Below are 72,089 nucleotides of genomic sequence, written 5' to 3'. Positions count from 1 at the left end.
TCAAAAATTGCAAACCTATTCCGCATTGCTACTGACTTAACTGTAACATGCAACATCCTCGCAGCACGTGTGACCGCAGGGAGAGACGTCGCCGGTGAAAAATATGCCAAATATGCCCGTGCATACGACACAGCTGCTCGCTTCAGCAAGGCCACCTCAATAGGGTTAAAAAACGAGCACATGCGATGTGTAGGGTTAGTTCAAATGATGTCAGAGTGTGCATAAACAGCACATGTGGATATTTGTTTCAGCTAAGTAATTACTGGCGCGAGTATAAAATAATTTATTTTTAAAAACCTATTGAGTCGTTAGAACCGCAGTAAGGTCAATGGGGGCTCGAATTCGTGCAGTGCTTTTTTTACAAGATGAAGAATAGCTGACGATTGGCCGCGTATTGTGGCTAAACAGAATGCCCGGTTTCTCGTAAGACATCGTAGCATGACTTCTAAACTTAGCTCTACCATGTGTGAATTCATATCACTTCCATGTCGAGAGGTGATGGCTTGCCGCTTCGAGGCCGATTGATGCAATTGGGTGTGATTTGCGTGCAAGAGTGCGCTGGTTCGAGAATCGATCAGCACTAAAATTCTGCTCTGTCTCTGTATAATCATAAGATGGTCGGATAAAATTTTTGGATGTTGTCTCGAGCCTGGCAACTGAAAAGCTTCTCGTTATCTTACTGATGCCTTCGGAGTAAGCCTGTTCCGTGACGCCGGAGGATTGTACGACAGTTGTGCAGTGCCATAAATATCATGGCTGCGTTCCTGCTTTTTGTGACCGCTTACATCGAAGCCATGCGAGACAACTTGCACTGTAGTTTAAACACATCTTTGTGCTGTTTTTTAAAAAAAGAGTGCTTGTAGTATAATTCTCGCTATTTACACATCGGTTTGTTCGGTGCGATTTAGCTTTACGTTTTCATTTCATTTCATTTATTCTTACTTCGCATACTGAAGACAAGGTGCTTGGTACGAGATGTGCACAGTACTTGACACTTGGCAGTTCCCTAGCAGCTCACAAAATGCTTGACATAAAGTGGCAGTTAAACTCGTTATTTCCTGGTTATAAATTAACTGGTTATAAAAAGGTTATTTCCTTTCTTTTTCTTGTCATTTCACTGCTCTCCCTATTAACCTGTACCATTCACTCTAATTACATAATGCAAAATTTATTTACAGGTCAACTATATACGCATTGCAGCACTTCTTCCTTTATCAGGGTGCGGCCTCTCGTCACGGCACCCGAAACCAGTCTCTTTTCTCTTGCGTCGATCGGCTCGCTTCAGTGTCGCTCTCTCCCTCAAAGTCCTCCTCGCCAGCCTTCTGGGGGATCCTCCCTTTCTCCGTCGTTACGCCGCGGCTGTTTGTGGCTGATGCAGGCATCTTCCACCACGGTTACAACTGTTGACCGCCAGCGCCGTCAAATTCTTAGAAACCGACTCGCTGGCCCGGCGGAGATGGTTGAGGCGTTGAGGGAGGATCGGGTTTCTTCGGAAACGACGCTTTTCTGCAGCCATTATTCTTCCGCTGGCCGTCTGTGCGGCGCCAGCCCGCAGACCGCCTCACAAGTTCGGTCAGTTCTAAGGTAGGAGGCGCCTGCCACGGCCACTCCGTTTTCTTACACTCACACAAAGACAAATCGTTCGTTCTGTCCGCGATCAGGGCGCATCAGCCGTGCACTTAGAAAAAGTGTCTGTCATACGTATTTCCTTAGCGATATATATGCTGGCAGTTAGCGGTACCTCGATGAGAAAACAAGACTCACGGCTGTTATCCCCCCGTGGTTTTAGGCAGCACGCGGACTGATGAAAGCAAATATTGACATTTTAGCTTCACATGTGTTAATTTGGTCCTGTTCTAATTCGTTAATTAGAATAGTTAGGTGCAGGATTCAAAGTAAAAACTTTTCCTCCTTTCCAAGCCGCTAGATAACAACTATTGGCAGCCAAATTTTAAGGCTGATTCGTAAGTTCGAAATGCATTTGTTGAAAACTCTTATTTAGACATATTCGCAAAACCTGAGGAAAATATTGTTACTCAAATTTATTTATTTTCAAAGTAAGACTCGGCGTATTTGCACGTTTGCTTTGTTTTTCAGCCTTGTGATCATTGTTCTGGTAGCAGGTATCAAGCAGAGCTAAGATACAAAGAAAAAAAATGTGTCGGGGGAGGTGGAGAGGGAACTTAAGCCTTCGCCTTTAAGGGTACGGGACGACATTGTTAATAATTTCCGTCTGTAAATCTTGCAGAATCTTGTTCAGGTACAGGCACTTGGATACTCGCTTCCAGTATTTCACACATACTCAGTAGCATACACTCGTAGGGTGCCGCATAGCGTGGACACCAACCGATATTTACTGGACATCACTCTGCATTTGATAGCTAGGAGACGACAAGCCAATGGCAAGAGTGCGGTAAACATGCTCCTCTGCACTACGTCGTCCTTTCGCGGGGTGTACAGATGGTTCGAAGAGAAAAGGTAGATGCTGTTTATGTACCAAATCATAAAAGAACATTCGGTAGTTTTAAATAGCAGTTTGCATAACGTTACGCTTCTTGTCGCACCCGCGTTTTTAGTTCAGCGTATACGGGTCCACTGGTATCTACTTTTTAAAATTCCTTGAAGTACATCCCAATTAATTGTCAGGTCCGATCAGACTAAGAATACATATTCTATTGTTTCGATTTCTTACATAAAAAGCAACCAGTGTTCCAGGGAATACAGAATAATTTATCCAGTAGCCAGAACTTAACTGGGAATGAGTTTGTAGGTAGCTTGAAAAAGAACTTTTTTTTTGACGAAATAATAGTCATTTCTTTACTTTTTTGAGAACGTCCTTTCCCAGGTCTTCACAATGTGAGGAACGATTCAGTAGTAAAGGAAGCCTGACGTCCACAAGATCTCTATTAAGTTGTTTCGTTGTAACGTTGGAAAGGTACAAATAAAGACGTACTGTCATGATCACAATATTGCGGGACGTGGAAGAGAAAGCAAAACTGCGTTCTGCGCCTTCTAACGGCGCCCGTCCGCTCCAGTTACCCTCGCAGGCTTCTCTGTACCCTTACTCCTACCTTGCGCTCAGCAGACGCAGATCGAAACCGGCGCCAGGTGACGCTTTGATATCTAGCGATAGCATGTGCCCCAGCCGCTGTGATGAGTGAAGCAGATTGCGCGCCGTGTTTCGCGGCGAAACACATCTGCTTCACTCATCACAGCGGCTGTGGCACATGCTATCGCTAGATATCAAAGCGTCACCTGGCGCCGGTTTCGATCTGCGTCTGCTGAGCGCAAGGTAGGAGTAAGGGTAGAGAGAAGCCTGCGAGGGTAACTGGAGCGGACGGGCGCCGTTAGAAGGCGCAGAACGCAGTTTTGCCACGCTCTCCCATGTTCCGCAATATTGATCGTGACAGTACATTCAGGAGCTTGTAAAGCAAGACAACATCACGCAGGTACTCGGTCACACAACCACTGCTACTTTGAACGGGCAAAACGACGAGTGCTGGAAGAAGTCTACACAGCCTTACGTGAATGACTGTGCGCAGAACAATGTCATTTTCATCCCGTAAAAAACAAAGCATGACACAATTTGCCGGAGAAAAAAAATGAACAAGCGCAAGACCACCTTTCTTGACCACACCAAAAAATTCGTTCGGCTGGACCATGCAATCCCACGTTGAGGGCCAAATAAAAACAGCAAAAACGCGGAATATCTTTGAATACTCACCCAAGAAGCACACAACACACTCATGACGAACCAGATTTTTGAAACCAGAAAGGTTGCGGATTGTGACTCTTGAAAACTGAGAATTGTTTGTCTTGCCAGCCGCCAGCTTTTTACTTTAGCCTTCAATGCTTGATCTGCCCAGTATGATCCATGCTGCCGATGATTTGCAAGATGCACCCCAAGGTAGTACTGTGATGGCAATATCTACAAAGCCAGCCGACAAAAGGCTTCTGGTGTGTCTTCCTGATTACCACGCAAAAACCCATAACATTTATCCCAGTTTTTCTGGGCTCCAGTACAATCACAAAACTTTTGAACAGCGTTATTTGTCTCTCTAATACTCGCTTTGTTCGCTTAGAAAACTGCGATGTCGTCCGCATGCGCCAGAACCTTATCTTCTGTTGCCTGCAGCCTATAATCGGTTATACGCGCGGTTATATGTTCCACGGCCAGACAAATTGGCTCAAGATTAGCGCAAGCAGAATGGGCGACCATGGGCATTAATGTCACACAGACACCAGGGGCCCTATTCTCGAAATTCGCCTTTTCGGCCATGTTGGGACGTACCCGTGACGTGTAAATCGGGGCGGCGCGAAAACGTGTATACACAGAAATTGATTACAAAATTTGAAAAAGAAGAAAAAGTTACAAAAAATAACGCCGTCGTCTGCTACTTAGCGACGATTACAAAAATGCCAAAGCTGCGATGCCGCGAAGCTGAAGGGTCGGCGCGAACCGTGCTTACGCGGCAGGGCAAGGCTGAAGAGATACTTACGTATACGTTGCGACTATTGTTGCAGTCGTTGCGACCACAGCGCATCATATTACACATGCTGTCGGATGTCCAGCAGCAGAGCGAACGGCGGTACTCGACACAAACCCCACAAACAGCCGGTCGTCAAGCGTGAACGATGCCGTACTTGAGATGCGTGTATGCGTTTCTTTTTGTTTATCTTTTTCCTGGCACAGTATGCGCCTGCGCTAGTCTGGATGCATATAACTCTTGTGTGCGTCGCTAAATAAACAGTTTTGAGTCAGCGCTGTGCTCTTCCCCAGTCTTCCTTCTTCCTTTCTTTGTCCGCGTGCCTTTTCGCTGAGAATAATGTCCCTAAATCTAGAATACCAATTAGCCCAGCAACTAACTCTACTGTGCATAAATTTCATTTATGGATTTCAGTCGCGCAGAGGAGCACGATCAAGATTTGCACATTCACTTCTCAGCTAGTGCATGAGTATAAAGAATTTGTTTACGAATACTGAGAAAGGAAGCGCCTGGAATACTTTCGGGCTGCAGTTTTCACTAGAAAAGAGACACACCTGTCCGACGACAACGCTGGACTTCTCAATTAAGGTATCGCCGTTGGAAACTGCCTGCGGCAGTCCACCGTTTCCATCATATTAGCAAGTCTGCTACGGCTTAAAACCTATGTGTCGGCTTCAGTGGCGTAGCGTGAGGATATCGGCCCGGTGGAGCGGCGTAGTGTGAGCGCAAGATACTCAACTATGAAAACACGCATACTGGAGAGCTCGGGGATTAGACCAAATCTGGCGATCTTAGCCTGCGCTGACAACGGACCATCTTTAGCGTGTTAATTCCATCGAAATGCGATCGTCGTAGCTCGGTTACGCACATACTACGGGTAGCCGAGCGCTTATAATCATTATTGTGCCACCGTGGCGGGAGTATTTTGCAAGCAGCCGCACAGGAAACGTTACTGCGAATTTCGTCACAAAAATAAGGAGACATGATTTTCTGGAAGCCATGAAAATGCAATAAAAGGAGCGTAACCACTGACAGCAACAGGTTAGCTTTCCCGCTGATGGAATTTAATGTGTCCCGAATCAGACATAGCATGATGTATGCATATTTCACGGCATGCAGAATATGTCACTCTTCTGTGGCAGATATATTAATTATACCTCGTTAAAATAAGAAACTGTCGGTATAATTCTCCTTGGTTTCTGAGCATGTTGCATAAAAGCATTTTATAAAAGTAGCAACACTGCTCGTTTGATGCAGGTACAACACCACAATGTCACAAGTGAAACAAAATTTGTCAGGCACAGCCTAGTTCCTTTGCTACTGTTTACTAGTTTTGCACTTGCAATTCAGTGTAATTCTTTCAGTGCAGCAAGATTCCTCAGAGGAGAGAATGGTGAAGAGGTAGGCTCGAGAAATGCCTTCGCATATACTATTTGATGTTCGGGAAGTGAAGGAACAGACATGAAGAGTGAATATGATATATGATGGCTTATTACAATGAGCTAGATGCAGTGCACATGTCAGACAAAGCCCGCAACTGTCTCTTGGTGAAGCAAGGAAGCAAAAGGGGAAAACAAGAGTGGCTTTAAGGACACCACGCAACCTGCAGATCAGTTGGAGCTGGTCGAGCGGGCTAAGCTAGAAGGAACAGCCAGGGGGCTCCTGGACTGAGAGGTCCTCCTGGGTTTGTTAACGTTTGTTTTTTAAGTAAAGTTTTTTCCTCCTACTCTTCCTTTAAGGTCACCATAAGTAAGAAGTAACAGCAACACAAGAAAAGCATAAGCACGCACAGGGACAATATTAGACAAAAAGAGGCATGAATTGCAAGGCTGATGTGGCCCGCAGCACAATATTTTTAGGAGAGACAGCAACACAAACAGGTGATGTTCTGGGTTTGTTGGCAAAGGTTCATTAATGCCACGTGATAATACTGGATGATTCGTATTGGCTTTGCCATCCTATGTGTGCTCTTCAAGCAATATCTCATGTTCAATGTCAAATGTCTTACATCCACTCTCTACACTCCTGAATCAAAGACGTGCTCAAATGCATCTCATCTGAATATGGGCATAACTACGGGAATAGGGCATGCAATTCACTTTATCGATATTCTCATTGTATATCATTGGAAAACTAAACGTGATCGATTGTTTAAATGAGCCTATGATTTGAAGTTAGTGCGTCTTGTATGCATGGTTTTTCCAACAGGCTGCAGTAAAGCTTCTGTCCTTTATTTTGGCAAAACATATACGCACTTTAAGAGGCCTGCTACTCACGTAACACATTCCTTGCAGCTTCTAACAGCTCGTCATTGACTAAAAATTGGTGTACCATTTGCTTTCTACGTTTTGGTGTTTTTTTATGCATGCACTTGATATGAAGCCTCGATGACAACAAAAATTGAGAATTACGATATACAAAACAATACAAAATTTCTTTATAGCGCTTCACACTGAACAATACACAGCCTAAAAAGAAAGGCTGTCACACATGCAAGTAATTACAGTATTGTTGTACTTGTACAGCTCATCTCCATATCGGAAAGGTGGCATAGCCTTGGAGACCAAAAAAAAAAGAAATTAGTTATACAAAGCAAGGGCACACAAGATAGGGTCAAAAACCCATTCTCCAAGTGTTTCGCCCAAGAAGATAACCTCAGCATTAGCAAAGCAAGCACCCACTGTTTTACCAATGAGTACCCAACACAACTGATAATTGGTCCCCAAATGTTCAAACCACTAGGCTGAAACTACAGTCAAGGAATGCTATGCGTTCTGCAATATTACCAATATGAAAGATTATGGAACTTAACGTCATTTAAAGGGCAGTTGGCACCTGGGACAGAGCAAGTATTCCCTGATTCTGTTATGGACAGGGCAATGGTAGTTATGAGTGTGTAAGAATGATTTTACCTGTGCATAAATGCCTGCCACACCTAGAATACTCTATTTATGCAGTCCACCAAAAAGTAGAAGTGTTTGTCTCAGGAAGACAACAAGCCTTAAGCATTATTTCAGCAAGTAACTCAATGTGATGGCAATCAGGCAAAACAGCACAGCACTTGAAAGCTTCATGCTCTAAAAACATTTGTGGGGATATGCAAGCTCCGCATTTACCGCTATGACACGACAGCTTTTATGGCTCCTGTCTGCAGATCCTCGTTCGTGTGAATCAACTTTGCTACTAACACCTAGTCTTTATTATATGATACATATTCAGTAGCATACACTTGTAAGCTACCCAATTATGTGGAAGACTACTGTCTAGATACCTATAAAGCCCACTCTAACCAAGCCATATACGGATGCGTTTTCATGGCCTAAGGGTAGCCTGTCTTACTTATTACCCAAATATCCTGCAAGGTTTATCACCTCACACATTCCTCTCAAAGGTGAAGCCAGAGACGTCACACAACCCATTGACCATTCAGTACTCGGCCATGTCACCTGTCAGAAACATGCCAAGTTTTTTCGCTCACAATGTCAAATTTTCTGCACAAGAGAGGCTTTAACGATGCTGCATCAAAAAAAGCAAGAAGCCAGGAGCTGAACATCTATGCTACATCCGCCTTTGCTGGCTCACAAGGCCAGGGTCCCAACAGCCAAGCTATAGATGCAGCTGTGGCAGAGGCTGTACCACAGAAACAACAACTGAATGTGGTCAAGATAAAATCAAATCGCTTTGTTCAAAAATTGTTAAATACATCATGAAAAAGAAAGGCTCACTTATGGATAGTATTATGTCTACTATGCTTAATGGAATTGTACCTTCATAAAATTATCTTTTTAATGCAATCTTCTTAAAAATATATTGTGGTGTTCAATTCAATTTGGCTGCACACATAGCAGACGTGCAAAATATGGAACACATTCTGAGGGTTAAATCCAGACTAGACAGTGCAGACAGGATTACTGATGCTGATTTAATTAGGAAAGCATAGGGATATAGATAAGGTAGAAAACAAATGTGACAATAGGATAGGTGTAAGTGAAACTAGTGCAGCTGTCACTAATGAGAGCGAATAGTTATACAACTCAGTACTAGCATAATGGTACAAAATGTTGAAAAGTGACGATAAAGCAGAAGTGTCCTTGAAGTGTCTGAAAGTGTTTCTCCATAAATGAAATTAAAGTGATTGGCATAAAATGTATGTCCCTTCCATAAAATTCTCAATTTAAAGCTGACAAAGAACAATGAAGAAAAGGCTACAAAAGCAACTAACAGAAAACAAAATAATGAAGAAGCAGTTATACGCAGCTGCAATCATTCGATAAACATCTCTAGTGATGAAGCCATGTTCCAGCGGCTTCGAGCATGTATATATAAGCTTTATCAATGCTCTTCTAACTATAATGCGAGTGCTGGAGGGCATGTAGCAGCAGTATTAATGTGTCAAGAAGCAACTGGCCCAGATAGCAGCCGCATAGTAGGGCTATGGAAGGCCTGCACACGACGCTATTATGGAGGAAGATATTTTATAGGACAAGATATGTTGCAATGCACAAAAGGAGCGAAGCATTTTCTAGAGCTGCAGTCAAAAATTTATGAAGGACCTTATCAAACATTTTTTATTTCATTCTTGTGCTTGTGCGTTATTATTGTCACTGCCTTCAAGAACTTTTGCCAGTGGGTGCACATGTACATAGATTACCTAGTAACAAAACAGAGAAGTCATTAGTTGCAATTGTAAAAAAACAAACATGTTCATTGATAGCCGAGCCTCACAAATGGTGCAGACGTTAAGCAGGCTATCTGGGATCTTGCTTAAGTTCACCTAACAGCATCATTAATTGCAGTGAAGCAAAATGAAAATGGAAAATTTCGTAAAAGCGGACTCTAACAATGCTAAAATGGGTCGACAAGTTGGCGGGGGTCTCATTTTTCGTGCATACAACAATGAAACACAATGACCATCAAATAGCTTGTGTAATAATAATAATAAAAAAAAGAACTGGCGCACAAATTTTCCTTTAGAAAACCAGTTGATTGCTGTTTACCGGATGCGGCATATAAAAGAAGCAGAGAACAAGCACAAAGGCAATCAAATACGTAGAAGCACACCTCGCTTCAGTCTGCAGTTTGTGGAAAAACACAATGGGAACCTTATGTTTTACCATTGTAGCACACAAGATAGGCATAAAGGAATGAGCTCTGCTATGGTAAATGAGTGCAGACACATCCACCAGGGTGCGTGTATGTCAAATATTCTCAGTGAAGTAGTACAACCCAGACTGCTTGCTTGCCGCAAACACCAAAATGAATTGTGAAGTATTGGTACATGCACATCCTACTCAGAATGACCCTTCTGGAGGTAGAAGGAGACGTTTTTGTACCTTCCTGTGTTTCATTGACATGAAGCGCCTAATAAAATACACACTGACTTCAAGCAGAACACAGCACTTGTAGAAGAATACACTCAGTATGTCTACAGATGGTAGACAAAAATTGTAGCACCAAAGGAAGGTGAATTCTTTTTTTTTCTTATGCATATGCTTGCCATTTCTTGTATTGTAAAATGTTTAAATGTGCCCCTCCTGCTAGGACAATGCATGGTCAGCAGTATTTAAAAAGCTTGGTTCTTGCACATTCTATCAACAAAATGTACATCAAAAATATGGTATCCCAAAACGACAGAAATCATTCAGATTTCGACAGCTTCTCAGCAGTATGCTACCGAAAACGAAGCAGTAAGTGCACATTGATCACTTGTGGCATATATCAAAATCATGACAGCGAATGCAAATCCCAAGTGCAGGTGATCAAGTTATTCCTGTCCGAGTTAATATAAACGTTGCATGTCCTCTTCTTTGTACTTGTTGGTGTTCCTGCTGGGATCACCATTTGCAGGTGGCGTTAATGTCATGTGATCTGTCACACACTACAAGCTGTAACAATCTTCAAAAAGAGCTTCTGTCCATACTGCATAGCACTTCACATCTGATGTGGCCGTCCAGGGACAAGGCGTGACCTCCCAGATTATACAAGCCTATAGCAGAGAGGTTAATGATGTTGAATATGGCCCCAGGACTTCTCATCACATGATGACTCAGGCTGGGAGTGCTGCAAAGGCTGCACAAGGTCCACACAATCACCAGCCAATTAAAACGTTGTTTAGTGCCTAAATTATATGCAAATAAAATTTCAAACAAGCATGACACAGGACTCGGGAACACTCAAAATCCTTACCTCAAAACGTTACCGCAGCTAAGCTGCGGTAACGGTTAAACTATGAAGGCAAGAAATGGTCAATGCAAAACCCAATAACCAGAGGGAACAATTTCCGTAACAGATACAGAGGGCTTGGTGGCGGACATTGTAGACTGTTGGTAATGGTTAATTTTGTTCTGGAAGTTAAAGGAACGCACACGCAAGTTCGGCAGTGTAGAGAAGTTGAGGACAATTATAATGCGCCGTAAAAATAGGCAGCAAAAAGCAACGTAAAATGCTGATTTAAAATGTTGGATTCGCCGCATACGTCTTTTAACTATTCATTTAATCTTCAGTCATTTCCCGCCTGCGTACAACTTGAATGCGAATGACGCTGTATGAGGAACGCAGATTTTGCTCGGCCTTGCTCGACGTGCTGCACCATTTCCAGCAGATTGATTGCGTTTCCTTGCTGGTCGACCCCCATCGAGAAGCCCGACACATTCTTCGAGCTCGTTGCTTGGCCGCACGAATACCTTTCGCGCCATCCAACCACCATGCACACAAAGACTGACCGTCTTTGTGTGGCGTTCACCGCTGGCGATCGCACCCGAAACACCTGCCGCTCAGGTTCAACACTCCGGGCGCGGGGTTATTCTCGCCTCGGAGCTTGCAAAGCTACCACACTTCACACCTCATGAGATCACTGTACTAACGAGCTATCTTTTAAAACAATTTGACAGCACTGCTGTGCTGCAGCATATCCTCGATCACCACTCGCAGACGACGAATGACACGAAGGCCCCTCACAAGCGCTCCTTCCTCCATGGCCGCCGCCATTGCCAGGCTATCATAACCTCGCAGACCAACGATTTCTTACAGCGGGAAGAAAGAGTTTGAAATAAGAAAGCAGTTAGCGCCTTCACGCGACCACGCGCTTCTGCCCCCATTACAGACGGTCTCAAGCGTCCTTTATTTCATACGTACTCATATTTTGTAGTTTTATTGCGTTTAAAAATCCAAACAACTGTTTATAAAGTTATCTTTCTACTTCAAATAACAAGCTAAGAAACTACGGTGAGCTAACGGCTGCATAAATCAGCTTGTCTGTCGCTATCATCTTATTAGCATAATTCTGGTACCTCGCCGCTCGGCGAAATTATGGTGGCCAAACGTCAGCATTTTCGGTAATGACGGCACATGATCTACGTCATGACGCGTCAATTTGACGTCGCCTAAATTTGCTGGCGTATCACGTGTTTCACGTGACATAATTCCAGCCAATCAAATGTGAACATCCGCTCCTTCCAGTATGCAGTTATTTTCATCATATTGGTTATTCGAGCGTAAGTGTTCTCCAACCCACCATCAGTAGATTTGTTTCTACTCCAAAATCATTCGTATTTGTCATCCAGGCAACAAGAATAGCTCGGGTTAAAATCAATTTTCACGGCTACGTCATTTTGAAAATGACGTAGCCAAAAGTGCTTGCCTCAACTGACGGTTTCGCGCCACAAGTTTGAAGCACGTGACTCTTTTCAGAGCCAATCAGAAAGACAATATGGTGCCGCCAGGTGAAGGCGAATTTCGAGGATCGGGCCCCAGGACCCACAAGCTATCAGTGAGCTCGCCGTTAATGATTCGTGTTGGAGAGTCTGAGCATCTTAGCAAAAATATGCTTCAAGAGAAACACGGTCGAAGGCTTTTGCCAGATCAAGCTGCATCATGGCAACCCAGTTACAAAACACATCGCAGCACTCGAGCACGATTCGAACCCCATGTAATTTGTCGTGATACTGCGGCCTGCAATGTCAGTAGTCTGATGCGGCCCTACCTGTGTTTTGATGATTCCTTGCAATCGTTTCGCTAAAACTTTCGCGAATATTTTATAGTCGGTATTGGCAAGAGTACTCGGGCGACGTGAACCTGGTAAAAACCGTTTTTGTAGATCATCGCTCTTCAGGATTAGAACTAGGTGCGAGATTGTGAAAGAGAATGGTACTATGTTTTGGCATAAGCCTCGCTAATAACTTCATGAAGAAGAATAGCTAAAGTCAATTTGAAAGTCCTACAGAAACTACCCCTTAAACCATTATGGCCAGGTGCCTTCCCGATGACCAAGGTGTTTATTGCGATTTCTATCTCGCTTAACTTATTTGGCGGTTCCAACCGTGTACGAACTACATCGAGCCTTAGCATCAATGAAATAAGGTCTTCATGAAACCCTTCTTTCTCCTCTCCAATACCGCATTTTTTCTTTTTTCTTTCCGCAATTCTTGACGGAATTGAAATATTCAATTTCTTTTCGTTGTCTGTGTCAGGGATGAGCTCAGTAGTATGATGGGGGGTGGGGGGGGGGCGATCGAGGTTTAATGGCTTTCTTTGCTTGTGAAGATATTGAATGAAAAAACTAATCGCACTGCGTTCTCATGCAATATTCGACACTAGCGACATTCTTCACGAAATTGTTTTGCGAAAAAGTAGCGAACGTATACGGGCTGTGTAATGCTAAATGGCGGTTTTCTTCCTATATATAGCTGCCGAATATATTTTGCAATGTCCGAGTTTATGGGGCGTCCAGTCAGTTGACACCTGAAAGAACACAAATGTTTTCAGTGTGGAGCTGTGATGAATTGAATCTTTTTTTTTTTGCCATTATGCAAAACAACAAACGTTATTTGCCAGCAGCAATTCCAGGAAGTAGTAGAATGTACCAAGCAATGGGAATACAGAAAATGTGATGCATACATGTAAAGGGGTGGGTACTTTTAGACAAAATAAAGTTGTAAGACTTATATGCGCTAATTCTTCCTTCTACTGCGATAGCCGTAGTAGCAAACCTCACTGCTAGGCTCGGTAAGGCTCGTTACAAATGATATTGCTCTGTTGGTAGTGTAAAATGGCTGGCAGCTTCAATCCCTACCTCATTACACTATTTTCATGGCGCACCATGAAGGTTAAATGAAGAAACGGCATTATTCAGTGATATGGATGCGAGAAAACAAAACTGGCGTGGTCAAAATTAAGACGTAACTTCTTTTCGATGCACCTCACACAACTCGTAGAAAAAAAATCTCGCACTAATAAAAAGAAAGCAAACAGCGCGGTGATCGCCATCACTACAGCAACAACAATCATGCGAATTCGCGGTAGACTAGAGCAGCTAAACGGTAGGGGAAGTTGCTGCCACCAATATACTCTGAGTCATTTCTTTTGCAAGTCGTGTTCTGGAGACGCATCTCAGCAACTGAAGCCTGGACGTAGTCGACTATATTCAATTCATCGATGAATCGAATGCGTAAAGACGTTAGAATATCGCCCTGGAATTTAAGAGAGCAGTCTGGCGCCTGTGAAGTGCCGAAACTTGCTCTATCTGGATACCTGGACGTATACATACGAGCGAAATCTGTTGACAGCTTGTATGCATGAAAGCTTAAAAGCTGAGATAAATTGGCGCGACAAGGAAATCAGGAACAATACTCTTGCACATCTTTTATGCGAAAAGGCGATGCGCAATTCGTCTACAGGCAAATTTAACACACCGTGGGCGATATATTTCGTCTGCCTTAGAACCGAGTACTGATTTGCAATCTTCCAATGCACGCTAAATAAGATATTTTACAATACAGGCGCGCCATTGATCGAAAGTGCGCCTGGCGCGACAACCACGCGAGAGCGGGTTAACACAAGCCTCAAGAAAAAAAGAAAAAAGCTCAAGGGGTGTAACTTGCTGCTTCTTGTCTTCTACACCCCTATTTTTTTTTTTTGCTTACAACAAGGGGCACAACAGTATGTCGGTATTATCGGCAACAACAAGCATTAACGCAGCCGGCTGCGCAACTCCCTATGCCGCTTGCCGCTCCTCAATGCAGCTACCCTTGAACATGACGGAAACGCGCGCGGCGGCCGGTAGATGGCAGCAATTTTGCAGCAGTTTCTTTAGCATGTATTTCTCAGCTTCGAACCTGTGATCCTGTGGCCTGAAAAGTAAATAAAATCGCCAGCAGTAGGGAAACCTACAATGCGGGGTGGATGATTAGTCAGCACCTAAAGCAGGTTTGGTGCAGACATACCTTTCTTGCAAAGGGACAGGCATTCCAAAAGGTCTTGAAAAAGAATATATGTTCTCAGGAATAATTCTCAAAAGCTTTCAGCAAAGGGGGGAGACGGACAAAGAAACAAAAAAATAACAGAACAGTGAACCACACCCGCAACTCAAGAGAAAAAAAAAAACGTTCTAGGGCCAACTACAGAAGGAAGTGATAAGAAGGAAGCTTGTTTGTAGATACACGTGCAGCCTATGCTATTGCGAAGGGAGGATAGAGTGTACGTGCCCTGAATAAACTGTACAAATAACGCTATATGGGATTGTTTTCCCGACTAGTTATGGGGCAGACAGAATATATTTAAGGAATTTTAACGCTCCTTTAGAGGTATTTATTCATGCTGGTTCCAATGTTCTAAATTTATTGATTAGATATGCCTCTCTATATTTTCTGTCCCTTGCTGATTTGAATCCTGACTGGAGAATATATAATTTGATTGCTTCGAACATATCGTCTTTCTGATTCAAATGTCGGGAAATTGATGGACTGTAATATAAGTGCGCAACACAAACGTGACAAAGAGGAGAAGTGGACAACTACTGCGCAGAACTGAAAACTGATTTAATGGAAGAACGGAAGAGCATATATATACACACACACTTGGTGTACGCACATGCGCATAGTCAATTTAAAAAAAAAATTGAAATAATAACAGCACATGTAAAAAGCCCCAATCATACGCACGTGGTGAAACCTGCTGACACACTATCGATTCTGCAGCATGATCATCTCTTTTTCTGTCAATGCGACGGACGTTTTACTTACACAAACGTTTTGCTTCCTGTTAATAGGAAAGCCTCGGCGATTTCTCGAGTAGTCTGGTCATTATGAAGAAATAGTACATTAGTATCAACAATGAAAGGTACACACTCACACGCGTTACAATGTTTTGCTAAGTTTGTTTCACTTTTTTTTCAGGACTGTGCATGCTCCATCAGCCTAATGTTGATGCAACGGCCTGTCTGCCCAATATACGTACGGCCACAGGGCAATGGTATTTTATACACTACACCCATCCTACAACTAATGAAAATCTTGGCGTGATTGACCTGGATCTGTTCTTGATTGATTTCGGGAGGTTTTTGCCTGTGTCTGCCCGATGGTCATTAAGCCTTATGTACATTGATTGGCCTGTCTCCCCGATGTACTGTTTATGACAGAAGGAGCATGCTGGAAGGGAGGCGTTTGTAAATGTGGATTATAGCCTGATTTTGTGTGAAAATTGAAGCGATTCTATTTACGACGCCTGCAACTTTACTACTTACGCACTGCTTGTCTTATCAGTTTGTTCGTTTTTATTGTTTTTCGTTTTATTTTTTACTTTTATAGTTTCTTTTTAACTTTTTTTTTTTGCTTACTGTTGCTGTTTCCCTCAGCGACCTCCGGCATCCTTACGATAGACAAGGAGAATTGTGGACTGTTTCGCTGGAAGTTGGCGGAGAGTATAGCGGTTCGCGAGCTCGGCGGGTGAACGGAAGGATGGTGGTTGGAGTCCCGGAGGGACACGATTCACTAATTGTTTTTATTTCCTTCTTACTGATGACTGATAGCGCGTGACGACACGCTATGCTGACAACTCTTGAAGACGCCGAGGAAGCGTTCTGGATTAACATCCGGACTACTTTGTGCTCTTCCTGTGGCGCGACTTCAGTTAAAGATGATGACGGGCAGCCCGATGGAGTGACTTGGATCCATGTACTGATGCAGCTTAGCTGGGTTGTGCCTTTTTCTGTGGCGACAAGAGAGGCGTATTGTCGCGCGGTTATATTCACAGTTGGCACGCGGCTTATATATAGGACATGTCCGTCTACTTTGTGCCCTCGTGCGTTAGATGGAATTCAAAGCGGCATCCTCTGCAAAGTCTTTGACATATGTTTAAACTGCCGCGGTAGGAGAGGCCAGTGGGTCGGATGTCCGATGGTGCTTCGGCGCAGTTCTCTAAATATACCCGCAGGCGTGTTCTCTACACTAACCGCTTTGCCTCGCGAGGAAACAAGTGTATTTGGGTGAAAAGTGAAACTGAGCTGCGTCAGTTTCGAAATACTACGAGCTATTACCGCGCACGATTCGTTGTGAAAATACAGCTGCAACAGGCTTGTACGTGCACAACTGCTTATTGCTTTGGAGTGTGGCGCGCCACGGCCAGGAAATAAGCTGGCGGCTGTCGTGCTATTTCCACGGATGTAAAAAGCCGCATTCTGCGCATGAGCCACATCGTGGGAGTTTGAGTGACATAAAAATTATTAGGCGGTCTCCGAGCGTGCCTTTATTGCTAACTGGGCCGCGGAGCACTACCATCGCAGCTGGCCAGGAGGCGCGAATAAGTTGAACCTGTACTTTACGCACCACCGGAAGAGTTTGTCGAACGCTGGAAACTGCGCTTGGCGAAGCCAGCAAGAAGTAGGTTAACTCGGCAGCCAGGTGCTGCGACCCTCTACACGCAGGCTGTTCCGCCGTGAAAGGATCGCTGTAGAATAAACGTGAAGCATCCTCGGCACATAGTGTGTAGCGCAGTGTTTGCTGCGCACAGCGACCCGTAACGAAGAATGCTTGCAGCTACGTCTTCGCCGTCGATGGGCGGCGCTCATCGTCTTGCTGCTCCCACGGACTGCTGCTGGACGATGCCCATAGTTGCGGCTTGCGCCAACTTCCTGTTTACTATGCCCGAGACTAACAGCGGTCTGTTTTACGTGCTCTTCCTCGACAAGTTTGGAGTAAACAGGGAAGCCGTGTCGTGGCCCAGGACAATAAGCATTGTGATGAGCCACCTCATGGGTGAGATTCCTTGAATTGACTGCATTTGACCTAATGCAACGCTGTATTAATCGATTTGAAAAGAGATGTCAGGAACTTGAAGAATTCCGAGCGATCAGCCTACTATCCTTTACGTACAAGTTACGCATTGAAATAGTCGCTAATACAATCAGCGCAACCTCAAACTTCAATCAACCGAATTACCACGGAGGCTTTCGTATAGGCTACTCTGCAACAGGACATATCCATACTATGAACCAAGTGATACAAACATTTCCGTAATATAACAAAACCCCTACACATAGCAATGTTTGATTATGAGAAAGCATTTGACTGAATAGAAATCCCTGTGGGCATGCAGACATTGCGAAATCAGGGTGTAGGTGGGCTATATTTGAGATTACTGAATGTTATCTATTCTGGCTGCCCAGCAACCATAGTGGTCCATAAAGCTAGTAATACAATTCTACTATGGGATGGTGTTATAAAAGTAGATACGATATCTAGGGTGTTAACCACCGCTTACTTAGAAGTAATCGGACAGCTGGATTTGGAACAGTTAGGGATAAGATTAACGGAGAATACTTTAGTAATCTGAGATTCGTTGATGACATTGCCTTGCTAAGTAGCTAAGGTCAACAATTACACAGAATGAATAATGTATATAAAAGGAAAGTAGAACGGTACGACTAAAATTAATATGCAAAATATTAAAATAATGTTCAATAACCTCGGAAGCAAACAGCAGTTTTGGATATAAGTAGCAAGGCGCGGTTAGTGGCAAAGGAAGGCCTCTACTTCAGGCACCTAATAGGCGCTGATACCGATCTGGAAAAGGAAATAAGTAATATTAACTGAATTAGCGGCAGCACATTTGACAATTACTATAAAATCATGAATAGCATGTTGCCGAAATCTCTCAATAAGAACGTAAATAGCAGTTGTGTCTTATACTCACCCATGAGGCCGAAACCTGCAAGCTAACGAAGAGTTCAGCATAAATAAGGACCACTCAGAGATATATGAAACGAAGAATGGTAGGCGTGACTTTAAGATGCCGGAACCCTGCCGAATAAGTCAGCGAAGACACGGAAGTCAGAAACATTTAATAGAAATCATGACAAAGAAGTGGGCTGAGATAGTAATAGAAATCGAGAAGAGACAGTAGGCATGGGCAGATCATGTATTACGAAGGCGTAATAAGAGATGGTTTTTATGGTTGACAAAGTGGATTCCAGAGGAAGGTAAGCGTAACAAGTGATGACAGGAAGTTAGGTCATTGAATTAGGTCAAAACGTTTGTGATGATGAATTTGATACAGCTGGCACAAGACCAAATTTACTGCGGGAATTTGAGAGAGGCGTTTACCCTGCAATGATGAAATCAGGATGTTGATGACGATGGCCTCATGCGTCCGTTAACAACTATACAATTTATGCAGTTAGATGCACTAGCTGTAAGTTGTATAGTATAATAGGGTATAAATCGAGGGCCTCAGTGTCTCAAAACTATGCTAGCAATGATATACACTATAAAAGTGCTACTCAACTTCTATTGCATGGAGCATACATGGCGCAACATTTTATGTGGCAACTTTTTGCTCTTTCTAATTAGCCTATATATTTAAATGCATCCTTAGACAACGAGTAGCAGTAGTGAGACTGCCAGTAACTTGGTCTATAGTGCAAATGAGAGAATGGAGGGAAGGTTTCTTTTTCTCAATTGTGCACGGCACCGAAGCAACATACGCAAAATAGCTACTTCGCAGATTAAAGTGAACCTTTCCACAGCCGGAAAAACTGATATTGATGTGTAAAAGGTGCAATATGTACCATCCAACAACGAGGACAGACGCTCTTTTAACAGGTTATGAAAATCATCATCATCATTCTCCTCAGCCAGACTACACACACTGCAGGGCGAAGGCCTCTCCCATATTCCTCCAATTAACCCGGTCCTGTACGAGCAGCATCCACTTGACCCCTGCGAATTTCTTAACCTCATCCGCGCACCTAATTTTCTGTCGCCCCCTGCTACGCTCTCCCTCCTTTGGAATCCAGTTTGTTGCCCGAAGCGACCACTTGCAGTACGATTGCTACGTGGAAATATTTTAGGCCCTTCATTGATGAAATGCCCATTTTTGTAAATAAGTTCGAAAAAAGTCTTTCGTGGAAAAACACCCAACAAAAACTAGCGATTCCTCGGTTCAGAGCAAACACATAAGCCAGGCTCCATTAAGGTTCTCGATTTGCCGTAAAAAATAACCCCAATAATTCACATTGCACTGCTACGACGACAAGAATACTTGAAGAAACTAAACTCGAAATGAAGTTGCGCAGAATGTTTATGCCAAAAATTTGGCAACAGAACGTCACCTAGGGCGACACATGAACGTGTGATCTGAAACTTCTTCCTAGCGAAGATTTGCTCCTGTGAGCAGCTGTTGCCTGGATTGTTCCAATGCTGACAAAGGTGTGCAAACGGAAACGCAGCAGTTACCTGGGGGCTACTAGAGTTCGGGAAAGGCTGGCGGGAAGTCGCCGCGGCAGGAAGCCCCACCTGAGGCCTGTATATCGGGTGCTATTTTTGAGGGTACACAGAGATATTCCGCTACGCCTTGGCCAGTCCTTCCAAGTTGGAATGAGCCATGTTTCAAGAAACCAGCTTCTGCAGTCGTTTTCCATGAGGATACTGTGGATTAGAAAAATTATTGTGAGCATTTATCCACATGTGGACGCTATATTACGAGTCCGTGGCTCTCGGCAACCTTATAAACCCGCTCAGTTGCCCGAACTTGCGTCAACAAGCCTGAGGTGGCCGGTAGCGTCGTCATTGTGCAGCTCCTGATTATCCAGCTATCTCGCGCAATTTTTTACAAGTTGGATTGTATTGCGTTGGACATGTGTGCTAGTTTCGACGGGCTAAAGAAGGCTCGCGTCTGGAGCTGATGCCGATGCCTGCTTTTTGTCGAGCGTCTTGTCTGGTGGAGGATATATCCGCCTTTCTAGCTTAAAGTGATTACTATAGCCGTGAAACAATTTGATTGCTTCTCTAGAGAAATTCAGGGATTCAACCTGGCTGACCTCGGCTGACGAAACCTTGAGCTATATGCTATGAGCTAACTCGTTTCCCTTATTCCCCCGTGTGTGCCGGACCCTATATTAGTTCCAACTCCCTTTGGTTCCAGTCTTGATATCTTAGAATTCGTTCTCACTCCTTGGAGATCATGCCCCTAGTGAAATTGTAATGGATTAGAAGACGGTAATTATAATGATAGCTTTCATGCTTACCATTGCCAAGGCAATAGCCTCTTCTTCCGCCATCCCCAAGTTCTTTGTTTTTCCGAGCCTATCGTTAATCCTGCAATTAATCCTTTACCCGAGTCGTTCACGCCCACGACCACAAAAGAATAGCCTCGTTCGTATTACGCCGCGTCTAGATAATAGTGTATTGAGAACCTTATAACAAGTCTTCAAGGAGCTTAGCTCTAGCTCTCCTCCTGCCTTAATGAAACGTACGGTGCATCACATTTTTTTAGTAGTGGTTTAATAGTGAGCAAGTTCCTCCCTTTGATCCGCAGTTTTACTCGGGCATTATGCTTCGGGACTCTATCCGTAATCCTAGGACACTAAGGATGTTTCAACCTGTGAATGTTGTGTCGAACCTCCTTAAGTATGTGATTATATGCGCCTCGCACAGTTCTGTGGTGTTACTTTAGGCACCCAGTTTTAGAAGTCATGCCTGCCAATTCTGATCTCTATTTTATTCTATTCCACCAGCCGTAGCTTATAGAGGGGATGGTGTACACTCTTCTGCTCATCACAAAATCCTGAACCATTCGGCCCAAATCTTCCTATTTGTCAACCCCATCTTTTGTTGGCTATTAACCTTATAAAACTGGTTGTAATGTGTATTCTCGACTGACGTATATTATTGTTTCTGTGGTCTTTCTGTTGCCTTGTACAATCAGTACCAGGACCCTGATTTTGTCCACTCTGATTACCGGTATCCCATTTCGGTTACCAGAATGTTTCCTGCGTTTATATCGCATTTTATTGCCCACCGAATCACTAAATGTTCGGATTTGCTTTGTGAGCGTTTTAACCCTGCGCATTCGACGTATTTCTCAACAATGTTGATCACCTATTCGAGATTTCTTCTAATTCCTCATCTTTCCATGTTTGTGTCCATATTGTGATATCGTCAGCATATTTTATTTATTTGAGCATACTGTTAGTCCCCTCTTGGGACTGTTACAGGAGAGAAATTATAGACAAGATAGATGCAAATTAACAAACAATAATACAAGAGCCAGTAATGAGGTTTAAAAAGACAAGAAATACAAGCAATAAAAGCATTCACAATCGGATACATCGAAGAGGGAAACATATTACAAGACGGAACATTGTCAACAACTCTGGCCTTCAAAACATACGTTCAAACACGTCTCAAAGTATTCCCTAATACAGTAACACCCCGAGTACACCATCGAGCGAGCAAACATAAGATCAAAACAGACTGTGGATGGTCGTCAAGTCTGGCTTGATAACAGGACTGATGAGCCTGCAAGCTCAATGAAATTTCCGAAGGAATGCTGAGTAGTTATAGATTTATCTAGGGAATTCAATTCCTATACTGCTCTGGGGGAGAAGGAAAAATAATATGTGTTATTAGCATTCATTAATCGTAAAATCATGCTTGTGACGTGTTTCTCTATAACAGCGTATGTTTAACCCCTTCAACAGTTTTCAATAATGGTGAAAGGTTCTTTAACGCCTGTGTGAAGAAAAAAGGAGAGGCACTGAGCGCTGTGCGGTGACCAAGTCGGCTAGCTTAAATGTTTCCGACATGATACCTCAGAGAGTTATTTCGGCTGTTATTTCGTTTAGAAAATCCGTGACCTAATCGTGAAGCCTATTGCTAGGGAAAATGTTCTCGATATTGCTTAGCCTATAGATTTTTGAATGTGCAGGTTTTATGTAACGCGCGTAATAAACTAAATACTAAAATAGCTCAACGAAGGCAACCGCTAGTACCTTTCAAAGAAAAAAAAATTTGCAAGGAACACCAACATAGATATTGTCAGACAATTCTTGGGAACAGTTAGGAATACCAGAATAACAGCTTGTGGGGTGGGTTGGTTTGGGAGTTAGGAATATGTTTCCGATACGGCTTTTGTTACCCCGGTTGCTTTTATTTCAGTCAGAATAGCATAAAGTATCTGATCACCGCATTGCCTATAATACCTTCACACGAATTCAGCTGTATTTATTGGCGTAGATACAAGATGTGCAAGACTATTCCGCAAGCACTATTACTGATGCACGGAATAGTGAAAATAATAGGAAGCAACATTGCACCACATGCACTTTAACCATACTCCTTTCAATCCACTACATATACAATAGGGTAAGGCATCGAATGCTTTCAGCACGTGGTGCATCTTACTATATTTGCAACAATATTGGTGATAACTGTAGGAACGGATGACATGCGTGGGGCTACCGCCCCATTTTGATATCCAAACAAACGAATATTCTTAAATCTCTATTATTTATTAGCAACAAATGTACAATAAAGATCCAATAAAAAAAACTTTTTCAGTAAAATATCCTGGTGTGCCGACTAAAACATTTCTGCTTTTAGCACTCAAAGTAGTAGAGTGATCCATGGTGAAACCACCCTTTCTCAATGGTCACACTTCACAACACATTGATGATTTGTCACAGAATGTGCCAACAACTTTTAATTTGTCCGTCGGTATCGCACTCTGAATGCCTTGAAAATATTGCACAGAAAGCCCTTGGAAAGCCCTTGGGGTTCCTCATGCGGTAAGGAACAACGCAGCACTTCGTAAATCACTATAAAACCTTTTAGCCTATTCGCTTCACAATTGTTACTCAAGAAGTTTGACCGCCAAAGAGAGACAGTAGCTGGGTGAACCCTTTTTCATACTCCGAAAGAGATTTTGGTCTCTCGTTTACTTCGAAATAGTTTACTTGGAACTCTTGGATGCCTGGGCTTTAACTTTCAAAGGCAAAACAAGCGGTTGCAACCATCCTGGTCATTTGTGAGCCTTCACTTTGCGTAACTATTCTCCCGTCGTGCGCGCTATATGTAATCCTTTTTTAGAGGCAACGCGTTCACTCATACACAAACATTTTGCAGCAGAGTATGCCTGTAATCTTATAATTTCTAGTGATGGTTCATTGGAGAAGATCAGAGGAGGCAACTATGTAGGTTTGCACATTCCTTCCTTAAATAGTGCCTGGTCTTTGCGTTTCACTGAAGTCTTGTCCTTTGTAGTGGCCGAAGAAGGTGTAATTGAGGCGGATTTACGGAAGCTGTGGTATTGTCCCGGCTCAGCTTGCTGTGATCTTCAGAGATTCAAAATCCGCCCTTAAGAGGTTAGAGCGCAGGTTTTCTACTACATATAGCTACGATTGAAGCATAATCTGCACAGCAGAGACATTTTTATACGTTTCCAATGGGTACCCTCACACATGGGTATCACAGGTAACGAGGTGGCTGACAACCCCGTTCGTAAAGCCTGTCAAAAAATCCGCCAAGAAGAGTTTCTCAAAATGCCAAGAGACTCTTTACAGAAGCTGTGATCAGCCATATATACGTACCTTCTTGAGGTCACCCAACAACCCAAGCATGACCAAGGAACTAAAGAGATCCCAAGCCACTTTACTACACTGCATTCGCACGGGCTTTGCTAGTACACCTGTCTGGATGTATAAAACGGGTATGCCATCACATCCGCTGCCTATCACATGTGGTGCGCGTGGGAGGATATAGATCAATACCTTATGAACTGTTCAGTGTACACCGCGGAAAGACGCGTGTTGTTCGCTCGTCTGAAAAATTACAGAAGCCCCTCAAGGTTCACTTTAGACATTGTCTACCGGCGTGGAAAGCGCTCCTGCAGAAAGAACGCTTGACGCTTTATTTCAAAGTACTTCTAGAATTCGGATTCGGACTCCAGATAATTCGGGCAGCAGTTGACTATTGGCTTTTATGGATGATTGCATGTGTAGTGATGCAGGTGACCCAGGCCTCACGTATGTGTGTGTTTAGTGCACCTTATCGAACTTTTAAGTATTGCTACGGCGAAGCAATTTCCGGCAGAATCATAAAGGCTAACCCTGCCTGTAGCTAGCAACAACCTCCATCTTAACCTCATTTAACCTTAGTAGTACTACTTCTTTTATGAGCGCACTTTTTCAGTCTTAATTTTCTTATACTGTATATACGCGCAAATGTGTTTAGAAATTGGACAACATGCTAGTTTGATTTGCCCTATACAATAATACATAACTAAATTAAAATGTAGATATTAAACTATTTTCTGTCCAAGATTGACAAGCCTTGCTATCAGCCGTAACTGCAGACTCTGCTGCCTATGAGATCGTTACTCGTTGCCGTATTTGATAAGCTTCTCGGCCAATAGATGATTTGGTTTCTTTTCCGATGGCCTCTACAGCTTATCTGGCATGGCTGCAGTCTGTCGTTATCGAGATGGCATATATGTATGGCGTATAATTAGCTAGGTTAAGTGATGGAGTGGCGCAGATGGAACTTTATGAAAACGACGAAGTTCACTATCAGCGTGAGAGTAATATTTGCTGCACAGAGCAAGAATGTATGCAGGTTTTTACAAAAGACTTGATGATGGGCTGTGCCGCTAGCATGTTGCTATCGTGCCTGGTGTTGTGCCCGGGCAAGCCACCCAGATTTCAGCTAAGCCTAACATTATGCTCCTCCTGCTAACGCCCATCTGCAAGCCACAGGACTGTACTGCAAGGCAGCTCTACAATGCAAGGACGAATGAGAAAGCTTCATGGTGAGACATGCCCGCGAAATCACAGACAGCCTGGCGCCCGTCCCCTGGCAGCAGAACGCCCTCCCGCCGCGGCAGATGTGAAGCGGGTGATCAGAGCGCTTGCTGATTGGACCTCTCGGGTCGCCATCAAGCGCTTCTTCCGGATTGAACATATTGAGGGGTAATGGATTCCCGGGGTATATAAGGGGAGCACTGTCGCTGTCATGGAGACCATGAAGAGCGTCTGTCGAGTGCAGTGATGCTCGCACGGACGGGACGCGAAGTAATCTCCCCGACCTTAGTGTGAGAGAACAGTCAAGTATGGCTAACAGCATCCGACCCCTACGCCGATCTTGTGCGTAACTATTGCCCTATAAAAGGTGTATAAAGAAGACCTTTTGTTCAACTCATCGACGCTCATTCGGATTCATCGCTACCGCCAAGGGCGTAGGCTGCTCTCGATCAAGCAAAAGGGTGGCCAAAGCTATGGGCCCAACTCCCTTGGCATATTTGCTTAGGATATTTACTAGAAGCGCGGGAGTTCAACGTGAAATGTTCGGAGCCAAATGATCTTGAGGTTAGCCAAGAGACCAGCAGAGCTTAGACACTAAAGGGAAAGTAGACCCTTCATCAGCATCGTGAAAGCTAGAATTTTGACTACAGCCTTGCTCCGTTTCTCACCACAATAAAAAAGTGAATATGATAAATGGGTCAAGACGTTTCAACGAAAACGTACATGATGGTGACTGAAACGTAGCGTGAGTCACAGCATACCACGAAAAGAAACCAGCTGCCGAGAAGACGCAGTGGTCTAATACAGAGGGGGGCGAAGCTGACCTGTTTGCTTGGTCTGGGCTCCAAACCTGCTGGCGGCGAGTCCTCTTTCGAGTGGTCGCTCGAACGATACTTCAGAGCCATCCTGGCTAAATCTATGAATGCGGGTGCAAGGCTTGTGCATTAAGGCGTGCATAGCCCCAGCAAATAACGCTCGATATATGCAGGCCATTAAAGACAAATTGTCTCTGACTTAGAGCGGGAAAAGAAGGAACAAGCGTATAAAGAGGGATTCATGCTGTGGTACAAGGGCGGCCAACGCTGGACCTCACCACAGAAAGCGCGCACATCTCGACTAAGAAGAAGACATCGCTCCTTTTAATGACATACCCGAACTAGAGCAGTGTTGAAATGATAAAGGGAATTTCGTCATATAGGGAAGGAGACTTGCCCACTTTCTAATTCGTCTGTCGCAAGTTAGGGAAGCGTGCCCATTATTCCACACAATTGTAATTCATCCAATGCCAAACTTGCAACTCTCCAGGATTGATAGGAAGAGTCGAACTTAACGCGAATCTTCCGATATCTTAATAGGACTTTATTTTTTTTAGACTATTCATGGCTTTGTTTCCAATATCACGCTTCGACAAAAGAAATTACATGTGCTTGCCCTCTGTCTGAAAACAGAAAACGGAACCGAAGCAACAACCGCCGTCGACTAATGTAGCGCACTTGGAGAGTTTGGACTTATTCATTTTGTTATGATCCCAAAGGTTTCCTATTGGCACCGTGTTTTGGCGCTGATAGCGTAGTGTGATAGCTTCCTATATACATGTTTCCTTTTTTTTTTTACTTTGTACAACGCTTCATGGCATGGATTAGGCTGTTCGCTGCATTTCTCGCCGTCTTTTGGAATTTCTGCGAGAAATGGAAAGGTGGGCGTAGACGGTTCGACTCCGATAGCTCTCTCGATTCACTACTCAAATTCATCAGGAACTGTAGCGTTCGTAGTCCACGATATCACATGTACTGCTAAAGGGAAACATCGCTAGAATCGGCGCCCATTTTTTTTATTGTCATTCATATTAAGAATGACAGGATGGGCTGTTTTATTAAAGTGCACACGTGAGAACTAGTTGCGAGGACGGCAGCGCTCCTGAACGGTTTGTGTTCTCACGTTCGTTATCGGTGACGGTATGGAACTATCGTCATAAACAATTATCTTTCAGATTCAGGCGGTTCTCAGTGAGTTTCGCCGGTGAGCTGCAAAAACTGCGAATGTAAATTTAGCTGCATTGAATTTTCAGATGATGGAGCTGAAATTAGCTGAAATTTTAGATTACGGAGCTGCGCTGCCTACTGCAGTATGCTGTGATCAACACTGGTTTGCTTTCCTTTGCGTAAATGCAACATGGTGAGGCACCAAACTCTTTTGTGACTGCACAAATAAAAAGCAGCAGGAGGATTGCCGCCCTTGCGCTATGGTTATCACGTGCAAGTTGAAACTGACGAAACTCTTGTGCCGGGAAATGTTTACTTCTGCTGGGAGAGCTTTGTGCAGCGATGCGTAGCAGAGTGTCTCAAGTGCACTAGCCGTGCCCGTAACAGGCCTGTGTACAAGAAACCATTTCACTAAACTTTTTCCTTTCGTCTGACTCAGCACACATTTACAGGAAAAAGTGGAGATGCGAACGAGAAAACAAAAATATTCACACGGTTATGGACCGTTAAAGCAGAGTGAAAAATAAAACTTGCTCTCAAATCCATGCTACACCTAGATCTTTCCAATGCAGGACTGCTTGTGCGCTGACCCATATTCTGTTCCATAAGCAATTAGTACAGGTTTTCAGGAAACTTATTTGAGTAACTCCTCTGCTGTTGCGTAGGACAGCCAGTAGCGGCATATGGGTACTTAAGTAAAACAGATTGTTCATGCTGGTTACATCGACGACTTGTGCAACAATGCAAAATGCAATTCTGGCAATGACCTTCGCACTGTCTGTCCTGTTCCGTGGTCGATGTTATTGCTTGTCGCTTTGAAGGCGATCGCGTTTAGGGTGCTAGCGTTTACTGCGATTGGCAGCAGTACTCGCGGAAGATTGAACCGATGACGATGCGAAATATGTGAGGTCTTAATGTCTTAGAAACAGAACTGATATTTAAAGAGTACGATTTTCGAGATGAAAGTGGTAGCTCCAGTAAAAGCGCCGCGTTAGCTGACTATTTGGCCACATTTCGGAACATTGCACTATCTTGCGCCACTACTGTTTAGGACACGATTCAAAACTTGAATCACGGTATTGATGCTAGATAGCGCTGTTTTTGGGTAGGTGGCGCGACGCACACGCTAAAAACTTTTCCAGACTAACAATCTCTTGTCTTCGCAATGTCGTTATTGTAGGTAGTAAATAGGTTTCTTTGCTCGCTAATAGTACTGCTTCACTTCAAAATATTTGGAACTAATACTTATTAAAGGACAAGATAATTTCTTAAACTCCTCTGAAAATCTCTTGGGAACATGTGGTGCCCCTGCATCCTTGATGGACAGAACCGTGACGGACAATGAGAGTTCAAAATGTAGCTGTAGAATGGATTCTTGCACTAAAAATAACAAACTGCAGCGTTTTGTTTCCTGTATCTGGCAAAATTAGCCGATTACTCGAATTTCTTTTCTTCTTCTCAAACAGCGCTTAGTAGCCCCGCCGGGGGGGGGGGGGGGGGGGGCAGTGGTTATGGCGTTCGACTACTGTTCCCAAGGACGCCGGATCGAATCTCGGCCTCGGCGGCTGCTTTTTGATGGAGGCGAAAAGCACAGCGCCCGTGTGCTGTGCGATGTCAGTGCACGTTAAAGAACCCCTTGTGGTCGAAATTTCTGGAGCCCTCCCCTACGGCGTCTCTCATAGCCTGCAGTTGCTTTGGGACGTTAAACTCCACAGATGAAACGAAATGAAAGAAGCAGGGCTTAGTATTGACGCAAATAGAGAAAAATGTGTATCAGCGCTCTTTGGTAATATTCTATACAGATGAATTTTGTTGATAGAGAATAATAAAAACTTGGCTTGAAATTTACGGGGTGCTAGGTCAATTTCTCTGGCTCATGTTTGTTAAGTGTCAGTAATGGATGTTTCAGCATCGTCTGTAAGACAAGATCAAGCTAAACAGAATTCATGCTGATAAGATATTCGGTCATAATTTAGGAAACCTTGGTTTTCATCACTTCGCAGGTTTCGTTATTGGGGCTCTTCAGCACAGAGTCTCCACCAACAGCATGGTCGTGACTGGAGCGGTCTTATGCCCTGCTGCAATGATAGCATCAGCTTTCGTTCCGAGCATCCAGTGGATGATGCTTACGTTCGGAGTTTTCTACGGTGAGTATTTATAAGCGCCATAATGAACATCAAAGATACTGTTAACGTAAAACTTCCCCAAAACTACGCAGAACTCATAAATATAGAGCATGGCAGTAAAGGACATTTACAGTGCTCCATAGAAGAGACCAACAATAAATCACATCCTACTTTCATGTACTAAACTAGAGAACTTAAGGAAAAAATATTTTACACATTTTTACACAGAACCGATCCCTCTTCATCCCAGCCTGCTGTTGGGAGAAGTTGCACTGGTTGAAGTGAAAAATGTTCTCCATTTCCTAAAGAATGCAAACCTTCTGAACAAACTTAAAAAAAAAAGACTAGTCCTCATTTACAAAATAAACATAAACCTTGTTCCTGGCGCATGGTAGCCTGGGTTGCTTATGCGCCAAAAAACCAAATACAATGCAATACAATAATAGGAAATGCCTGTACGAACACGTTTTTCCTTCCGTCCTTCCTTCTCTTCTTTGTTCCCTGTCGCAGCGCTGGTGAACAATTCGTCCTTTCAAGACGACCCCAATCAGAGCTTTTAGAAAGCTTTTTGATAGCATATATATATATATATATATATATATATATATATATATATATATATATATATATATATATATATATATATATATATATATATATATATATATATATATATTTATTTATTTATTTATAAGGATATCAGATGTCTGCCTGGTGTGCCTGCCATGCTTTTCCTGATTAGGGTAAGAAAGAGAGAAGGAAAAAACAAAATAAATCAATAAAAGAAATCGGTCTCACAACTTTCACACACACATAACCATACAGTTTCAAAGGGCCTCGTCAGCCTTGTATCATTAAGTAAAGTTATTAGGGCTTTTGTGGCTCACGTAGCCCGAAGACCCATCGCACTCAGGAGCGAGATTGTGTTCAAGATGCAGGGTTCTGTTCTGAATTAAGCCTAAACTACTGCATAATTGCTGCGGTATGCGATCGACCTTCGCCATGAGCATAATAAATGTTTGCAGTTTTTACGCATATCACAGGTAGAGCACATGCGGTTCCTGGACATACCGATGTTGTCTAAGTACTTTTTGTACGACACATTCAAGCGAATTCGGTGCAGACAATTGCGATAGGATCTGTTCAAGTTGTGTGGCATTCGTTGTACCTTAACTGACTGTATCGAAGCAGCTCAACATCAGTCAGCGCAAGTCGTTCATTATTAAAGTCACAACTTCAAAGGGGCGGCCATTTTAAAGAGTTTAATGATGACCGGTGCTTTCTATAGTTCAGGTAATCAATATTGTTTTTCGACAGCTCTTTAACATGATAAACTTATGTGCCCTCAAGATTTACATATTCGTGCACAATCATGATCAGCCAACTGTGGCACTCGTTAATTTGTGGAACTGAAACTTTGTTCTTCAATAATTATTATTAATATTTTGCTGCTGAGTAGACTACGTCTGTGCCTTTGTTTTGACATGATCAAATATGCGGTCTCTCTCGATGTGAGTACCCTGCTACCCACAGAAATGGAAATGAGCAGCAGGATCATCACAGAGCCCTCTTGCCGGCTATGGGTTTCGGTGTATGCTGCCACAACCTCAGAGTTTAGCAGAGAAGAGGCACCATCTTCTATGCAAGTTTCATTTTAAAAGCGTTTCTTTTATCTCAAGAGTGCTGACAAGGTGTTGTTTCTTAGTCACTTGGCTTGGCTAGTGTCGGGCCGAAAACAAGGTTACTGCCTAAGGCCAGGTAGCTTCGCCGCGAGACTTTTCTTTGTGAAAGAAGGTACAATATTTTGTAGTCCTTTGTTCAGACCTTGAAGAAATTACACACAGGTGTAAATACGGTGGCAGGCTGATATGGAAGTTTTTACAGCATTTCATGGAGTTCTTGAATGAAATTAGTAGTCTCAAGAAGAAATCCCTTTTTTACGCTAAGCATAAGCAAAGCCGAGCACATAAGCACATTTTTTTTTTTCTGCAGGCACCTGCATTCATGTATTATTGCTCAATACCTCGACACCGCTACTTAAGGGGAACCTCAGGAATTATATAGAGTGAAACCAAGCGTTCAGGTTTATATATATATATATATGCGTTAAAGAACGTTAAAGAATTTACGTTATATATATATGCACGTTAAAGAACCCCAGATGGTCGAAATTTCCGGAGTCCTCCACTACGGCGTCTCTAATAGCCTGAGTCGCTTTGGGACGTTAAACCCCACAAAACCAAACCAAGCCATATATATATTTACATATTGCAATACTTTTAGTTTCTGATATTTCTGCAGCCCTCAGTGTTGTTTTTAGCCAGGCTAACTGCGAATCGAATATGGTAATGTTTTTTTTTTTTTTTCAATTCGAATCAGTTGTGCAATGTTCATATATTGACCTGTGGCCAATATTGAAGCCGTGTGGAACACGGACAGACAGACACCTCCAGAGCTGCAAAATGTTTAAAGAATAAACAACAATGTCTACGTAGTACCAAACAAAAATTTTCAACTTTCAACTTTCTGAAATGGCAAAAGCCGCGTTTTTTACTTTCAGTGATGACGATATTTTCCCGAGAAAAACTACTGCATATCTTGAAAACTAAAGTTCTGCACTTGGTGTCGAGACCTTTGCCCACCCCATATAAAATTTAATCGAAAACAAAAAAATGATCATGAGACCTTAATTACCCGTCTCTGAAAGCCCTCATATACATAACCCCACAATGCTTAAAGAGAGGTAAAAAACGAAAAGGAGAGGAAAAGTTTAAGCTTTACAAAGACACAAATCGCGGTGGGTGATCCTTATTGCAGAGTCTATCTTATTTTGCGGCAGCAAGCTACGGGCAAGAAACTGCTTCTGCAGAATGTCAAAACCCGCAGCAAGACCAGAGTCCCGCCATCAGCAAGGCGCACTTGCGGCGCACTTGTGGCGCACACCCAACAGACGGCCGCTCTGTTATCACTGCGGCGAGCCTGGCCACATTCTTCGCAATTGCCCATACCGAAGAATAGGCTTAAGAGGATTTCCACCAAACGCGCCTCGACCTCGCTATGGCGAAAGATCACAGGAGATTGAGGAATACCTGACTGCTAACGAGATGCACCCGACGTCACCGCGACGGCAGTCGCGATCGTCATCCCCGAGGTGTTTTGCGTCACCCAGTCGATACTCCTCCTCTGGGCGATTCAGAGGCACGTCCCCTTGCCGGGAAAACTAAACACGGCGACCTCCGGGGGTGAGGTCGCCGCTACGTCTCAGATTGAACAGCCTCCACCCTTCGATTTGACGCGACGATCCGAGCGGCGACTACTCGATCCGACGAACTTACCGATGTGCTGCGAACGCATTTTTTTCCGGGCAAATTTTTGTAACCGCCGACAGTTGAGATGTGACGGCACTTGTGGATACCGGCGCCGATTTTTCCGTCATGAGCAGCCAGCTAGCAATGACGCTCCGTAAGGTTCTGACGCGTTGGTCTGGGCCTATGATGCGCACTGCCGATGGTCATGTGACGACGCAGATTGGCATGTGCACTTGCTGCATAGAGATCTGCGGTTTTACTTTAACTGGCACCTTTGCCGTATTACAAGACTCCTTCAAAGATCTGATTCTAGGCATGGATTTTCTTCAAGAGTATGGGGCTGTTATATACCTTCGGGAGCAGCTCATAGTATCGATTTCAACCAAGCGAGCCGTTGATTGCAACACGGACTTCTGGAAAACGATGTTGCGTGTCTGTGACGACCACATAAGAATCCCTCCGCGGGCGAGCAAGTTCTTCAAAGTCGAATGTGATCACAGAACCGGCACGCGTGGCATTGCCGAAGCTAACATGTCACTGCTTTTCACTCGACAAGTTTGTGTATCTCGGAGCCTTGTCGAATTTGTCCGTGGGCAAGCCGAAGTGTTAGCGACAAACTTCACGTGTAAACCCCAACATTTGACGGCGAACACGACGGTTGCTTATTTTGAAGAACTTGGAGAATGTACGCTTTATCCAACACGTCCGACCTCGACAATGCGACGACTACAGCCATTCAGACCGTCGGGAACCCACACCTCTTGCCTAGTCAGAAACGCTGCATAGAGAATCTTGTCAATTCGTTCCTCGGTTGTTTTGCAACAACCTCCAAGGTCCGACAGTTGCCACTAACGAAGCACCGAATTATAGTTGCCGACGACCAACGACCACTATGTCAGCGTCCTTACCGGGTGTCTTCAAAAGAACGTGACGCCGTCCGCCACCAAGTAGCAGAAATGCTCCAGGACGACGGCATTCAACCGTCGACGAGCCCTTGGGCTTCGCCTGTTGTCCTCGTCGCAAAGAAGGATGGAACCTTGACGTTCTGCGTGGATTTATAGACGCCTCAACAACGTCCCAAAAAAGGATGTGTAGACGACTCCCTCGATCCCCTTCGCCATGCCACTTACTTTTCGTCACTTTATCTCCGCAGCGGAAATTGGCAAATAGAGGTTGACAAGACAGACCGTGAGAAGACCGCTTTTATTACGCCGGACGGTTTGTGTGAGTTTAGAGTGCTCCCGTTTAGCCTGTGCTCGGCCCCTGCCACATTTCAACGAATGATGGACACCGTACTCTCTGGCCTCGGACACGTTCGACGTGAACCTGAAACGTTTGCGCGCTGTATTCGAGGCCATACGATCTGCCGGTCTCTCTCTAAAACCCTAAAAATGCCACTTTGCTTTTAATGAGCTGAAATTTCTCGGCCACATTGTCAGCGCTCGAGGTGTTAGCCCAGACCCAGAAAAGACGGCTGCTGTCGCTTCATTCCCCAAACCAGAAGATAAACGAAGCTTGCGTCGATTTCTCAGCCTCTGCGCGTACTATCGTCGCTTTGTTAAAAATTTCTCCAAGATCGCTGATCCACTGACCCGCCTGAAAAAAGACGCCGAACCGTTCGTTTGGGGCCCCGACCAGGAGAAAGCCTTCACGGAACTCAAGTCCCCTCTCCAATGTACGCCTATACCTGGACACTTCGACGAAGAGGCCGACGCGGAACTACACACGGATGCCAGTAACGTTGGCCTCGGTGCTGTCCTAGTTCACTGGCAGGACTGTGCAGAACGCGTCATTGCTTACGCCAGTCGCACTTTGTCCCGTTCTGAAGTTAATTATTCAACTACGGAAAAGGAGTGCCTCGCCGTTGTGTGGGCAGTCATGAAATTTCGTCCGTACTTGTACGGTCGTTCGTTGCGTGCCGTGAGCGACCATCACTCACTCTGTTGGCTGGCAAACCTGAAAGATCCATCGGGTCGGCTTGCTCGATGGAGCCTTCGGTTGCAAGAATTTGGCGTTACTATCGTGTACAAGTCCGGCAAGAAACACAGAGATGCTGACTGTCTGTCCCGCGCCCCTGCTCCCTGCCACACGGACGGCTGCGACGACGATGCCGCTTTGCTCGGTGTTATCACTACGTCCCCCTTAACCCGAAAGCAGCGGGCCAATTCTGAACTTTTGTCCCTCATCAAATACCTCGAAGGAACCGTGTCATCTCCTCAGCTCTTCAGGCGCGGACTGTCGTCATTTTGCTTGCGCGACGGTGTGCTCTACAAGAAGAACTACGGTCCAATAGAAGCTGTTTATCTGCTAGTAGTACCCACCACGCTTCATGACGAAGTTCTTCGTGCGTGCCGCGACGACCTTTCTTCAGGCCATCTCGGTTTTTCTCGCACTTTGGCACGGATACGCCGAAAGTACTACTGGCCCAGGCTAGCTGTCATTGTGCACCGCTGCGTCCGTACCTGCCGTGAGTGCCAGCGGCGGAAGACACCACCCATTAAACCAGCCCATTGATCTACCGAAATTCCCATACAACAGGTCGGCATGGACTTACTGGGCCCATTCGTGAATTCATCCATCGGTAATAGGTATATAGCGGTTGCCACTGACTACCTCAGCCGCTACTGTGAGACCAAGGCCATTCCCCGTGGTACCGAAGAGGAAGTTGCGCACTTCTTTATTCACAACATTGCACTCCGTCACGGCGCCCCAACAGTCGTCTTAACTGACAAGGGAACCTTGTTTACGTCGGCACTCACGAGCGAGGTCCTTCGACTCAGTGACACCACCCACCGCAAGACAACTGCCTATCATTCTCAAATTAATGGACTAACTGAGCGGCTTAACAAGACAATTGCCTACATGATTTCTATGTATGTAAATGGCGATCATGGGAACTGGGACCGAATTCTGCCATACATCACCGTTCGCATACAACAATGTGCTCCAGAAATCTACACGCTTCACTCCATTTCATTTGGTCCATCGACGCGAACCTTTCACTATGATGGATGCCATGCTTCTTCCGGATTCTGCTCCCTCCACTGTCGTGGGGGCTGACCAATTTATTCGTGACGCAGAAGCCGCACGCCAGGTTGCCCGACAGCTAATTCGGCACCAACAAGTATACGTCGCCCAGCGCTACAACCTGCGACACCGAGAGGTGACTTACACACCCGGCGATCAAGTCTGGGTTTGGAGCCCAATACTGTTGCGAGGGCGCTCTGAAAAGCTTCCGCGCCGTTACTTTGGACCTACGAGGTGCTCCGCCGCCTCAGCGCGGTGAACTACGAGGTGCTACCATAAGGCACTGTCCGCTCCTCTCGGCATGCGAAGTTTGAATTTGTTCACGTCGCCAGAATGAAGCCATATTACAATGGTTAAACCGTTTTAGAGTCCAAACCAAAGCCAGAGACTCCCGTATAACTTGCCCGGTTTTTCTATTGTTCCCCTACGTTTGCGGCATCGGGTCGATGCCTCTTGGAAAGGGGGCAATGCCATACTGCTGCCCATTTTCTAGTGCCACCAAGTTCTTCTGCTTGCTACATGTGTTGGTGGCAATATCATACACTTCCAAACGTTGTCCATAGTCCCGAACAAATTGCCCCTTGGTACAGCTTCCCTTCAGTATGCTTCTTCTCACTAACACCGTTTCGTAAAAAGCAGACGCCACCTGAACATATAATACAAGAGTTCCTTGCCTTGAAGGAAAAGTACAAAAGCCACACTGCATTTTATACAGACGGTTCTAAAACAACCTTTTACGTTGGTATTGGTGTAGTAGAAGAAAAACTTGAAAAACAGTTAGGCTACCTATGTGTGCAACAGTTCTTACTGTCGAACGTTATGCCATCTCCTTAGCTGCGGAAAAGGTAGGAAAGTGCAACATCGAAAAAAGTATAATCTACACAGACTCACTTAGTGTGATCACAGCACTGCACGCCTGAAATGCAACACAACCCTTATTAGGAAATAAAATGCATTGCATAAAAACAGCTGAAACACGGGGACACGAAATTAAATTCTGCTGGGTGCCAAGTCACGTAGGTATAAATGGAAATGAAAGAGCTTATGCGTGTGCTCCAGCCGCCCAGAATGCAAAAATAGAACAAGTAAATGTACCTCATAGAGATGTTATCAAACATATACAAAGAAAATTGAAAGAGAAATGGCAGGATTCATGGGCCAAAGAAATCAACAATAAGTTACACGTACTGAAGCCCGTGATAGAGGAATGGAAAAACAGGTAGCCACCAAGAGCGTTTCATTAAAGTGGTTCTATGTCGTCTTCGTATCGGACACACTCACCTTATACATAACATTTTACTAACGAAACACGATCAGCCTACTTGAGAAGCATGTGGAGACGTGCTCACGATCAACCATATCCTAATCAGTTCTACAAGACTTGAAGATCTACGACAGAAGCACTTCCCACAACTTTACAATGAACATATTCCATTCCACCCAAACTTACTTTTAGGAGGAAGGTCACTCATTGACAATTTCCTGCATATCTTCGTTCCTAAAAGAAGCAAAGTATCTAAATAAGTTATAGAACCAATAATAACTTTTTAAAGCCCTTAAAGAAAGTCCAGATTTCAAACTTTGCTTTTGGCGCATGATGGCCTTAGTTGCCTATGTGCCATAAAACAAGCACAACACAACAACACACAACGCAATTTCAATGATGCCTCACTGAACTTTTTTGATGATAAATAAATGTCCAAGCCTTCTATTTAGCCTCTGCGACGTTCAGAAAATGATGTTTTGTAATTTTTGATTAGCATTCAAATATTATCATCATCATCATCAGCCTGACTATACCGACTGCAGGGCGAAGGCCTCTCTCATATTTCTCCAATTAACCCGGTTTGGAGTGCGACCTGATGACGGTGAACACCTCCGAAGAAAGCAACGCACTCCCTCACTAGAACAGGAGTTGGCCCCCGTGGTGCAGTAATTGGCCAGAACCTCTCATGATTAGCATTCAAAGATATGTTCGCCCTAATAGTGAGCGGAGCCTTCGCAATCGTGATACGCTATGCGCACCAATAATTCAAAAAAGAAATTCCGTGAACGTTTACATAACATGAATGCGCACATAATTACATACTGATCTTAATTCGTTGTACAATCTGGACAACAGTTAATTGCAAGTGAGTTCAGAAACACATAATGAAATTGTTAGAACATGCGCTTACCATTGGCATTTAAAATCACTTGAGAAACATGGGTCAACATCAACAGTATAGGCTTATTTCTCCGTAAACGCTGAAAAATGACTGCAAAAAGCACATACAAATAGGACAAGAGAAATTATATTGAGTAAACACGATGGACGTTTTATTGGCCCTTCATTTATTGAACTCGGCTGGTGTTGAATATCTATCAAAACTCAGTAGGTTCCCCAGGTAGTCAATAGTGGCACAATAAAAATTCAAAGCCAATTTTTGGAAGGGGCAAATGACTACCAGTTTCACAGTAATCCCTGTCTGCTGGACACCACCCAGGTTCGAAAAAGCAAATTTTCTGACTTCACCTTTGGGCCAAGCACATGTGGATCACATGGACTTAAACAGTTGTTAAAGAGATAACGTTACAACCGAGGATTTTGGGTCTCTAGTAAAATCAGTATCAAGTACAGTGCTTTTATATGCTTGCTGCAGTCTATTTGAACGCGGTTGCTACAGAAAATTGTGCACCTAGTAATTCATTTGCTGACTAACGAAAACAGTTTTAATCCGTGAGCAGTGCAGCTTCCATTATTGGAAACGATTTCTTTGTTGGCGTGTGACGCCTCCACCATGCAGGCCCTCCGAAGCCTCCACCAAACCGCACACCTCCTCGGCAACGCTTTACCGACTTAGACGTCCACCAGCCTGCCGATACCGCAGATGCGAGTTCAAGCTCAAAGATGCAACTGGGTCGTCATTTAGCGGAAGCTGTTTACGGGAGACGCAAACGGCAGGAAAGAATCCAGTGCTAACGCCTACACCACCCAACCAATCAAAATAGTTGAAATTTTTTTTGCGAAGGATATCTCTAAAATATCGGTGTAACCTGCACTAAGTGGTGGCTGCTCTGAATTAATCTTTGCATACCTAAGTTCCCTAATTTATCAGATTGTTTCAATATGTCGCAAGTATGTGTTTGTGTTTGTGTGTTTGCGTGTGTTTGTTTGTTTGTGTATGTGTTCTTTTGTGTGTTTGCGTGTTTGTTTGTGCGTGTATGTGTGTGTGTGTGTGTGCGTGTGCGTGTGTGTGTGGGGGGGCTAATTCTTTCCTTCTAAAAGATCATAAGAATTGGCCTATGGTTTGGGATTAACGCCACCATTCAGTGCTTTGCAAAAAAACTGCAATTCCAATTCGAATATCGATTTCCTTTACATTTGTATGAACCAATATTTTTAAACTTGCCGGAAAGACTGTCCAAGCGGATGTAAGCATGCCGTCTAGATGACGCTCCCGTCTTGCACAGACTCTGCTAAGAAACGCCGATGTACTCGCGGTTTCGTAGAGTCTACTCTTAGCTTCTGAGATACAATCGAGAGCTTTCTGTAGAAAGATGGCATCTATTCGTCGAACTTTAGTTCTGCCAGACATCCCCACTTCACCCTGTACGGAGTAACGACAGGTGCCCATCTTTGGCTTCGGTATTTGACGTGACTGAACAGATTCGCTGCTCTCCAGGGCTCTCTGAAGGTACTCGACATGCTTTAAAGCACTTGTTGCTCATATCCCAGCGGATTGATTTTTTTCAAAGCGATTCGTGATGTACTACGGAGCAGCCCAAAGAGCGTCGTCTTGCAGATGTCTTTTGTTGTCTATTGAAACGTTCACAATAATGAGGTTTATAAGTCTCAATATTCGTTTCTTAGAGTAAATGATAGAAAAATTATATTTTAGACCTGCAGGCATTTTATTTTTCGCTCAGCCTATCTTGCTTGTAGCAATTTCGGCGAGTCTCCCGAAGTATCAGTTCAGTTCAGTCGTTCCGTCGTGTCCGACTCTTCGTGACCCTATGTACCATATCACGCCACGCTTTACGGACTGTCAGTATCTTCCTAACATCCCATAACTTCATCTGCTGCGCCTCGAGGATGCCATCTAACCATCGCGTTCGCTGCCTACCCCTTTTTCGGTAACCCTCAACCTTTCCTGAAATCAAAGCTTTCTCCCGAAGTATACTGGTTCAGTATTTCTGCGCATATAATCTAGGTATAACTTGTTCAGATCGAAACAAAGAAATTTATCTGAACTACACTATGATGTGGAGGCCTCAAGCTGCAGTTGTTGCTTCGAACCCCGCCCAAGTTGCCGGTTTGCCTCAATAAGGAATAAAGTGAAGTGTATTAAACCTTAGTAGCACACCATGATTTTCGCAGTGCCGTCATTGAGAGTTGTGTTTAATAAGCATTACGAATTCGCCTTCTTTAGCGCATAGTTAAAGTTCAATAAAGTTTAGAAAAAACTTACAGAATTATACGTAGCTTCGCAAGCCTAATGATCAAAACATACCTCCTTTTTCTCTTCTATCTCTTCCCTCTATCTCTTTTGTCTACATCGCTTCTTCTATCTCTATCTTGCTTGTTTGACGGCTTGTTTCGATTTCTTTCTTCCTTTCTCTCTTTCTTTCATTCGCTTCGTCATTGGCAACATCGGCATCTATACTCCTCTCGACGACACGCGAGAATGAAGGTCTAACTACCCGAAAACGGAAAATATGTCGACGTTAGAACCTACTGCGACGTCTCGCGGACACATCGCGCGGAATCTCGCGAACAAATATAGCGAGCGCAAGAGTTTCACCATGAGCCTTGAAAGAAATTTGCCTTATTTTCAGCTCCTGATCTTTCTATTTGCAGGGATATCTCAAGGTTTTCTACTGATCACAATCTCCGTTTACATGGTGTCCTGCTTTCACAAGTACAGGAGCACCGCCACGGGCCTGAAATATCTTGGAGCTTCCATTTCTGGAATCGCCGGTCCTTGGTTGCTATCCAGTTTACAGGAAAAATATGGATTTGGTGGAATGTTTGTTATGCTTGGCGGGCTCACTCTGCACCTGATACCACTCGCCGTTCTTCTACAAACCCCGAGACCAACCAAATTGTCACGTTGCAGCTTCGGCATCAAATGCGTACAAAACGCAAAAAAGGCAATGAAATCTGCAAGCATTCTTACAGAATGTTCCGCAATTAATTGGCAATATGACAGCGGAAAGTGGCAACGGCGATCCTTTGGATATGACACGAGCCCTCTATGCACGCTAAAGCAGTCATCAACGAATAAGAAGAATGATTTAGACAACCTTAATATTTTCTCACGGCAACCACGGTATGATTCACAAGCGTCAAGATTTCACGATGATCGCAAGAACATCGATGAAATCTTCCTGCAAGCTGCGACGATATTGAAGGCACCAGTATTTTACGCTATACTAGTGCCTATTGTTGCCTCCGAATTCACGCTAGGGGTTCTGGCTTCCACAATAGTAGACTACGCAGGAGACAAAGGAGTGCCAAAGGAAACTGCTGCGCTGCTCGTGACGTGGCTCTCCGTCGGCGGGTTTTTTGGCCTGCTCGTAGTCACTGTTTTAGCGGACAAGGTGCCCCATGGCCGCTGTGTCGTTGCCTCCGTTACTTTTGTGCTGGTGTCCGTGTGTTTGGAGCTGATGCCTCACCTACAAGGTTTTATGGCCATCGCAGTCGTGACAGCTGTCTTCGGAGTGCAGCAAGGCTACCTACTAACGATCAAGGCAGTACTCATTGCTGACAATCTTGGAGTGCACAGTCTGCCGATCGCCTGGAGTCTCGTGGCTGTGGTGTCCCTGCCGTTAACCCTGTGCGAGCCTTCCATCGTTGGTGAGTCGCGAGCCTTCCATCGTTGGTCAGTCGCGAGTCAGTGGTGCAAGTGCTGCCATCATGCCGTCGTCTTGATGCGCATTGGTTACACGCATCTCGGAAATGAGACTCTTGATCATGTGTGCTTATTACATGTATGTTATTTGTCAAAAATATACGGCCCAAAGGGTGGGCTTCTAGTTCCATAACTTGGCTTCTGAAAGTCCTCCTGGAATACCTAAGCTAGAGAAAGGTGAGTACAAGATGTCTCCTCACCTGTAAGATTGATAACGGCGGAGATGCGCCACGAGCCCCATTGCGAGGATTTTGCTGGGTGCCACATGATGGCATTACGACTGCACAAGAAACACGGATGAAATTCACAGGAAACGTAGGATACTGGCCTAATTTCGATGTTTGTAGTTTACACATCCATAATTATTAATGTACGCCTCAGCCCAGTTCTCGAAGATACGTTTATAGAATCCGGTGCCCTAGGCACGTCTTTATTGATGTTTAAACGTTGAGTCGCATGGCACGGTATTAGATATTTAAGCATATATAGTAAGGATGGGGCGCCATTTGATGTGATTATGCATCTGGGCCTCCACTCTATATGGCGCTCTTGAACGGCCGGATATCACTGTTACAGGAATGCAAGATCAGAACGAATTTATTTTCTCGAATATGCATTGCTTGGTCGCCATAGAAAAAGCGGCTACAGAACATTTCGAATGACTCTCAAAGTGAAAACCTTCGTTGTCGTTGCGGGAGTTTTAATGTTACAAAGCCAAGCTAACACTAGCTGATCATGATCTCCCTATATGTAGTCACGTACTCTTCATGCTGCGATTTGGGGTTTTTTTTGTGAGATATTGTGTGACAAAGCCAGGCAACGAAGAAAAACTAACTGCATCGAAGCGTGTTGCTGGCCGAATTAGTGACTAATCATGGTAGTAGAAAATAGCGCAAGAGACGCGACAAGGAGTAGACACCGCCCGCATTGGGTCTACTTACTTGTCCCGTCTCTTGCGCTATTTTCTACGACCAAGAAAAAATAAGTTGTGGCGTAGTGGAAGCGTCCCAGTTGCAAACGCCGGGGGCCCAGACTCAATTCCCGGCCTAGATCTAAGTTTTTTGTTTATTCATTGATGAAGCGGACACTTTCTGTGCGTAGTTTCTGCGCCCACTTTGCGTGCATGCCACTGATGAGCTGTTAGATGTTTTGGAATTAAAACGCAACGTGCGCATGCGACTCCCTCAATGCATACGGTAGAACTGCTGACTCCAGCAATTCCACCTGAATTAGGTGAAAAAGAAAAACTGACTATGTAAAGCTGCGGCCTAGTTAACCAGTCGGCGTGAACCGTCAGCAGGCACACGCCGACGCCCCTTCCCACGATTCCTACGCTCTCGCTCGAGCGCGGCCATGCTTGCATGACCTCTTTGAGACACACCAGTTTCGATAGCTGATGGGCCACATTTATGCGCCGCCGTTGCAGCTTTCGGTGCAGCGAGGCCTTTCTTCCCTGCTGGACGCCAAGCGAACTTCGTGTTATCCACACCAACGTAGAGGCTTCGGAGCGTGACGGCCGTCTTTATCACAACCCGTAGCCCGTACTGAATCATTGCTAAAAAATTCATTTGTGCTGGATTGCTTTTTTAGCTGACGGCGTATACAATGCGTTCCGCCAAAACAAGCTGCCGCCGCTGTAAAGGGCGGTCGTGAAAACTCTTGATTGGTCGACAGCGCCATGACGTCAAAACCATATATATGACTATACGCGGGAGTTGCGTACACGGTACTTTCAAGTAAAGTTAACTACTGGGTTATCGAGAGTCTAAATGAGGCTAAATCGTCATTATTTTAAAACAGATATTTTAGAAAATACGGGTTTGGCAAGATGTTTATGTCGCCATTAGGGCTCAAACCCAGGACCCCTCAGTGTCAAATGAGGGGGCCGGGGGGCACGGGGGGGCACGCAGCACACAGGCCACGAAGGATAGCTGGTATCAAGTGTGCTAGGGGACGCTACATCCTATAAAATAAACGAAACGTGTGCTAGAGGGGCATGTAGTGAGGGTGCTGTGTCTCGCATGCCATACTGGATATACTGCTGTTTATACTATTGTTACACTAATAACAATATTGAAAGTCAAAGAATCTAAATATTTCAAAGAAATTCACGGAATTAAAAGGTAGTGGTAAAGGTTCTACGGTGTCTACCCTTAAGGCCAATCTTAAGCTTCCTCGTAATTTTATTGGGCTTCTTCGGCCGCCCGCAGCAGGACCCTAGGAGGAGCTTCTTTTTGTCAAATGCTTACGCCCTCCAGAAGTAGCCCATTGCTTTGTTGACGAAGAGATGAGCACACAAACTAGATACTGGAAAACCAGTCCTGAGATAAACTAATGCCCGTGGTACTTGTGTGTCCGACAGCATTTGCTCTAAGTCCAACTCAGCGTCACTAGGTAATAGCGAAAGCAATAAAGGGAAAACCGGTCATGCAATGGTTTTATTTCTTGAGGTCGTTTTATCCGATGAAAACGCGCTCTGTTTTCATGCCACGTGTTCCTTTATTTTCTTTTTGTTAGTCACTCCTTATTTTTTGTAAACCGTTCCAATCGGTGACCATGGATCGACTTTATCAAAGCTGTGGTTCAGACTGTGTTCTTTATAATGGTCCAAGCAAAAAAAAAAAGAACAAAAACAACTACTCATCGGTTTTGTAAATTCTGCTTCTGGAACGTCACTGAGTGCATGCGTAGCGCGCCTGCAGCTAAATTGACAGCTTCGTAATTGCTGCCCTCATTAAAGAATTTGGCAAGCCCATTTAAGATGCTGCGGTAAGGTAGAAAGTTGGGCGAGTTGGTACAGAGACACGACTGAAATAACGCACTGCGCTACAAAAGAGTAACACTAAATACATAATGAACAGGGCAAGCGAAAACTCACAACTATGCTTATTTCAACAACCAGAAGAAATATATATAAAACCAGTAAAACCACAAACAGGTGCACCTGCAAGAAAAGTACTAGAAAGTGAAAAATCCCAGCATTACATTTCATGTATATGCTACATTTACATTGGGGTGCGATACTGGACACACTTTACGCAGTGTGTTTTCCAGTGAGGTTAATATAACATAATAATTATCTGCATTGTTTACAAAGTCTGAGGCGCATTTTTTATGGTACGGCAGTGGACGTTTTAAATTAAATCAAGAAGATTTAGAAGTATGTCTCTACCCTGCTGAGATGCGTTGGCTTGCTTGTTGCTTGCCGACTGATGCAATCAGTGTCCTCACACTCACTCGCCTGATAACTTAGTGATGCTATTTTGTCTTCCTTACTAGGCCTCTTCCGTGACTCCGGAGGATCATACGACAACCTGTACCGCCTATGTGGGGCTATAGGTTTCATGGCGGCCGTTTTGCTTTTGGTTAAAGCTTGCAACGAAGTTGCAGGGGGGCGTCAACGATCAACGTGCCTGAAACACAAAGCATGACTCCTTATAGAAGGAAAAGATATTGTAATAAAATATAGCTTTCTATTTCTATGTTTCTCTTTGTGGGAAGTGATTTTGCTGTCGGTCCAAATACAAATCCTCTTAGTATTTCTCGAAACGCGTCACAAAAGGCGGACCAAAATAGTACCTCGGTGAGGGCCCTGGAATCCAAGCTCGGCCTAATGAACGCGGCGGCCGGCAGGTACGCAGGTTGACGGAAACTGGAGCTACGTTTGAGCGTCAAATAGATAACTTGTGTGCCGTTTTATATGAGTACACCAAATACTCCATATAGAGAGAATGAGATTGAAGTTAGCGTGAGAAATCAAACATCGGCCCAGCCCGGACCGCCCAAAGCACTACTGGTCTAAACTAATATAAAATAAAAGAAGGGCAAAAAGGGTTTAGGCTCTACTATGACCATACTGGGATTAAGACTGACTTAACGGATTCATAAAAGAAAGGGGACTCTAAGGACCTTAAAAATTAGAGACCAATCAGCTTACGGTCTGTTACGTATAAGGTATTTACTAAGGTAATCGCTAATAGAATCAGGACAACCTTAGACTGCAATCAAGCAAAGGATCAAGCAGGGTTTCGGAAACGGTACTCTACTATCGATCATATCCATACCATCAATCAGGTGATAGAAAAATGCTCGGAATATAACCAGCCCTTATACATAGCATTCATTGATTACGAAAAAGCATTTGACTCAGTTGAAACCTCGGCGGTGATGCAGGCATTGCGAAATCAGGGGGTAGACGAGCCGTACGTGAAAGTGCTGGAAGATATATATAGTGGCTGCACAGCAACCATAGTTCTGCATAAAGAAAGTAACAAAATTCTCATAAAGGTGTTAGGCAAGGAGACACAATCTCCCCAGTACTATTAACAGCTTGTTTAGAGGAAGTATTCAGAGACTTGGAATGAGAGCAGATAGGGATAAGGGTAGATGGAGAATACCTCAGTAATCTGCGATTTGCTGATGACATTGCCTTGCTAAGCAACTCGGGGGATGAACTGCAAAGAATGATTGATGACCTAGACAGGAAAAGTAGAAAGGTAGGCTTGAAAATCAATATGCAGAAGACTAAGGTAATGTTCAACAGCCTCGGGAAGGAACAGCAGTTTACATTAGGTAGCGAAATACTGGAAGTAGTAGGCGAATATGTCTACTTGGGACAGGTAGTAACCGCAGATCCGGACCATGAAAAGGAAATAACAAGAAGAATAAGATTGGGATGGAGCGCATTTGGCAAGCACTCGCAGATTATGACTAGCAGCTTACCGGTATCGCTCAAGAGGAAAGTATACAACAGTTGCATCTTGCCTGTACTCACCTATGGGGCTGAAACGTGGAGGCTAACCAAGAGAGTTCTACTTAAGTTGAGGACAACCCAGAGGGCTATGGAACGAAAAATGGTAGGGGTAACATTAAGAGATATAAAGCGTGCAGAGTGGGTCAGAGGAATAACTCAAGTTACCGACATTCTAGTGGAAATTAAGAAGAAGACATGGACGTGGACAGGACATGTAGTGCGAAGAGAGGATAACCGATGGTCGCTGAGGGTAACAAACTGGATTCCAAGGGAAGGAAAGCGTAGCAGGGGGCGGCAGAAAGTTAGGTGGGCGGATGAGATTAAGAAGTTCGCAGGGATCAAGTGAATGCAGCTAGCACAAAACCGGGTTTTGTGGAGAAATATGGGAGAGGCATTCGCCCTGCAGTGGGTATAATCAGGCTGATGATGATGATGATGAGCGGATTCATGCCAGCGGCTCCGGTCTTCACGGTCTGGGCTGGTTACCAGGCCTCTCAAGCTATTGTGATAATTGTCGCTCTCATCACCTCGGCGCCGTCACAATCCCGTTCTGTATGTTCGACTTCTATAATGCTTGCAGTTGGATTCGTGGTATGTGAGATATACTCTTTTGACTACGCTAATGTGGATGAGAGAGTTCTTTTGTTATATATAAAAAAGGAAGCGCATAAAAAACCTAGCATTAGAAACATATCTTTACGTTTTAATCACTGCCAGTTATTTTGGGTTAATTGATTCCTCATCGCTACTGAGAACAGGGCCGAAAAAATGTTGAAACCGAAGAATGAAAACGAAAGTAACGATCGTTTAAAAAGTTAACAATATAACCGATCGATCGGAAACGCATCCCACTTGTTCGCTATCAAGGCTCGACACCACCAATTAGAATCGCCCCTTCTACACGTGAAACGAAAAGTTGCAGGTAATTAGGGCGTTTTGACGATTCGTCATTCGGCGTAGAGGCCGTAGGCAGGACACGGGAAACCAACTCAACAAAGGCAGCCCGCCGACGTTTCTTTGTTAGTAGAATGGGAAGACCTACATACTGCCACCAACTACGTCTGCTCTACGGCTTTTCTTTTCAAATATTTCGCCGGGGTTTAAAGACTGGGTTTTCATTTTTGTCATTGCCTTCTCGGTACAGATTTAGCAGCATGCAGTTATTGCCATTACAGAAGCTTGAAGCTAATTTTAAATTGTCGCCTGTAGGTTTTATTTTAACAGTTTTCTCTCTCTTTCAGGCCTTGATTCTAAAATTTTCCCTCGCAAAGCGCATACAGCATTAACATATATCGTAGTTTAGATCTATACTCCTAGTGGAAGGAAGCAAAATTAATACTGCGAGCACAGTCAGAGAGGCAGCGCACAAATCTGTCTGCTGCCTTATTCCCCCTTATTACGATTGCATTATCACCGAAATGATTATTTCTGGAGAAGGTTCAAAATATTGTGGCGATTTTAGCGATATACTTGGGTGCTCTGCTATACAAAAATGTCCCATCCTCTGAACTTATTTAAGAAATATCCTCTTTTTTTTAAACGTTTGACTGCTTCCTGAATGCGTGTAAGCAAATGCATGACCCGAATGCAAGAAGAACATCAACATGTTGCTTAAACTGCAGAAAAAAGCTAAGCAATTACTTTCGATAAGGTGTTTCTTGCCTGTACCCTCACGAAGAGTAGTTGCAAGGGGAATAAACTGCACTGACATGTCACATTGAAGCGAAGTTCAACATTGCAATGCCAGACACATCCAAAATAATTGAAAGGGACTTTTAGAGGTATGACGCAATAGTGACCTGAAAGAGCACTGTTATATAGAGGGGGAAGCCTCAGTTCGCAGGTCGAGCGAACGTTTCGACGTGCGAACTATGGCTTCCTCCCTCTACCCTTGTTTACTGCTATTTCATACCGTTTTATCCATCTTCCTCTCTTTCTACCGCGATAATAGCTTGTAGCTCTGTGGGGTGCTTTAGCTTTCAGAAGTTCGCGGGGACCCGCAGCTTCCATTGCGAAATGCGCTATAAAACTTCAAACGCGTAGGCATCTTTCTAAGCAACGACGTATCATGGGCTCCATGGAGTTGCAGTGGCTATCGTATGCGGCTCCAAGGACTTTTCAAGCGTCGGTTTATCAGTTCTGGGCTACGGCTAAGGACTGAATGACACAAGAATTGAAAACTGAGCGAGTTGGAGCATCAAGAAATAACTAAATGACAGGGCGGCGACGACGGACACGAGAGAAAGAGAGGGACAAGCTGCTGGATATATCAGACTCTGCGGTTGCCTTTGTTTTAAAAATGAATTTCTTTGGGCTGCCGTTGCGACGTTGAGGTGACGTCGTGGCAAAACAGATAACAAACACCCGGCACCGATTTGCCTTCGCCCGGGAGCGCAAACCGGATAATCCGGGTTCAGAACGAGGTTTAACAGAATGAGTTCCCTGGTGATCGAAGATGCTAGGGGCACTGGCTGCACGGAACAACGATCTCTATGCCGTCGCCAACTTTGCCGCTATGGTCCTACGCACTCTGGCGCTTTGTTGACCAATCAGCTCATTGTATTCTTATCTTTAACAGGCAGATATTCATAGGCACAGGGAGCAATCGAAATCATTGTCCCTCCTCCTTTCTTTCTTCATCGTTCTGAACCTCTGCATTGCTGAACACTTCTGTCTAGTTCTTAACTTCAATGCTATCACCATCATAGCTGCTTAAGTCGAAAAATAACTCCTGCTGAAAACAGTGGTGGAAGGCCATGCGGAACGCGATCGCTTAACGAGTTATAGGCCACAAAAGACTACTGGGTACCCCTGCCGACAACGTGCTATGCCTGTAACCGTTTTATGCTTGCACCTACTCACAATTACGAGAGCGACACTAACTTGTTCAAGATGGTGAGCGCACACAATCACATTGGATGCTTTCGAAGCTTGTGGAGGAGCCTTTATTGAACCACGTCTATTCCAGCTAGACCCATGGTTGGTGACCATCGATGTGCGTGAATACGTTACAAGCCGCAATGTCTACCGACGTTTATTGTTCCAGCTACAGCCCGCTCAAATTTCGTCACCACGTGCTTAGCGAAGTACGGTGCACCACCACATTTCTCAAAAATAGGCGGTGCGGCTATGAGGTGGGCGATAAATGGTAGACAAATAAAACTGCGCGTACGGTGATGCTTCAAGTGGCGAGATTGCGCCTCGTTACTTGCGTGATACTAGCGTGCGAGCTTCACTTACTAAAGCTTCAAGACTCATTCTTTTGATTTGACTTAAGCTGGCTTTGCCAATTTCTTGGTGGTAACAGCTCAACATTCATTGCTTCTTCGCCTGGTTGATGTTAGCTGCTCTTCTCTGGCCTAAGTGACCCTATCGACAGCCGCGTGTAACCTTCTTATGAAGATATGCGCAGTGCCGTGGGTGAGAAAGGTGAGCCTCTTTGATCATCGCCCCTGTATTGCAGGGCCGTGGATGGAGCAGTAGGGCAAAGAAGTACCAACTCATAGCAGTCTTTCCTTGGGGGAATCCTTCACAACAATGGCAAGTCGAATATATAGGGTATATATATATTCTGAGCGTGGAATAACGCGCTTTTGTTACTAGTAAGCGCTTGTCCTGTGGGGTCTCTTCCTTAAGTGCGCTCTAATTGTTTTTGCGCTTTAGTTTCTATTATGAACAACTCATGAGGAGCTGAGTTCAGGTCACGCATACACAAAATAAGGGCCCCTATCATTTAAGTTTGAATCTGGAATAGTGGCTTGGTAGCTGTCAAGTCATAGACAATGGCGGCAGGCGGTGCGAGCGATTCTAAATAACAAAGCTGAAGGCCTTTATTGGTGAGGCCCAGCTTTCGTTTTAGAACGCGGCTCTTTGGCGCCCGTTCCTGGGTGTCGCGTCGGCGTCGTAGGCCTCGTAAGCAGCTCCGCCCCCCTTTCACTTTCATCTCCCCCAGTTCGAGCCAGGAAGAGGGGGGGGGGTACACTCAGCGGCGAACGATGGGGGCACGAGCGCGCGCAGCAACCGGAGAACACGAGGAAAGGAAGGGGCGGGAGGGGGGGGGGGGTCGCCTGAGGCAGCGCTAGCAGCCGCTGCCGCCGCTAGCGAGTCAAGACAACGTGACTGCGTAGATTGATTGATTGATAGGAAGGGAAAGACGCGGTAACTGTTGTGGGTATATTCTAGTTCACTATAGGCACCACATAGGCATCCCGTGCAAGTTTTCTCCTTTCGCTCGCTCGCTTCCGCGCGCGTGCAGAAGTCTCTTGCTGCTTTGTCGCGCGGACAGAAAAGCACACACTGGACGCCGCCGGCTCATCTCGCTGCCTTCACGGCGTGCACCGTGCGCTTTCTCTCGCACGAGCACGCGCCTTGACGCGCCCCCGCAGGAACACTGCGACAGGCCACCTGCATTCCGTCTTGATTGGGCAACCTGACGCGTATTTTCATGAAAGATACCTAATTATAGGCGGGAAACTTTTTATTTACGTCGAGCAGACGGGGATGAGTAAATAGTCCCACGTTAGCAAAAACGTAGGAAGTGCATCTCTAGGTAAGTCCGCTATGTAAATATATTGTTGTATATAATATGTTTAAAAACTGCTAAAGTATAATCGTTGACCATCGTTTTGGCCTGTAGCATGCGATCTATATACGGATTTGTTTTTTATTATTACGACGTTACGAAAGGAAATTTTGCAGTAGAAGAAAAAGTATATAGTCCGGCCGAAGGAGGTGTTTCTTCAAAGACAAGAGAACGCTAGCAATCTCATAAGCACATGCGTGCTCCGTGCGCTGCACGCGACATAACCGGCTCGCTGGCTCGGAAGGCAGGTGAAATCCAAGCTTGTAATACATAGAGTTTTATTTCGGTTCTTATTAAATGGTTGTGCTTCATTTATGATATTTGGTTTGCACTCACGAACCCTATGACACGAATGGGGTGCTCCGTGCGAGTATTGTCAGTCGAGCCATCGCTAGGATCACTTTTGTACTGCACTTCCGACATATCTTCGTTAATAAATAATAATAATAGTAGTAATTGGTTCATTTATTGGCCAATTTGCGAAAATTTGTGAAAGCGCCTCAGCAAGGCATGTTTTCCAACGCCGCCTCCTACCCCGAAAAAAAAAAAGAAAAAGGCCTCGTTCCTAGATATTTTCTTACTCAATCTAAAAATGTAAAGGCATCTGTGGACACTTAGGGCACATTCACACATCAGCCTCGATCGCGGACGTCGCATCTGTTGATTTGGTTGCTTTCAGTTCACTCACAAAGTAGAGAGAGAGAGCACAGAAAATCGGCAAAACTAGACGCGCGATGGAGCGAAGAGCCAGATAATCGTCCATCCTCTTCACTTTTTATCCTTGGTGTTAAACCACTGTACTTTCTTGATGCCTCTACAAACCATCTTTGTCAACTGCCAACATTTCTCAGTTTACGAAGAAAGGGGAAATGGACTCTTTTCGTTTCCACAAGGAACGCGACACTTCTCAGAACGCTGTCATGCGGTTGGAAAACAGGTCTTCCGGACACGCTTCCAAAGGAATCTGCAAAGTTTCACACGTGAGCCTCGTCATTTGGTGCTTCGCCTACTATTTTGGCTTCCCCTGACACAATGCTACTTAGAACATTCGTTTCGCATAAGCGGAAGCGTTTTTGTATCGCAAAATAACCGCCAGGCGCAACGCGATCGCCGCGCGTGCACAGGAAGCTAGCTAAGCGTCTGCTCCGGTGAAGTCCCATCGTTTCACATTTCGCCACCACGTCAGGAATGCGGCGCTGCCGTCGCGCGACGAACCTTCAGCTAAGGCTCCATACTGCTTTCTTAATGATGTTAGCACTTCTTTAATTAGGTTCGAAGCAAGATGCAATGTATTAAGTTCTATCTGAGGGCATGCTTCATGTTAAATTTGTCATTCTATAAGTTTGGTTTGGTTTGGTTTGTGGGGTTTAACGTCCCAAAGCAACTCAGGCTGTGAGAGACGCCGTAGTGGAGGCCTCCGGAAATTTCGACCACCTGGGGTTCTTTAACGTGCACTGACATCGCACAGCACACGAGCGCCTTGCTTTTCGCCTCCACCGAAAAGCTGCCACCGAGACCGGGATTCGATTCCGCGTCCTTGGGAACAGTAGTCGAGCGCCGTAACCACTGCTCCACCCCGGCGGGGTCATTCTATAAATAGTCTTATGAATGTTCCTGTAGCTGCACTGAATATGCATAGTCCTTCATTTACCACAAAAGGGCATACGGGCTGCACGGCTTGAAGCTAAACTTGCCGCTCCATTAGTAGTATATTATGAGCAGAGAGAAGCAGAAAACGAAATAGATAGATTACGGACAGGCGATGGGGCTGTTTCAGATAGAATTCTGACAGCTATGCTGAATCACCTGCCGAGGATAGATATAGAACAAATGGACGAAGTTGAGTGTCCCTGTTCTTGAAGGCCTTGCTACAGTGTGGATGGGTCGAGGTTTCTCGTCCACAATGATTCACAGCTTCGCGCATCAGCCCATAATCTTCTAAGAAAAATCCGTGCAAGGGTTTGAGTGCATAACTTGACTTAATGTACCTAAAATCTTGATCCTTATAATTCCAATCACTAATTGCGTTTGCCGACTAGAAATCTAGTGAAGGGAATCAGTAATTTTGGGCTATGTCGCAAGTTGGAAGAGCCGGTCATGGAATCCAGAGACGTATGGTCTGGAGACAGAGACCCGCAAAAATAATCCTAATTGCATCATTTATCCTCGTGCTCATTAACGAGGAGCGAGTTCTTAACAAGAAGCTCAAAAAAGGAGTGGCAAACGTAAACATAACGTAATTTTCAGAGACGTCGGAAATAAATTCAACACTCACACCGCTGCGAACCGAGTGAGCGGCGCTGTCTAACTTGCAACCATCGCATAGGTTCACTATCACTCCTATTAGATAGCTCAGCAACTTTCAATCTATTATCTATAGCTGTGCAAAAAGACGAGGCAATGCGGACAACAACATAAAACTGCCTTACCACCTCCTCGTCTTCCTTACGCACTGTACTGCGTCTTTCTTTTCATCGTTTAGACCATAAAAGCGGCTTGTCGCCAGTAAATATGTTGCCGTAGGCCTTGGACGTCTAAGCACCTATATGTATTCAGGATGACTGGGAACTTCACAGCTTCTAAGAAGATGTAGAAATGGCAATGGGGGAAAGTAAACGCACGGTAAACACACACTTCAATGCAAAGGTAGGGAAAAGCAGGCTGGAGAGCAGGCAGTGCGTAACAATATCATTGGTTCTAGGAATAGCATGGCGGAGATATTAGTTGAGCTTCCAGTGCGCAATAACGTATGAATCATGAATACCTTCTTCAGTAAAGGGAATAAACAGTAGTAGACATGGAAAAGTCCTCACGGGGAGACTGCAACTAAAATTGACTTTATACTGTGTTCAAAATCCACCATTGTGCAGGATGTAGAGGTGATCGGGAAAGTGCGATGCAGTGGCCACGGGATGGTAAGGTCACGAATTAGTCACAATCTGAAGAAGGAATGAAATAGATTAGTAAGACGTCCCTCAACGAGTTATCGGTAAGGAGAAGGGCAAAATCCAGGATTTCGCTACAGAATAGATATTAGATTTTACTAAGGATAAGAACCTTAGCCTTGAAGCAATAAACAATAATTTCAGAGATATTAGTGACTGCGTGGTAGATGTAGGGCGTTGCATAGTTAGGAAGCATACCCGTAAAATGACTAATACGACGAAAGATTTGATAAGAAACGATTACATATGAGAGCTCCTAACGAAAGAGACCAGATAGAACTGCCAGAGATATCAAAGCAAATAAATAATTGTAAAGTAGCGAACATTGGATGTATAACATAAAAAAATGAGAATATTGTCAAGAATGGGTGAACGCTTAAAGCGGTGAAGAAATTGGGCATAGGCGGAAATCACATGCATGCACTAAGGTACAAGGCGGGAAATATCACGAATATGGACAAGATCCTTAAAGTAGCCAAGGAGACATACACCTGTACAGTAGCCAAACTAGTAGGAAAATATTGAGATTGGCAGTAGGAAAAACAGCCATACTTTACGCCAGTGACGAATGAAGCGGCTAAAAAGCTTTCGAAATTATGTAAAGGGGCAAAGCAGCAGAAGAGGATCAGGTGAATGCACATTGTTTGAAGCAAGGGCGGGTTATCACACTAGAAAAAACTCAACACGCTGTATACGCAGTGCCTGGTGTCATTGACTGTCCCGGAGTTATGGAAGAACGTAAATCTAATTACACTAATTCATAAAAACATGAACGCGAATGATTTGAAACATTACAGACCGGTCAGCTTACTATGTGTTACATATAAGGTATTTACTAAGGTAAACGCTTAGGTATTCAGGAAAACCTTAAGTATCAATCGAGCAAAAGATCAAGCAGGTTTTCGAAAAGGTTACTCTAGTATCCATCTTATCCATATTATCAACGGTCATAGAAAAATGCTCGCAATATTACGAGTCCATATATATATAGCATTCATTTATTGCCAAATTTATTACTTGGTACACACATCGGCAGTCATGCAGGCATTGCGAAATCAGTATGTAGACGAGCCTTATGTGAAAGTACTCTAAAATATCTATTGTGCCGGCACATGAACCATTGTTCTGAATAAAGAAAGTCAAAAAATTGCCCTAAAGAAAGGTGTTAGAAAAGGCGATACGATCTCCAGAGCTCAATTGATAGCTTACTTCAAGGAAGTATTCAGAGACATGAAATGGGAGCAGTTAGAAATAAGTGTTGATGGACAATACCTGAGTAACTAACTCAGAGGATGAACTGCAAAGAATGATTGATGACCTAGACAGGAACAGCAGAAAGGTATTCTTAAAAATCAATATGCAGATGACAAGGTAATGTTGAATAGCCTCGGGAAGGAACAGCAATTAGCAATTGGTAGCGAAGCAGTGGAGGTGGTAGGAAAAAATGTCAACTTAGGACAGCTAGTATCCACGGATCTCAACCTAAAAATAAAACATCTAGGAAAATATGGTTGGTGTGGAGCGCATTTAGAAAGTACTTGCCAAATACGACTAGCAGTATATCCGTATCGCTCAAGAAGAAACTATACAATAGTTGCATTTTACCTGTAATCACTACCAGGCTGAAACGTGGAGCCTAAAAAAGGGGTTCTACTTAAGTTGAGGACAACGCTGAGCGTTATGGAAGGAAAAATTATAAGTGTAACGTGAATAGAGGGGAAGCGCGCAGATTGGCCCAAAGATGTAACTCGAGTAAATGACGTTTTAGTGGAAATAAAACGAAATGGGCGTGGGCGGGGGTTGTATTGTGAAGAGAGGACAACCGATGGTCGATTAGGGTAAAAAATTGGATTCCAAGGGAAGGAAATCGGAAAGCATACCTGGGTGCGGCAGAAAGTTAGGTGGGGGGATAACATGTAGCGACTCAGTTGCATTGTGCTGTCCACCCGTGCCTGACTGAAGTGATGAGACGTTGTGCGCTCTTATGCATGCCCGTACTGCCCGCTTGCTTAGTCGAAGTATCACGCAACCATCAACTGCGTCATGGCGCGTGAGTTCTGGCGTGTAGTTCATGCGAGATTCCGTTGAAAGGGTATTGCTTAACGTGTGTTGCTTATTCGCGTTCCCAGTGAAGTTTTACACGCCTCTTAATAGCGGCAGACTTGTTCAGTTTGTGGTGAAGTCCGAAATGTTAGTTCAGTTCAGTTCAGTCGTTCAGTGGTGTCCGACTCTTCGTGACCCTATGGACCATGTCACGCCACACTTTCCGGTCTCTATCTTCCTAACATCACGTCCCAAGTAGCACAAAGTGGGCTATGACGTGGGGCCCCGCGTTGGGCCCGTGAGGGCAGCCCATACGGGCCCCACGCGGGATTTGCAACACGTACCCAGAGGGGCCCCGCGTGGGCTGCCCATTTCGCCGCGATCGGTCCCGAACTGTATCCGCGTGGGCAGCCCAAATGGGGCTGCCCGCATTCAGCCCAAATAGGGCTGCCCGCATTCAGCCCAGGTAAACGAATGTGAGCAGCACACCAGAACCATTAATGGGTTCCACGTTTGAGCAGGCAGTGACATCCATTGATCAAGGTTTTAATTTTTAGGTCGAGGAGGAGGAGGAGGTAAACTTTATTAAAGAAGAGGTCGTAGGCGCGGGGTGGGTTGGCGTTCCCGTCCCCGCGGTGGGCTCCTCTTCTAGGCCGGACGCCAGGTGGCCGACCGACGATGTCGTTCGGCGACCTCTTCGGCTCGCTCCGTGACTCGGAGTTGAACCTCCGGGTCGGAGCTGAGCAGCGCGGCCCCCCACTGAGATTGGGTAGAGAGCTGCAGACTCTGTGATGGCTTGTCTTGATTACATGAGTATAGGATGTGTGGTGTGTCTGCCTTTTGATGTCCACAGAGAGAACAGACAGGGCTGAACTGCTCTGGGAACCATATGGAGTACATGTACGGATTAAAGAAAGTGTCTGTTTGAAGCTGGCGCCAGGTGACTTGTTGTGTTTTACTTAGTGATCGATGTGGTTCTGGGAAGATTTGTCTTTCTTTCTTGAAGTGGGTAGTAATTTCTTTGTAGGTTGTCATCCGCTCCCTAGCCGACCTGAGCTCAGGGCAGCGCACCTCCCGGTTAACTACGAATCCTCGGGCAAATTGGTGCGCTGCCTCGTTCCCAGGATGGTCCGAATGGGCAGGGACCCAGATCAATGTGATAAGGCGGGTATGGGAGATTTTTTGTAAGATTTTGATGGCTGCGGAGTGGGCCCTTCCTTTTGCAAAATTTCGAATTGCAGTTTTAGAGTCGCTAAGGATGTATTTGGCAGTGGTGGAGGTAATGGCTAAAGCTATGGCAGCCTCTTCGGCCTCCTCCGGAAATTTTGTTTTATTGATTGTCGCCGATGCGAGGGGAGAACCTCGATGATCGACAACTGCCAGAGAAAAGGCATCTCTGTCCGCATGTTCTGCCACGTCCACGTGCGCCGTGTCTTTCTGTACTGAAAATCTTTCGTGTAATTTTTGTGCTCTAGCCCTTCTGTCCTTATCATATTCTGGATGCATGTTTTTAGGCAGAGGACGGACTATTAATTGCTCGTGCACGTGTCTTGGAATCGGCAAAGTGTGGGTCCGGGTCCCTTCATATTGTATTCCTGCTTTTTTCAGGATGAAACGTCCCGTTTCAGTGCTTGACAGTCGTTCGTACTGTGCGGTGAGGTGTGCTTCCACCATTTCCGCTAAGGTGTTATGAATTCCTAACTTTAGTAGTGTTTCATTTGGGGTATGACGAGGGAGGTTTAGCGCAATTTTATAGGACTGCCTAATTAGTGAATCCAGGTCGTCTCTTTCTCCAACTGTGAGGGTGACGTATGGTGTAGGGTAGATAACTCTGCTAAGAACGAAGGCTTCTACTAGTTTCCTGGTCTCAGCTTCTTTAACTCCTCCACGCCTATTCGCGATTCGTCTGAGGAGGAGGGAAATTTGGTTCACGGTGTTTTCCAGTTTCTTAATTAGTGTGTCGTTTTTTTGGTTTGAATGTATGAGCATTCCCAAGATTCTTAGTGTTTCCACTTCTTGGATGGCTGCACCTTCCGCGTAGATATTTATCGCAGGCGCTTTATTCTTTCTTTGACGCTTTGGGTGTAGAATGAGTAACTCAGATTTCTGGGGGGAACACGCGAGTCCCGCGGCTTGCGCCTCCTCTACGACTACGTCTACCGCTTGTTGTAGCGTATCTTGTATCGTGCCAATACTGCCCTTGGTGGTCCAAAGGGTGATATCGTCCGCGTACAAAGAGTGTTCTAGGTCTGGGATCCTTGCGAGTTCGTGTGCCATTTTGATTAGGGTTATGTTGAATAAAAAGGGGGAGAGGACCGATTCTTGCGGAGTTCCTCTATCTCCTAAAGTGAAGGTGTCGGATTTGATAGTGCCAATTTGAATTTTAGCCGTCCTATCGGAGAGAAAGTCTTTGATGTAGTTAAACGTTCTTGCGCCTACATTCAGCAGTGAAAGAGATTCTAGGATAGCTTTGTGTTTAACGTTATCAAAGGCTTTGGTTAAATCTAGGGCTAGGATTGCGCTGGTATTCCTTTCTTGCTCATGAGATAGGACTTCGTTTGCTAGTCTTAGCATCGTATCCTGTGTTGATAAATGTGGTCTAAAGCCGACCATAGTGTTTGGATATAAATTCTCTTTTTGCATGTGGGACTGGAGTCTGTCTAGTATGACGTGCTCTATCAGTTTTCCTATGCAAGAAGTAAGCGAAATAGGTCTGAGGTTTTCGAGCGCGAGCTTTTTGCCAGGTTTTGGGATAAATTTAACGATGGCATGTTTCCAAGACGCTGGTAGTTTTCCCTCCCTCCAGCACTCATTCGCAAAGTCCGCGAGGGCTGTGATAGAAGGGTCGTCTAGATTTCTGAGTGTCTTATTGTTAATGCCGTCCTCTCCTGGGGCGGATGTTGTACGTACCTTAAAGAGGGCTGCTCTTATTTCCGCCATTGTTATGTCAGCATCCAGGATGGAGTTAGGCTCTCCTTTATAATTAGGCAGGGACTTCGTCTCACGGGTTGTGCAGAAGTATTTCTGCTGTAGCGTGTCTATAATATTGTCACCAACACACGTAGCAAGCAGCACAACAACCGAGCTGGCCCTTTTTAATCAAGCGAAAACTCGAGAGAGACGAGGAAGACGCTTAGCCACGTGCCAAGACATTCGGCCACTTGGTGGCGCCAGAAGATGGTCAGTGGTGTGGCATTGCCCCCCTTCGAAGGGGCATCGACCCGATGCCGCAAGCGTAGGGGAATAGTCGAAGAGCGGGGCAAGTTATAGGGGAAAGTCTCTGGCTCTGGTTTGGACCCTGAAATGGTTTAACGATTGTAGTATGGCTTCATTCTTGCAACGTGAACTATTTCAGATTTCGGCTGCCGAGAGGAGCGTACAGTGCCTTGTGGTAGCACCTCGTAGTTCACCGCGCTGAGGCGGCGGAGCACCTCATAAGGTCCAAAGTATCGCCGCAGAAGCTTTTCAGAGCGCCCTCGCAACCGTATTGGGCTCCATACCCAGACTTGGTCGCCGGGCGTGTAAGTCACCTCTCGGTGTCGCAGGTTGTAGCGCTGGGCGTCGTGTACTTGTTGGTGCCGAATTCGCTGTCGGGCAAGCTGGCGTGCAGCTTCTGCGTCACGAATAAATTCGTCAGCCCCCACGACAGTGGAGGGAGCAGAATCTGGAAGAAGCATAGCATCCAGCATAGTCAAGGGTTCGCGTCCATGAACCAAATGAAATGGAGTGAAGCGTGTTGTTTCCTGGAGTGCAGTGTTGTATGCGAACGTGATGTACGGCAAAATTCGGTCCCAGTTCCCATGATCGTCGTCTACATACATAGAAATCATATCGGCAATTGTCTTGTTAAGCCGCTCAGTCAGTCCATTAGTTTGAGGATGATAGGCTGTTGTCTTGCGGTGGGTGGTGCCACTGAGTCGAAGTACCTCACTCGTGAGTGCCGACGTAAACGAGGTTCCTCTGTCAGTTAAGACGACTGTTGGCGCACCATGACGGAGTACAATGTTGTGAATGAAGAAATGCGCAACTTCATCTGCGGTACCACGGGGAATGGCCTTGGTCTCACAGTAGCGGCTAAGGTAGTCAGTGGCAACCGCTATATACCTGTTACCCATGGAGGACTTCGGAAATGGGCCCAGTAAGTCCATGCCGACCTGTTGAAATGGGAATTTCGGGGGATCGATAGGCTGTAAGAGCCCAGCTGGTTTAATGGGTGGTGTTTTTCGCCGCGGGCACTCACGACAGGTACGGACGTAGCGGTGCACAACGGCAGCTAGCCTGGGCCAGTAGTACTTTCGGCGTATCCGTGCCAATGTGCGAGAAAACCCGAGATGGCTGGAAGAAAGGTCATGTAGCGTTGTGGGTACTACAAGCAGATAAGCAGTTTCTGTTGGACCGTAGTTCTTGTAGAGCACACCATCACGCAGGCAAAATGACGACAGTCCGCGCCTGAAGAGCTGAGGAGGAGATGACACGGTTCCTTCGAGGTATTCAATGAGGGGCAAAAGTTCAGAGTCAGCCCGCTGCTTTCGGGATAAGGTGGACGTCGCGATAACACCGAGGAAAACGGAATCGTCGTCGGACCCGTCCGCGTGGCACGGAGTAGGGGCGCGGGACAGACAGTCAGCATCACTGTGTTTCTTGCCGGACTTGTGCACGATTGTAACGTCAAATTCTTGCAACCGAAGGCTCCATCGAGCAAGCCGACCCGATGGATCTTTCAGGTTTGCCAGCCAACACAGAGAGTGATGGTCGCTCACGACACGAAACGGACGACCGTACAAATACGGACGAAATTTCATGACTGCCCACACAACAGCGAGGCACTCCTTTTCGGTAGTTGAATAATTAACTTCTGAACGGGACAAAGTGCGACTGGCGTAAGCAATGACACGTTCTGCACCGTCCTGCCACTGAACAAGGACCGCACCGAGGCCAACGTTACTGGCATCCGTGTGCAGTTCCGTGTCGGCCTCTTCGTCGAAGTGGCCAAGTATTGGCGTACATTGGAGACGGGACTTGAGTTCCGTGAAAGCATTTTCCTGGTCGGGGCCCCAAAAGAACGGCTCGGCGTCTTTTGTCAGGCGGGTCAGGGGCTCAGCGATCTTGGAGAAATTGTTAACAAAACGACGATAGTACGCGCAGAGGCTGAGAAATCGACGCAAACTTCGTTTATCCGCTGGTTTGGGGAATGAAGAGACAGCGGCCGTCTTCTCTGGATCTGGGCTAACACCTCGAGCGCTGACAATGTGGCCGAGAAATTTCAGCTCGTTAAAAGCAAAGTGGCATTTTTCGGGTTTTAGAGAGAGACCGGCAGATCGGATGGCCTCGAAGACAGCGCGCAAACGTTTCAGGTGCTCGTCGAACGTGTCCGAGAAAATCACAACGTCGTCGAGATATACGAGGCATGACTGCCACTTCAGGCCAGAGAGTACAGTGTCCATCATTCGCTGAAATGTGGCAGGGGCCGAACACAGGCCAAACGGGAGCACTTTAAATTCATACAAACCGTCCGGCGTAATAAAAGCGGTCTTCTCACGGTCTCGCTCGTCAACCTTTATTTGCCAATATCCACTGCGGAGGTCAAGGGACGAAAAGTAAGTGGCATGGGGAAGGCGATCGAGGGAATCGTCTATGCGTGGCAGGGGGTACACATCCTTTTTCGTGACGTTGTTGAGGCGTCTGTAATCCACGCAAAACCTCAAGGTTCCATCCTTCTTTGCGACGAGGACAACAGGCGAAGCCCAGGGGCTCGTCGACGGTTGGATAACGTCGTCCTGGAGCATTTCTGTTACTTGGCGGCGGATGGCATCACGTTCTTTTGAAGACACCCGGTAAGGACGCTGACATAGTGGACGTTGGTCATCGGCAACTATAATTCGGTGCTTCGTTAGTGGCGTCTGTCGGACCTTGGAGGTTGATGCAAAACAATCTCGAAACGAATTGACAAGATTCTCTATGCAGCGTTTCTCACTGGGCAAGAGGTTCGGGTTCACATCAGTCTGAATGGCTGTAGGCGTCGCATTGTCGGGGTCTGACGTGTTGGATAAAGCGTACTGGCCTGTACATTCTCTAAGTTCTTCAAAATAAGCGACCGTCGTGTTCGCCGTCAAATGTTGGGGTTCACATGTGAAGTTTGTCACTAGCACGTTGGCTTGGCCACGGACAAGTTCGACAAGGCCCCGAGCTACACAAACTTGTCGAGTTAGAAGCAGTGACATGTTAGCTTCAGCAATGCCACACGTGCCAGTGCTGTGATCACATTCGACTGTGACGAACTTGCTCGCACGCGGAGGGATCGTTATGTGGTCGTCACAGACGCGCAACATCGTTTTAAGGAAGTCCGTGTTGCTATCAACGGCTCGCTTGGTTGAAAACGATACCATGAGCTGCTCCCGAAGGTCTATAACAGCACCATACTCTTGAAGAAAATCCATGCCGAGAATCAGATCTTTGCAGCACTCTTGTAATACGGCAAATGTGCCAGTGAAAGTAAAACCGCAGATCTCTATGCGGCAAGTGCACATGCCAATCGGCGACATTACATGACCACCGGCGGTACGCATCATTGGCCCAGACCAAGGCGTTAGAAACTTACGGAGTGCCGTGGCTAGCTGGCTGCTCATGACGGAGAAATCGGCGCCGGTATCCACAAGTGCGGTCACATCACAACTGTCGGCGGTTACAAAAATTTCCCCGGAAACAATGCGTTCGCAGCACGTCGGTAAGTTCATCGGATCGGCTCGTCGCCGCTCGGGCCGTCGCGTTTAATCGTCGGGTGGAGGCTGTTTAATCTGAAACGTAGCGGCGGCCCCACCCCCGGAGGTCGCCGTGTTTAGTTTTCCCGGTGAGGGGACGTGCCTCTGAATTGTCCAGAGGAAGAGTACCGACTGGGCGAAGCAAAACGCTTCGGAGATGTCGATCGCGACCGCCGTTGTGGTGACGTTGGCTGCATCTCGTTAGCAGCCAAGTACTCCTCAATCTCCTGTGGCCTTTCGCCATAGCGCGGTCGAGGCGCGTTTGGTGGGAATCCTCTCAAGCCCATTCTCCGGTATGGGCAATTGCGAAGAATGTGACCAGGTTCGCCGCAGTGATAACAGAGCGGCCGTCTGTTGGGCGTGCGCCACAAGTGCGCCTTGCTAATAGCGGGACGCTGGTATTGCTGTGGCTCGACGGGGCGCAGATCTTGTTGCTGCTCGACGGGGCGCATGTAGCGAGGCGGTGGTCCGACAACGGGACGGAATGGATTTGGCTCGGGAGCAGGTCGTCGTAAGACATCACTATAAGTCATGATGCATGACTCCGGTTGTGGTGCTGGTGGTGGTGGTGGCTGCACCGCTCGCCGAATTTCATCACGGATGACGTCCACGGTAGAATAATTATTTGCAGAGGGAGCATTCAAATGGAGGTTTTGCAGCTCTTCGCGGACAATGCTCCTCACAAGCTCCCGCAATGCCTCGTCCCTGGCTGCTGGCACGGACGCGCAGCAGGGTGTGGCCGCTACGCTTGCCTGGCGGCCGTATTGGGTACTCCGTTCCTGCAGGGAACGTTCCATGCTGGTAGCTTCTCTTGCGAAATCAGCGACAGTTCTTGGGGGGTCGCGAATGAGGCCAGCGAACAACTGCTCCTTCACCCCGCGCATGAGGTGCCGTACCTTCGCTGCCTCAGGCATGGTAGGGTCGGCCCGATTGAAAAGCCGCGTCATGTCCTCGACAAACATGGCCACACTCTCATTTGACTGTTGAGACCTTGAACGAATCGCAATCTCTGCATTTTCTTTGCGCGCACTCGAGCTGAATGTTGTAAGTAACTCACGGCGAAAGGCTGCCCAGTTGACAAAGGACGCCTCGTGGTTCTCGAACCACGTCTTGGCCGAGTCTTGCAGCGCGAAGTACACATTCATTAGTTTTCGCTCGTCGTCCCATTGGTTAAATGCAGCCACACGGTCAAAACTGGCCAACCAGTCTTCCACATCCTCTAACCGGTCACCATGAAATGATGGCGGTGATCGCGGTGCGAGAAGGACGAACGGTGGGGCTTTGCTGGAAGGCTGGCTTGTCTGGCTGCTCGTCGTGGATGTCATGGTTCGTAGCGGGGTGGACAGCGGTTCAAACTCAGGTTGTAGGCCTCGCAGGCGACGGCTGGCTTTATGGACAGGAGTCGCGTCCACGCGTTGATGAGCAGCGTCACTGACGTCCTCGGGGGCAACGTACATGGGATCTTACCCAGCACCTCCACCAAATGTCACCAACACACGTAGCAAGCAGCACAACAACCGAGCTGGCCCTTTTTAATCAAGCGAAAACTCGAGAGAGACGAGGAAGACGCTTAGCCACGTGCCAAGACATTCGGCCACTTGGTGGCGCCAGAAGATGGTCAGTGGTGTGGCAATATCTTGATCCGTGCCTGGGTCTATGTTTAAAATTTTGGTGATTTCCTTTTGAGTGGTAGCTTTGTTGGATTCCGGATCAAGGAGATGCCGCAGAAGATTCCACGTCTGTCTCGTGCCTAGATTGCCATTCACATTTTCATAAATATGGCTCCACTGCTGTCTCGCTAGTTCTGTGGTGTGGTGTTGAATTTCTTTCGTGATTGTGACGATCCTGTTTCTAAGCTTTTTGTTATATTTTTGCTTAAGCCATCTTTTTTCTAGGCTCTGCCTTGCCTCCCACATGTGCGTAAGTCGGCTGTCAACCGCATTTACGCCTAAATCATGTACTAGTTCCTTAGTGGCCTTTCCCACATCCGATAGGAGGGTCTGTGTCCAGTGTTCTAAGTCTATGATTGGTTCGTTGTTTTGGTCGCGGATAGTCCTAAGTTTGTCCCAGTCGGTGATTTTGTTTTTTCTGGGTTGGGGTTTGAGATTGGCAATGGTGATTTTAGACATTATGATATAATGGTCACTTCCCAGATTTTGTCTGGTGTTGCTCCAGCTTAAGTCTGGGAGATTTTTGCCTATCGTTAGGTCCGGGCACGTGTCCCTGGTCACGCTGTTTCCTATCCTAGTAGGTTGCATGGGGTCCGTGTATTGGGTGAGCCCTCTTTGCTGGATAAAATCCATTAGGGCCGTTCCTTTCCTGGACATGGTTGCGTGTCCCCATTGCACGTTTTGAGCGTTGAAGTCGCCCACAATTAGGGTTGGGTTTTGGCCTGCGATTTGGAGGGTTTTGAGTATAGCGGCTTTCGCTGGTCCAGCCGGTGCCCTGGGGTGGCTGTATGCGTTTAGTACGAACAGAGAAGAGGAGTTTCTTCTGCTAGGCAGAATTTCAATTAATATACAATCGAGCTCTACGTTTTCAATCTCGTGGTTAACCACGGTAAGATTTCTATGTACCAACGTAGTGGTTAAAGGCTTTTCTTTGATGTGACATGGCAGAACCGCCCGGTACCCTGGCAGTTTTAGTCAAGACATTCTGGGTTCTTGAATCGCTATAATGTCAGGTTTTTCGGATTGCGATTGAATGTGTAACTGCAGATCTGTTTTTTTGTTGCGCATAGACCTGCAGTTCCACTGCCAAATTGTTACGGTTTTAGGATTGGCCATTTTGCTGGGATAGATCGATTGGCGCCCCTTGAGCTAAAGGGGGAAGCCGGTGTAAAATTTCCTGTAAAACGGTGTCAATTACTCCGAATTTGTGATTTACATCCTGTATGTGTTGTTCGAGTCTTTGTGTTAAATTATCAACTCTTTGGGTTAGACTATCGAGTTTCTGGCTGTGCTCCTCCACTTTTTGTTCGAGTTTTGGGACTCTATCCTCCACTGAGGTATTTCTTACGTCAGCTGCTACTGCTCGTTTTTTGCGAGGTGTTTCTTCCTTGCTAACTACGCTTACTGGGGTTTCGACTGAGGCGGTCACAGTAGTTTCCATTTCTGTGACTTCCGGCAATGGGAGTAGTTTCGGAGGTGGGTCCTTAGATATGGCGGGTGCTTTTAGTTTACTTTTGATTCTATCCGTGAGAATTTGAATGTGATGGAGTGCCTGATCTAGTTTAGACTGTAATGTCTGCAGCTCCATCCCCTTCCCATGAGAGGCCACTCCTGCCCAGCTCACCTGTTTCGGCCCGGGGCTCTGAGTCCGGCTGCTAGTGCTGGCGCCTCCTCCATTGCTGCTGCTTCCGTTTCGTCCGCCGCTGCTGCTCCGTCCGCTACGGCTGCTGCTGCGTCCGCTGTCCAAGGACGGGAAGGAGCTCGAGCGGTCCTTCCTTTCGGTAGATGTTGGGTCGTCACATGTCCGTGATTTGGGTCTTGATTGGTGCTCCGACATTTTCTTTTCGTGTCGTTGAAATCGCTTCTTGCAGCTGTTATCGCCTGTGCGGTGCCCTCCTCCGCAGATAATGCAGACCGGGTCGCAGACTTCTTCTTTCAGGTGTTGGTTTCCGCAGTACGGGCACCGTTGTTGCGGTGGCTCCGGACATACGTCTCTTCTGTGACCGACTCTTCTGCAGTTTGTGCACGCCTCTACTTTAGGAATTAAGGGGTAAACTGGGTACAGGACTCCGAAGTAGACGATGCTATCTGGGAGTTCGTCCGCGTCGAAGTGAAGCAGGAGGGACTTTGATGTTCTTCCCATGGTGCGTGCTTGAACGATGTCCGGGTTTCTTTTTTGGAATTCGGTCATCATTTCTTGGTGCGTTTCGCCATCGTAAGCCCTATAGATAATTCCTTGCAGGGCCCTGTCCGGAGGGGCGATGTACGACGTCATAACAATGTCTTTGCCTTCTATTTTGATTTGCTTGACTGCGATGTAGCGTAGTGCGTTTGCCTGCACCGGCGTCGATATGGTGATCACATTTTTTGAGAAGTTTGTTCTAGATTGGTCGTTTCCGGCCGCGGACGCGGTGACGCCGCTCGCTGTTGCGATCGCTTGTCTGATAGATTTCTCGGTGTAGCGCGTGATCTCTACTCCACCCGTTGGTCTGTAGATGATTTTATAGTCCTTCTCCGGGAGTCGGGGTAGCGGTTTCTTCGGATGTAGCGGAGTGAGAGGTTTCGCCTTCGGTATCTCGGACTGCTCATTTTTCCTCTGAGGTGTTAATGACTCAGATTTGGGGTTCTTAGTACGGTACGAAACAATTGTCTTCCAGTCTGGTGTTTCGAATTCGGCTGGAGAAGCGTTCGTCCCAACTACGGCGTATTCCATGACTGCCGCCGTGGCGTTCGCGCCGCACTAGGCCTGGCGTTCGGGTAAGCAAGGGCGCCGGAGCGACGCTGGATTTAGACAGTCGGAGCTCGGTCTCCCGAGCTCCGATTTGCGTAAAAAAGGTCTTGAAATGTGCCTTGTACACTCACGGTTCTTGTCCGTGTGTCGCAGTTGACGTATCCGGGTGTTGTTCCTTGTAGCAGGTGCTCGAAACGCGGAGCCCACACAATTTTTAGGTCGATTAATCCCTCCGATACCTGAATTGTACAGGCGCGGGATTTGCGAAAGCCAGTCAATTTGGGGCTAACCCACGTGCTGCTCTCATGGGTTGAATCGGGCATTTTCAGGGCTGCCCAAGTTCCAATAATCAAGTGTGAAACATTAAGCACTTTTTTTTTGCTTGTATGCTACACTCTGTAACATGAGAGAAATTTATCCCAACGCTACAATAATGTGGGCTGGCCCACATCACCCCAACATGTTGGTCTGAATATTTATTTCGGTGCTGCGTGCAGAATAGTAATGCCGTAGGAAACATTTGGAGGTCGTTCAGTACATACTCGTAAAGCGGAACAGTTACTGTTGCATATTTTCTGTCGATACTGCATAATTACGTAGTTTGTAGAGTAAACATAGATAGTCTTTATTGATTGCATAGATATGCTTAGGACAGTTATGTGAAACCTCCAGAAGAGGCAATTAGTGGCCGGTATAACATGATTTACATAAATACAATGGTGCCTTAAAGATAGGGTGTAGACGTTTCAGAGCGGTATGCCCGCCTACGGCCAATTTGGGGCCCACTGCGGCATTTCATGGGCCGCCTCAATTGGGCTGACCTTATTTTTACCACATGGACTACGAATATATGTTGCATTTTTCCGCAAGTACCCCAAGAAATACCCGTGTGGGCAGCGTGGTGGTGTGCTCGCTTTTCAGCCCGGCCGCAGACCATGTGGGACCTATACGGTTTTTGCGTGGGCAGCCCCAATCGGACTAGCCCGTCATCTGTTTGCTTTAGGCCCACATTTGCATCACATCTGCCCTAAATTGCTCCGCAAGAGACCGATGCAGGCAGAAGCGGGAAGGAGTACTTGCCTGCCCGCTAACGGCCATGCGGAAATTATCTAGGTTTTTGGTGGGCAGCCCTATTTGGGGCAGCCCAGGCATTTTCTGCATGAATTCCACATTTTCGTCTGACCTTCCCTCAAGTACCCCTCAACGGTCCCATGTAGGCAATGTGCGGGCATACCAGTATTTAGCCCCGCCGCGCCTCATGCGGGACCTATTCGGCTTTTGAGTGGGCAGCCCCGATTAGATTAGCCCAGGCTTTTCCTACACAGAGCCTAAATTTTATTTGCATCGGCCCTAAAATTTCCCAAGCGGGACCCTTAAGGGCCAGATGTGGGAATATGTAATCAGTTAGTCCTTTCCGCGCCTATATGATGCCCAGATGGAAAAAGCAGGGGCAAGCCGAATTTGGGCTTGCCCGCTTGACCCCTAAAGGGGCCCTCATGAGTGTTATTGTGGTTACCCAAGCCCAACTTGCCCATACGGGCCCCAGGTGGGCCACGCAATGTGTGCTACTTGGGGTAACTTCATCTGCAGCGCCTCGAGGATGCCATCTAACCATCGCGTTCGCTGCCTACCCCTTATCCGGCGACCCTCAACCTTTCCCAACATCAAATTTTTCTCCAGCGACTCCTCTCTTCTCATCGGGTGACCAAAGTAGCTGAGCTTTAACTTTAGAATTTTACCCTCCAATGAGCAGCCAGGGTTTATGGTCGACAATATCGACTGACTTGATCTTCTGGCAGTCCAAGGAACTCTCAAGAGTCTTCGCCAGCACCACAATTCAAACGCGTCAATTCTTCGGCGGTCAGCCTTTTTCACAGTCCAACTCTCGCATCCATACATCACAACTGGAAAGACCATAGCACGAGTTATACAGATCTTGGTTGGCAGACTAATGTCTCTGCTCTTTACTAGGTGGTCAAGGCTAACCATTGCTGTCTTTCCCAGAAGCAGGCGTCTCCTAATTTCATGGCTGCAGTCTCCTTCCGAGGTAATCTTGGAGCCCAAGAAGAGAAAATCTGTCACAGCTTCCACTTCTTGTCCCTTGATGCTCCAGGACTTGATAGGGCAAGACGCCATGATCTTTGTCTATTTCGTAGGCAACAAATAATCATGATTTGAGATGATTGCGAATACAAATACCAATAATAAATAAATCCTATAATTATTGATGGTACTTAGTGTTAATAGCGGACAAAAATATTAAAATAAGAAAAAATAAATCAGCCCAAAAAGAAAAATATTTAAGTAAACGAAATTAAAAACAACAAATCAAAACCTTCGAGGAAACGGTGATGCCTTAGCAATCTCGCAGTGCAGTTCCGCAGTGGCCTCTAATATTTCGAGAAAAGATGTCAAGAATACCTAATACATTGGTGTCGACGCATAAGCGCCGCCAACTTGGAGTCATTGGTGACAAATCTCGCACGCGGCACACGCAGTAGTACGGAATTCGGTTTTTTGTCTACGCCCAATCTATTTACAAGTTAAAAAATCAGTTGAAAACAGGAGCTCATCATCCGCGGCGTTTCTCTGGGCATTCCATTTCTTTCATGTCTTCACACTCTCCGTCTTGGCATTTGCGACCTGGCAAATGTTTTTTTTTTTATTAAAGTAATGACTATAGTACTGAAAAGAAACAGATGGCAGCAATATAAATTGGTCACAATTTATGTCACTGTGGAAAACCGCTTCACATTAATTAAACGCTCTAAAAACTGCGCGATCGAGTAGCGCGCGGTGCACGCCTAAATCAAAAATAAATTTAAGAGCACGATCACTGATTGAATTGTTTAAATATTTAATAACGCGAGCTCTATGGCGAGGGCAAGAAAGGCCGTAGAAAGTTGGGGAGTGCTCAAGAACAAGCTACAAAGAGATATTGACGCAAGTCACATCATCTCTGATATACCGTAAGAACTTTCGTAATCCATCCACCGCATATGATGCAAAACATGTTTATTCCTTCTGCTCTTTATTTATGTGTGAAAACTGCTAAGCACGCTCATTGGCAGACATTATTCCTGGAGTAGGCTGTCCTTGGCCTGCCAATGAAGATCATGCTTTTTTACACATTAATATTTACGTACACAACCAAACGTTTTAATAATAAACATTTATACTATTCCTTCATCTGTGTCTAGCATTCCTGAGCCGGGCTATAACGGCTTCGCTACGATCATTGCGATGTCAATAAATAGGTGTAATCTTGTCTACTTTAATTTTCTCAGTTTTATTCTGGAATATATTTACTTGCCTTATACTGATACCTTATACTGCTACGTCGCTACGTTACTGCTACGTCGTAGAGCCGAAATAAAATTGTCTATTTATGCAATATAATTCTTCACTAGTCCTTAATCCTTGTTACACCTTGAGGCGTTTTTCTACACTTTCGCACTTTTATGCGTAGGGAGACTTCCGATAGAGACCTACAAAGTCTATTGGGAATGATTGCTTCCTAAATCGCACAATAACTAAACTGACTGTACGCCAAATAAGCTACAATATTACCTGAAACTGTTAGATATTTGAATGTTGCAGACACATAAAATGACGGCGAAATTGTTCAATGAAATTCTAAGGTTAAACGTGTGGATTGATGCAAGCAATTTAGCGCTAAGCTCTTTTCCGATCAATATTACGGGTGATGCGCCTGAAGGTATCCAATTTGATAATGGAGTACTGTTGCTAAACCGCTGCTTTTCATTCAAGACTCGAAAACTTTTAGGGGTGCCAGCTGGAAGATGATCAGGCATTTCCAAAGCTGCGCTACTAGTGTCTACTCTGTGTGTGTTTAGGTATCATAAGCGCACATCCTTGCAAGCCTGCGGCACTGCTCATAATCTGATAGCCACATGTCGCTATTCAGCTGAGAAGTTAGAAAAACTGCAGCAGTGAGACCTGCTGCAATTGGTACATTCATGACATAGATTTATAACACGTCGCTTTAGTACATGTAAACGTTGAGACAAAGAATACTGTAGTCTGAAAGAGATGTTTTCTGATGGTGCCAATTTACAGTTCTTACATAATGGGGGCTAGAATCCGCAAAGGCACATTGGAAGCAATGTATAGTCACCAGTATCATTATTCGTAGCAATAGCGCAATAGACTCCTAAAAATGTGAAGCGAATGGCTCAAGAGGCTACGAAAAGCCTTTTTGAGGAAGCATTTAATTGTTGCAAAAGGCACGCGATATGCGCCCGCTGCTGTTACATCGATGTTGCTTTTTTCCAACCCTGATTTATCTCTTTCCTTTCCTGCGGGCCTCTCTCGCACTACAAGAACCTCTGACTTGTGTTGCGAGTAAAATAGCCCTCCCTCCCTGGCGATCTACTCTATAACTTTTATTTCCCGCTTCAGCATCTCTCATAGGAGGCCATCACAACATTCTGGTAGCCCGCAATGCATTATAATCCGCGTAAAAGATTTGTTTAAATCAGATATATTTTCTAGTCTCGGGCGCAACTTATGTAAAACAATCATAAGCGGGGGCGGTGACAGCGACGAACCGTGCGATGTCCTCCTTCCCCCCAGAGGAAAGGAATCTGACCTCATTTACTTCACCGAACTTTCGGCAATTCTAATTTTAAGGAGAGATTCAAAATCACAGAAAGGCTTGCACTCCTTCCCCTCTTTCGGGTTTTTATTCGAAAGGGTGCCTAAGCTGGCCTCATGGGCCACATAATGCAAAGTGTGATTCAGGTCGAGTCTCCGCATCGTACCATGGGTCTCTACGCCTGTCTTAAGCAGCATTATAACGCCTTGCGTTGACAAGTTGGCCCTAAAGTCAACCATTGGAGCAAACCACGAAAATGTTCTAAATCTCTGAGTAATGTGAACTCTGTCCCAATAAAATGCCATGTATTGGCACTG

At 45.5% G+C, this 72,089-nt stretch overlaps 1 protein-coding gene across 1 annotated transcript; it reads left to right on the top strand.

Moving 5' to 3' along the window:
• Window positions 1-17,361: 17,361 nt before the first annotated feature.
• Window positions 17,362-45,103, top strand: LOC146195693 (monocarboxylate transporter 13-like). The gene is made up of 5 exons (XM_084596833.1): window positions 17,362-17,515; window positions 29,321-29,464; window positions 40,619-40,870; window positions 41,462-41,617; window positions 44,952-45,103. The coding sequence occupies exons 1-5, from the start codon at window positions 17,362-17,364 to the stop codon at window positions 45,101-45,103; spliced, it is 858 nt and encodes a 285-aa protein (XP_084452959.1).
• The last annotated feature ends 26,986 nt before the right edge of the window (window positions 45,104-72,089 follow it).

This window comes from Amblyomma maculatum, chromosome 3 (genome assembly GCF_055883805.1).
Source record: "Amblyomma maculatum isolate TAMU_Amacu chromosome 3, ASM5588380v1, whole genome shotgun sequence".
Lineage (NCBI taxonomy): Eukaryota > Metazoa > Arthropoda > Arachnida > Ixodida > Ixodidae > Amblyomma > Amblyomma maculatum.
The sequence above is the reverse complement of the archived record's forward strand: the minus strand, read 5'-3'. Positions and strand labels throughout refer to the sequence as shown.

Excerpts from the sequence above, each read along its gene's own strand:
- LOC146195693 (XM_084596833.1), top strand. The coding sequence starts at position 17,362 with ATGCCCATAGTTGCGGCTTGCGCCAACTTCCTGTTTACTATGCCCGAG. Across the intron at positions 40,871-41,461 it reads GAGACCAACCAAATTGTCAC|TCGTGACAGCTGTCTTCGGA; the intron begins GTTGCAGCTTCG and ends TGGCCATCGCAG. Across the intron at positions 41,618-44,951 it reads GTGCGAGCCTTCCATCGTTG|GCCTCTTCCGTGACTCCGGA; the intron begins GTGAGTCGCGAG and ends CTTCCTTACTAG.